Source organism: Cuculus canorus, chromosome 1 (genome assembly GCF_017976375.1).
Source record: "Cuculus canorus isolate bCucCan1 chromosome 1, bCucCan1.pri, whole genome shotgun sequence".
In the NCBI taxonomy this organism is placed as follows: Eukaryota; Metazoa; Chordata; class Aves; order Cuculiformes; family Cuculidae; genus Cuculus; species Cuculus canorus.
Genome location: NC_071401.1, coordinates 385,903 through 454,231, shown reverse-complemented (window position 1 = coordinate 454,231; position 68,329 = coordinate 385,903). Strand labels below are relative to the sequence as shown.

Genomic DNA, 68,329 nt, shown 5'->3' with positions numbered 1-68,329 from the left:
CACTGAGATATGGGGGGTGCAGGGCCTGTGGGGGGAATTTTGGGGGTGATTTGGTGCATTTTGGGGGTGCCAGGGGGGGTTTGAGGTCCTGGTGTGAGGTTTGGGGGTCCCGGGGGGGGGTGTCCTCACTCTGTTCTCCCCCTCACTGCGATGCAGGCGCTGTGGGGGGATTTGGGGGTCCCAAGGGGGATTTTTGGGGTGATTTTGTGCATTCTGGGGGTCCCGGGGGGTGTTTGGGGTCGTGGGGTGAGGTTCGGGGGTCCCCTGGAGGGGGAGGGGGTCATCCTCGCTCCGTTCCCCCCTCATTGGCCGCGGTGCAGGGGGGGTGTCAGTCCTCGGGGGGTTCCCCGAGGAAGGGGGGGGTGACGGCGTGCGCCTGCGCGAGGGCCGCCAACTCCTTCAGGAACTCGCAGAACACGACGGCTCCGTAGACGGCGTTGCGCACGCGCAGAGCGGCGGCGGCGGCGGCGGGGGGGGGCGCGCGGGGGGCCCCGCGCGGCGGAGAGCGCGGCCCCGCGGAGGGGGGGGGGCTCGGCCCGCGCCGCAGCAGCAGCAGCTCCCCCAGAGACGGCTTCCGGCTGCGGCCTGCGGGGCGGCGGCGGCGATAGGGCCCCACAGGGACACCCCGACCCGCGGGGACACCCCCACCCATAGGGACACCCCTGACCCGTGGGGACCCACACCCGGCCCATAGGGACACCCCGACCCGACCCATAGGGACCCACACCCCAACCCATAGGGACACCCCAATCCAGTCCCATAGGGACCCACTCCTCGACCCACAGGGACACCCCAACCCAGAGGGACACCCCGACCCGACCCATAGGGACCCACACCCCGACCCTCAGGGACACCCCTGACCCGTGGGGACCCACACCCAGCCCATAGGGACCCCACACCCCAACCCATAGGGACACCCCAACCCAGTCCCATAGGGACCCACTCCCCGACCCATAGGGACACCCCGACCCGACCCATAGGGACCCCCCAACCTGTAGGGACCCACACCCCCCGACCCACAGAGAAAGCCTGAGCCCCCAGGACCCCCACCCTTATCCATAGGGACCCACACCCCGACCTGCGGGGACACCCCTGACCCGTGGGGACCCACACCCGGCCCAGAGGGACACCCCAACCCATAGGGACCCCCAACCCATGGGGACCCTCTGACCCAGAGGGACACCCCAACCCATGGGGACTCCCTGACCCACGGGGACCGCCACCCATTCCATAGGGACCCCCTGACCTGTGGGGACACCCCAACCCATAGGGACACCCTGACCCATAGGGACCCCCACCCATTCCATAGGGACCCCCCGACCCGTGGGGACACCCCGACCCACAGGGACCCCACCCATTCCGTTCTATAGGGACACTCCAACCCATAGGGAGCCACACCCCGACCCACAGGGACCCCCTGGCCCCACAGGACCCCCCAACCCACGGGGACACCCCAACCCACAGGGACCCCTGCCCCACAGAACCCCCCATCCCCCTCTGCCCCACAGAGACCCCCCCCACCTCCCCACAAAGCCTCCTCTGCCCCTCACCCCACAGAGAGACCCCCCTGATCCCCCAACCGCCCCACGGGGATCCCCCCCCCAAATTTCCCAGCCCCACAGGGACCTCCGCAGCCCCACTCACATCCCCCCAACACGCTCCTCAGCCCCTCAACATCTGAGCACCCCTAGAACCACAGCGAAGCCCCCCAAGACCCTCCTGGAGGCCCTCAGGGACCCTCTGGAACCCCTCCCAGACCCCCCCAGTCCTCACCAGGCGTCTCCGTGCGCCGCAGGGCCGGGACGGTGCCGGACGCCTCCGCCCAGTCGAGCTTCCCGCGGGCGATGAGGAACTTCTTGGCCTTAAAGAGCAGCGCCGGGAAGTCCTCCTGGGTGGCCGCGAAGCTCTCGATCTTGTTCTTAACGGAGCCGAGGACCTGTGGGGCGAGGAGACACCACGGGAGGGGATGGGGCACGGTGGGGCACGAGGTCCCGCCACACCACGAGAGGTTGGAACGCTGGGGTGGGGAGGAACCTCACGGAGTCCAACCAACCAACGTGGAGGGTCTTGAGCCTTGGAAGAACCTCATAGACCAGGATGAGGTCATGGAATCAAAGAGTTGTTGAGGTTGGAAAAGACCTTGGAGATCACCCAGTCCAACCCCAAACCCAACCCCACCGCCGAGCACCACGTCCACGTGGACTTTGAGCCCCTCCAAGGATGGGACAGGCGGGAACGTCGGGTGGGGAGGAACCTTGAGGCGTTCAACCAAGGAGTGTGGAGGGTTCTACACCTTGGAAGAACCCCTTGGACCAGGATGGGGTCATGGAATCATGAAGGTGGCAAAAGAGCTGGGATCCTGGTGGGCACCAAGGTGACCGTGAGCCGGAAATGGGCCCCGGTGGCCAAGAAGACTCTGCAGTGATGGAGAAGGCGAGGGGGGGTTCTCCTCCCCCCTGCTCTGTTTACAGTGGGACTCCACGGTCTTGAAGGTCTCCTCCCACCCCAACCACTCCACGAGTCTCTGATCGTGATGGTGGCAGGGTTGGGTTTATGCTGAGACTCCATAATCCTCAAGGCCTCCAACCTCAACCACTCTACCATTCTCTGATCACAGTGGTGCCGCATTGGGTTGGTGGTGGAACTCCATGATCTGAACCCCCCACGACCTTCTCCAACCTCAACGACTCCATGATCAGGACGCCCCTCAACCCTCTCCAACCTCAACCCTTCCACCATTCTCACATCACGGTGGTGCCGGGTTGGGTTTATGGTGGGACTCCATGGTCTGAACCTCCCCAGATCTTCTCCAACCTCAACCCTTCCACCACTCTCCCATCGTGCTGGTGCCAGGTTGGGTTCCTGGTGGGACTCCATGGTCTTGGAGGCTTCCGACCGCAATGACCCCCTGGCCCACCCCCCCGCCAGTCCTCCGGCCACCGCAGTGGCCCCGGTACCTGGAGGAGGGACTTGACGCTGGGCTGGAAGACCATGTTGGTGTTGAGGAGGAAGGAGCGGAGCAGGGGCTGGGGGTAGGTGGCCAACTGGGCCACCAGCCCCGTCAGGAGGAAGTTGACGTAGAGCGAGTTGTGTGGCAGGTTCTCCAGCTTCCCCAGCAGCGCCGCCAGGAAGGGCCCTGCGCCACAAACACCGCCGTCACCGACCGTGCCGCCATGGCACTGCTGTTGCCCCCGCGCCACGGCCTCACCTGTGCAGGGCTGGCCCGGCGGCGGCCCCACCGCCCGCGGCGGGGTGGGCCGCGGCACCTCGGCCTCGCCGTCATCGTCGTCGTCACGCGCCGGCGGCTCCGGGGGCGGCTCGGCATCACCGTTGGCCAGGCGTGCCTCCAGCTCGCGCAGCTCCGCCGTGAAGGCCTCGATGGTGACGCCGCCGGGCTCGGCGGGCGCGCGGGCCAGCAGCTCGTCCAGCAGCGAGTCCAACGCCGCCGGCGGCGACTCCCAGCTGTTGGCGGCCTCCCCACGCTCGGCACACGGCTCCGTACCACCGCTGCGCCGAACCTTCTTCACGGCCACGTCTGCCTCCGGACGCGCCGCCGCGTGCGCCCCGTTCACCAGGGCCGAGTCCCGCGGCTCAGCCGCCGCCACCGCGGCGCTGCCCGGTGCTTCCCGTTCCCGCTCTGCCGGGAGGCCCCGCTTTTTAGTCCGCAGGGCAGGTGAGGGCGGCGCGGCAAGCGCAGCCTCGCCAGGGTCCTCGCCGTCATAGGGCGCCGACCAAACGCGGCACGCCCAGGCGCAGTGGTCCACGGCGCGGCGCGCATCCCGCAGGTATTCCAGGTAGTTGCGGTCCAGCTCCGCCACCTCCTCCCAGGGTGCGGTGCGGCGGCACGGGCTCCCGCTCGGTGTGCCGGGAGAGCGCGGCGTCGGTGCCTCCGGGGTTGCCTGGCGCAGGAACAGCGAGAGGCGCGACGGCGTCGACGGCTTCGGCGCTGCAACCGCCGCGTCCGGAACGGGGCTGCCGGGGGCTACGGAGACAGTGCCGAGTCGGGATGCGGGAAGGATGCGGGATGCGGCACGAGCCGGGATGCAGGGACTGGGGACACGGTGGAACTGGGGACGTGGGAGGGATTTGGGATGCACTGGGATCAGGGATGGTGTGGGATCCAGGACATGGTGGGATCGGGGACGCAGGAGGGACTGGGAACGTGTCTGGGATTCAGGATGTGGGTCAGATTCAGATGTGGTGGGATTGGAGACATGAGGTGGGTGGGATCGGGGACACAGCCGGATCGAGGTGGGATTGGGGATGCAGGTGGGATCGAGGTGGGACTGGGGACGTGGGTGGGATTTGGGATGCAGTTGGGATCGGGGACACAGAGGGATCGAGGTGGGATTGGGGATGTGGGTGGGAGTGGGGACACAGTGGGGTTGGGGATGCAGGAGGGATTCGGGATGCAGTGGGAGCTGGAATGTTGTTACAATTGGAGACATGGTGGGATCAGGGACACGTGTGGGATCGGGGATGCAGGTGGGGTGCGGGTGGGATTGAGGACATGGTTGGGCCTGGCGTGGGATTGGGGATGTGGTGGGATCGGGGTAGGATTGGGGATGCGTGTGGGATTGGGGTGTGATTAGGGACGCAGTTGGACTGGGGACACGGTGGGATCCGGGACGCAATGGGAGCTGGAATGTGGGTAGAATTGGGGACACAGTGGAACTGGGGACACGGAGAGATCCGTGTGGGATCAGAGACACGGAGGGATCGGGGTGGGATTGGGGATGCGGGTGGGGTCAGGGATGCAGGAGGGATTCGGGATGCAGTAGGAGTTGAGACTTGGATAGAACTGGGGATGCAGAGGGATTGGGGACATGGTTGGGATCAGGGCTCGGGGATGCAGGTGGGATGCGGGTGGGATTGGGGACATGGTTGGGATCGGGGATGGGATGGGGATGGGATGGGGCTGTGGGCGGGACTGCGGCTGTGCCCGCGCGCTCCGTACCGTGTGTCCGGGCGTCGCGGTCCGGATGGTGCTCAGCCGGGCTCTCGGGGCGGCAGCAGCGCGGGATGAGCGACAGGAACTTGGCGGCCGAGCGCCCGTAGATGTCGAGGTCGCGCACGGCGCGGCGCTGGCTCAGCATCAGGTGGCTGCAGGGCAGGAGGTACCTGGGGGGGACGGGCAGACGTGGCGCGCGGCGCTCCCCAAACCAGCGGGGTGCGGCGGGTGCGGCGCTGGGACCCTACCTCAGCACCAGCTGCAGCATCACGTCCTCGCAGTGCAGCCCCAGCAGCGTCCGGAACAGGCTCAGCGACACCATGCACAGCTGCGGGAGCAGCGGAGGCGTGGGGCAGGGCCACAGCACCCCACGGCACCGCCGGATGCGTCCCCAAATCCCTGGGCGCATCCTGAACCCCCCAAAGTGCATCCCAGCGCCCCTGGTTGCATCCTGGCATCCCCAGATGTATCCCAGCACTGCTGGCTGCATCCTGCCCCCCCAAGTGTATCTCAGCACCCCTGGATGCATCCTGGCACCAATGGATGCATCTGGATGCATCCCAGCACCCCCGGGCACATCCCTGAACCCCTGACTGCATCCTGCCGTCCCCAGCAGCCCGGGTGCAGCTGGATACCCCTGGGGGGCACTGGGAGCACTGGTGCGCCCCTCACCCATGAGCCGGCACCAAACTGGGCCGCCAGAGTGTGGAGGAGGCTGCAGCCATCGTGGCGGTGCAGCACCAGGGGGAGCACTGGAGGATACTGGGAGGCATTGGGTGGACACTGGGAGCACTGTGAGGCACTGGAAGCCCTGATGTGCCCCTCACCCATGAGCCGGCGCCAAACTGGGCCACCAGGGTGTGGAGGAGGCTGCGGCCATCGTGGCGGTGCAGCACTGGGGGCACTGGGGGAAGCACCGGAGGATACCGGGAGCCCTGGGAGGCGCTGGGTGGGCACTGGGAGGCACTGGGAGCACCGGTCTGCCCCTCACCCTTGAGCTGGCGCCGAGGCGCGCCACCAGGGTGTCGAGGAGGCTGCGGCCGTCGTGGCGGTGCAGCAGCAGGAAGCGCAGGAAGGTGTGCAGCAGGGCGGGTGCGGTGACGCTGCGCAGGAACAGCTCCAGGTACGCGGTGCTCGCGATCGTCTCCTCCAGCGACGGCTGCGGGGGCACCCGAGCCCGAATCCCAGATCCCACGGGATCCCGAAAACCAAACCCCAGGGGATCCCAAATCCTGGGGACCTCAAATCCCAGGGGATCACGAATCCCAGACCCCAGGACACCCCAAATCCCAGAGGATCCCAAATCCCACAAGCCCCTGAATCCTGGGGGATCCCGAGTCCTAGGGACCTCAAATCCCAGGCGATCCCAAACCCCAGGGCCCCCAAATCCCAGGGGACCCCGAATCCCAGATCCCGGGAGTTCCTGAATCCCAGGACCCCTGAATCCTGGTTGATCCCTAATCCCAGGGTCCTCTAATCCCAGGGTCCCCAGATCCCAAGTGCTCCTGAATCCTGGGGTCCCTGAATCCCAGGGTCCCAAATCCTGGGTGATCCCAAACCCCAAGGTCCCTGAATCCCGTGTGATCCCAAATCCCAGGGTCCCCAGATCCCAGGTGCTCCTGAATCCCGTGTGATCCCTAATCCCAGGGTCCCCAGATCCCAGGTGCTCCTGAATTCCAGTGCCCCTGAATCCCAGCCGATCCCAAACCTTAGGGTCCCCAGGCCCTGGCTGATCCCTAATCCCGGTGCTCTCAGCTCACCTTGTGCAGCGCCGGCCCCAGGACGGGCACGAGGAACCCATCGTGCACGTAATCCACCAGCTGCTTCCGCACCAGCGGATGCGCCACCTGCGCGGCGTCACCGGTCAGTGCTGTGGTGAACCGCCGCGGCCCCCCCCACCCTCGCCGCAGCCATACCTGGATGACGGCATTGCAGAATTCCAAGGAATTCATGAAGAGGACGAGGGAGGAGACGCCGATCCAGTCCTCGCGGCGCAGGCAGTGCCAGTCGTCGCCGCGCACCTCCAGCTTCCGCGGCAGCGAGGAGTACAGCGCGCTCAGCCCCGTCGCCAGAACCTACGGCAGTGCCGGAGACTGCGTTGGGAGAGGCGCCGGCACTGCAGCTCCGGCACACAGCACGGAGCCAGCACCGGGACCAGAGATGGGCTTTGCTGGAGCCGGGAGAGCAGCACCACGAGCAAAGCAGGTAGAGGTGCAGCACTGCGGCTCCGGCACTCGGCAAAGGCCCCGCACCGGGACCAGAGATGGCTTTGCCGGAGCCAGAAGAAAGGTTGGAACGCCTGAATGCCAGCCCTGAGCCACTGGATACCAGGCAGGAGCTGGGAATGCCAGCATCGCTTTAGGAATGGGGGAGCCGGGAATGCCGGCACCGCACTTGGAATGGGCAGCACGTGCCGGGCAGAAGGAGCTGGGAATGCTGACACCGTACTGGGAACGGGCAGCACGTGCCGGGCAGAAGGAGCTGGGAACGCTGACACCGTACTGGGAATGGGCAGCACGTGCCGGGCAGAAGGAGCTGGGAATGCCAGCCCCGTACTGGGAATGGGCAGCATGTGCCGGGCAGAAGGAGCTGGGAATGCCAGCCCCGTACTGGGAATGGGCAGCATGTGCCGGGCAGAAGGAGCTGGGAATGCCAGCCCCGTACTGGGAATGGGCAGTACGTGCCGGGCAGAAGGAGCTGGGAATGCCAGCCCCGTACTGGGAATGGGCAGCATGTGCCGGGCAGAAGGAGCTGGGAATGCCAGCCCCGTACTGGGAATGGGCAGTACGTGCCGGGCAGAAGGAGCTGGGAATGCCAGCCCCGTACTGGGAACGGGCAGCATGTGCCGGGCAGAAGGAGCTGGGAATGCCAGCCCCGTACTGCGAACGGGCAGTACGTGCCGGGCAGAAGGAGCTGGGAATGCCGGCCCCGTACTGGGAACGGGCAGTACGTGCCGGGCAGAAGGAACTGGGAATGCCGGCCCCGTACTGGGAACGGGCAGTACGTGCCGGGCAGAAGGAGCTGGGAATGCCGGCCCCGTACTGGGAACGGGCAGTACGTGCCGGGCAGAAGGAGCTGGGAATGCCGGCCCCGTACTGGGAACGGGCAGCACGTACCGGGCAGAAGTAGGAGTTGTCGGTGATGGACTGGGCGACGGCGCGGTTCCCGGCCGACAGGGCCATGATGAGCAGCAGCGCGTCGCGCGCCTGCTGACCGCGGGCGCCCTCGTGGTGGATGAAGGGGATGAGGAGGGAGAAGATGATGAGGTTGGCCGGGCCCTGCTCGGCCGGGCTGTGGAAGAAGAGCTCCAGGATGGGCGGCTCCTTGGCCACGGAGACGCAGAGCTGGTTGAGCAGCAGCACGAGGCTGTTCTCCAGCGGTGCCGAGGCCGGCCGGGAGCAGAGCGCCAGGAGCCGGAGCAGCGGCGTCAGCACCGGCTTCTCGCGGAGCAGCGGCTGCCGCGCTTGGCTGATGAGCATCTCGTAGAGCTTGAGCTGCTCGGCCTTGCGCTCCTCAGTGAAATCCGCCTGCGCGTGCCAGCTCAGCAGCCGCTCCAGCAGGTTTTCCGATGCCACGAACTCCAGGATGGGGCCCCGCGTCCCGTCGGCGCGCGGGCGATCCTCGGCCAGGAGGTTCAGCATCTGGAAGGTGTTGTTCCGCACCGAGCTAAGGTCATCGGGAGCCGGAGCGGCGCCGCGGCGCTCCAGGATGTGCAGGACCTGGAAAAGGGAAGCGGCATGGGAAGCACTGGGAGGGAAGAGGATCCGGATCAAGGATGCAAAGGACCCGGGAAAGAGGAGCAAAGGGAGAAGTGGCGGGAGGGAAGAGGATCTGGATCAAGGATGCAAAGGACCCGGGAAAGGGGAGCAGAGGGGAAAGTGCTGGGAGGGAAGGGGGATCTGATCCCACTCCAGGACCTGGCAAAGGGAAGCAGAGTGGGAAGGGGATCAGGACCCAGGATGCACAGGACCTGCAAAGGGAAGTGGAGTGGGAATCTCTGGGCGGGAAGGTGTCTCAGGTCCTGCTCCTGGACCTGCCAAAGGGAAGCGGAGGAGGGATCTCCGTGGGGAAGCGGTGTTGGCTCCCGGCTCACCTGGGCCCAGTGGTTCTGGAACGCCATCAGGCAGGTCTCGGGGTCGGCAGTGACCGGGCTCTGGAGGCTGGCACGGCGCGGTGCTCGCTGCCCGCCCGCCGCCCGCGGCGTCAGCCTGCTCAGCCAGCTCATCCGCTCCATCGGCACCGGAACGCCGTCACGGCACCCAGCGGGATCCGGCGGCGTCCTGGCTGCACCGTGGCGGCACTCGGAGTGGTGGCCGGGCTCCTCTGTCCATGCTGCTGCCGGAGAGCGGCGGTCAGAGCCCACGGCCCAACACGGGCAACCGGATTGGAATCGCATCCCAACCCAGAGCAGAGCCCCCGTCCCAACACAGGAAACCGGATCGGAATCGCATCCCAACCCAGAGCAGAGCCCCCATCCCAATACAGGCAACTGGATTGGAATCAAATCCCAACCCAGAGCAGAGCTCCCATCCCAACACAGGCAACCGGATCGGAATCGCATCCCAACCCAGAGCAGAGCCCCCGTCCCAACACAGGAAACCGGATCGGAATCGCATCCCAACCCAGAGCAGAGCCCCCGTCCCAACACAGGCAACCAGATTGGAATCGCATGCCAACCCAGAGCAGAGCCCCCATCCCAATACAGGCAACTGGATTGGAATCAAATCCCAACCCAGAGCAGAGCTCCCATCACAACACAGGCAACCGGATCGGAATCGCATCCCAACCCGGAGTGGAACCCTCATCCCAAAACAGGCAACCGGATCGGAATTGTATCCTAACCCGGAGCACAGCCCCCATCCCAACCCAAAGCAGAGCCCCCATTCCAACCTGGAGCAGAGCTCTCATCCCAACACAGACAACCGGACCAGAATCGCACCCCAATGCAGAGCAGAGCCCCCATCCCAGCACAGGCAACTGGATTAGGAATCGCATGCCAACATGGATCAGAGTCTCCATCCCACCATGGATCAGAGCCCCCATCCCAGCACAGGCAACCGGATCAGGAATCACAACCTAATACGTATCAGAGCCCCTATCCCAACACAGACAATCAGATTGGGAATCACATCCCAACATGGAGCAGAGCTCCCATCCCAACAATGGCAACCAAAACCTGAACCACATCCCAACACAAGCAACCGGATCAGGAATTGCATCCCAGCATGGAGCAGATCCCCTGTCCCAGCATGGGCAACTGGATTGGGAATCGCATCCCACAATAGGCAACCAAAACAGGAATTGTATCCCCACACAAGCAACTGAATCGGGAATCACACCTCACCATGGAGCAGAACCTGCATCCCAACATGGGCAACCAGATCCAGGAATGCCATCCTGGTATGGACCAGAGCCGACATTCCGCCATGGCCAACCAAATCCAGACTCGCATCCCAATACGGAGCAGCCGGACCAAAATCAGATCCTGCCACAGAACAGCCAGACTGGGAATGACATCCCACTATAGAGAAACTGGACCAGGAATTGCATCCCGCTACAGAGCAGCCAGATCCAGAATTGCATCCCAACGTGGAGCAGCCAGACCAGGAATGGCATCCCACCGTGGGAGCAGCCAGATCCCGAATCGCATCCTGCCATGGAGCAGTCAGATCGGGAATCACACTCTGCCATGGAGCAGCCTGATCCAGAATTGCGTCCCAACACGGAGCAGCTGGACTGGGAATTGCATCCAATCACGGACCAGTGGACTGGGAATCACACCCCAATATGGAACAGCTGCACCGGGAATCACATCCTGCCATGGAGCAGCTGGATCCAGAATAGCATCCCTTCACAGAGCAGCCGGACTGGGAATAGCGTCCCATCACAAAGCAACCAGATCTGGAATCGCATCCAGCCACAGGCATTCAGATCCAGAATCGCATCCCAACAAGGAGCAGCTGGATTGGGAATCACATCCTGACATTGGCAGACAGATCCGGAATTGCATCCCACCATGGAGGAGCTAGATTGGGAATCACATCCCAGTACAGAGCAGTGGGATCTGGAACTGCATCCTGCCACGGAACATCTGGACCAGGAAACACATCCCACCATGCGGTCGGGATGCCCGGATCCTTCCTGCTCGCCCTCGACGCCCCCAGCCCAGGGCCGCTCCGGCACCGATCCCGCCGTGGCCCAGCCAGAGCTGCCGGGAAGCCCTCGAGTGCCGATTCACATCCAGATGGGATGCAACCAGCGCTGTGCCAAGGCTGGAGCAGCCACCGCGAGCCAGAGGCACGGAGCACACGGAAGCAAAGCTGGTGCCCACAGCGTTCCGGACACAACGGAGCAGCCACATCACCTACCAGGCACTGGAGCCACGGGAGCCGGCGGCAGCTCCATCCCAGCTCCCAAAGGAGCCAGAGCGCCAGGAGGGACGAGAGCTGGAGTGCCGGGAGCAGGGAAGCGGAAGGGCGAGCGTGCCGGGGCGGAATGGGCTGGGAAGGCGCGGCTCCACACCCTGCTCCGCACTTTGAACCCAGGAGCTGATCCAGACCGGTCAGGAGCGTCTGGAATGGCTGGAATGGCTGGGATAGCAGGGATGGCCGGAGCAGCCGCCCACACCATGCCTGGCATCAGCCGGCTTGGGAACACTGTCCCTTGGAGCAGGGATGCCCCATTCCCACCTGGAGTCACCAGAATCCATGGAGGCCCGGCTTTGTGCACCAGCTCCATCTCCTCTGGCTCTGTCTCACTGGATCCATCCCATCTGGGTCTTTCCCATCCATCCCACCAGGATCCAACCCACCAGGATCCAACCCACCCAGATCCATCCTGCCTGGATCCGTCCCATCCAGCTCCAGCCCATTGGGCTCGAACCGACACAGATCCATCCCATCTGGGTCTTTCCCATCCATCCCACCAGGATACAACCACCCAGATCCATCCTGCCTGGATCTGTCCCATCCAGCTTCATCCCATCTGGCTCGAACCAACACAAATCCATCCCATCTGGGTCCTTCCCATCCATCCCACCAGGATCCAACCCATTCGGCCCCGTTCCACCCAGATCCATCCCATTTGGCTCGAACCAACACAGATCCATCCCATACGGGTCCTTCCCATTCATCCCACCAGAATCCAACCCGCTTGGCCCCATCCCACCCAGATCCATCCTGCCTGGATCCACTCCATCCAGCTCCATCCCATCAGACATCGCACCCAGACCACAGCAGACACTGTGCCCCAATCCCATCAGTCCCTGGATCCCATCGGACACCGTGTCCCAGATCCCTTCAGACACTGCACCCCAGATCTCCTCGGACACCCGATTCCATTGGCTCCAGGAAAGCTGAGCCCGGCTCTGGCAGCTCCGACACGCAGCACGAGGCACTGCCGGGATATTTATAGGGATCCGCGCCCCGACAGCCCCCGTTGCCACAAATAACATCATGGAGGCCGGTGTGCCGGAGCTGCCGGAGCAGCGGGGCCACATGGAGCCATTCCTGGGATGGCAGCCGGCGGCAGGAATGGCGCCGGGAGCAGCCGATGTGGGCGGCTGAGTTCAGGGACATGGCACTGATCCAGATCCCACCCGACACTTATCCTTACCCCATCGGACACCGCACTCTTGAATCCCATCAGACACCACTACCTGGGATCCCATCGGACACCGCACCCCTGGATCCCATCAGACACTGCATCCTGGCATCTCATCAGACACTGGACCCCAGTTCCCATCGGACACTGTATCCCAGCTCCCATCAGACACCAAATTCTATCCGAAACCGCACCCTTGGATCCCAGTGGACGCTGCACCCTGATCCAATTAGATCCCACATCCAGATCCCATCAGACACTGCATCCCAGAACCCCTCGGACACCACATCCATGGATCGCATTGGACACCACACTCCAATCCCACTGGACGCTGATCCCATGGACTCATCCCCTCCGTGCCCAGGGATCGTCTGCCCAGGGCCCGGCATCAGGATCAGGATAGGGAGTGGGAATGGGAACAGGACCGAGATCAGGGTCGGGACCAGTGCTGGGATCAGGACTGGGACCAGGATCAGGACTGGGATCTGAAATGGAATTGGGGACAGGACTGGGTACAAAACTGGGATTGGGATGGGAATTGAGATTTGGATTGGCAATGGAATTGGACCAGGATTGGGACTGAGATGGGGAACAGCACCGGGAGTGGCACCAGGATTGGCATAAGGACTGCGATCAGGATCAGGATGGGGACCAGGATCAGATCAAGATTGGGATCAGGACTGGGAACAGGACCAGGGCCAGGACTGGAATTGGGACCAGGAGTGGGAATGAGACCAGGATCAAGGATCAGGACTGGGACTGGAACCTGGACTGCATTGGGATTGGACTGAGACGAGGACTGGTGTTAGGGTTTGGATTGGGATTTGGATCACGACTGAGATCGGGACTGGGAGTAGGACTGGGATTGGGATCAGCACCAGGACTGGGATTGGAATCGGGGTCAGGAGCGGCAACAGGACCAAGATTAAAGACCAGGATAGGGATCGGGACTGAGATTGGGACTGGAAACAGGACCGGGGCTGGAAACAACTGCAATCAGGATTGCAACGGGATTAGGACCAGGATTGTGACTGGGATCCATGTGGGTACAGGGACCGGGACCAGACTGGGAGTGGGATTGGGACTGGAAACAGGACTGGGATTGGAAACAGAATTGGGACTGGCACTGGGATCAGGATTGGAATCAGGGTCAAGAGCGGCAACAGGACTGGGATCAAAGACCAGGATAGGGATCAGGACTGAGATTGGGACCAGGACCTGGTTTGAGATAAGAAGGGACTGGGATCCATGTGGGCACACGGACTGGAATTAGGAACAAACCGGGACTGGGACTGGAAAGAGAACTAGGATCGGGACTGGGAACGGGATGAGGACCAGGACTGAGATCGGGATCAGAATGGGACCGGGACCCACGTGGGCGCAGGGACCGGGATGGGGACCGGGATCGGGACCGGGCCGGGGTCGGACCGTACCGCGCCGCGGTCTCGGGTGCCGGTACCTGCGCTCAAGGTCGCGGCGGCTCCGGTCCCGTCAGCGCCGGAACCTGCGGGGAGGGCGCGGCGTCGGCCCCGGGTCCCGGACACCCCCGTAACAGCCCCGTGAGCCCCGGACCGGCCGCGAGGCCCCCCGGGACCCCCCGGGACCGCCGCCCCGGCCCCGGGACCACAAACCGGCGCCGCTCACCGCCGCCCCCGCCGCGAGGGCCCCGCGCCCGCCGCCATCTTCGCGCCGCCGCCCAACGCAACGGACGCCGCGAGGCCACGCCCCCTCGGGCCACACCAGCCAATCAGAGGCTGCACTGCCGATAGGCCACGCCCCAGGAGCAGCACCAGCCAATCAGAAGACTCTCTGCCCATAGGCCCCGCCCCCTGCCTAGTCGTCATCGGCGAATCAGAGCCCCCGCGCTGCCAGGAGGCCACGCCCACCCCCGCCCTCAGCCACTCACAGCCCGCGCTGCCAAGAGGCCACGCCCCCTTAGCAAGTCCCTATGGCCAATCAGAGCTCGCAATCCACTGCCAAGGGGCCCCGCCCCCTCCGCAGCCTATCATAGCACGCGGGCAGCCCCGAGGCCACGCCCCTTCTGTGCCCGAAGCCAGAGTCCACGTGATACACCAGGCCACGCCCCCTCCGAACAGAATCAGAGCCCAGGAGTTGCCCGGAGGCCACGCCCATCATCCAGCCCGCAGCCCGTATGGCCACGCCCACTCACTGTCAATCAATCAGGCCACAGGCGCTGGTATAAGCCCCGCCCCCTGCCCAATCAGAGCCCGCGAGGCGAGGGGGCGTGGCCTGAGCAGGACGGGAGGGGAGCGGAGGCACTGATTGGCTGGGTGGGAAAGTGGGCGGGGTCAAAGTGCGGGAGGGGGAGGTGGGCGGGGCCAAAGGGCAGGAGGCGGGGGAGGAAGACGGTGGCCCCAGTTCTCCCAGTTCCCTCAGTTGTCCCGGTGCTCTCTGTGCCCCCAATTTCACCAGTGCCCCCAGTAGTCCCAATACCACCAGTGTCCCTATTCCCCCAGTGCTCCCAGTGCCCCCAGTGTCCGCAGTACCCCCAGTTCCTCCAGTGCTCCCTCTCCCCTCCCAGGCTGGGGTTGGGGTTTTGTGGAATCAGGGAATGGTTTGGAAGGGACCTCAAAGCCCATCCAGTCCCACCCCCTGCCATGGGCAGGGACACCTCCCACTGGATCAGGGGCTCCAAGCCCCATCCAACCCGGCCTGGAACCCCTCCAGGGATGGGGCAGCCACCACTGCTCTGGAAGCCCTGTTCCAGGGCCTCTCCACCTCACAGGAGAACATTTCTGCCCAAGATCTCATCTCAATCTCCCCTCTTGCAGATCAAAAAAGTTCCCCTCGTCCCATCCCTGCACTCCCTGATCCAGAGCCCCTCCCCAGCTTTCCTGGAGCCCCTTTCCATACTGGAAGCTGCTCTAAGGTCTCCTTGGATCCTTCTCTTCCCCAGGCTGGACAACCCCAACTCTCCCAGCCTGTCCTCCACCAGAAGGTTCTCCAGCCCTCGGATCATCTCCGTGGCCTCCTCTGGACTCGCCCCAACAGCTCCGTGTCCTTCTTATGCTGAGGGCTCCAGGTGGGGGTCTCACCAGAGCAGAGGGGCAGAGTCCCCTTCCTGACCCTGCTGGTCCTGCGGCTTTGGATGCAGCTTAGGACACGGGTGGTTTCTGGGCTGCGAGCACACGTTGGTGGCTCCTGTGGAGCTCCTTCTCCCCCAGCACCCCAACTCCTCCTCAGGGCTGCTCCCAACCCACTCTCCTCCTGCCCTGGATTGGTGCTTGGGATTGCCCTGACCCAGGTGGAGAGGAAGAGGGCCTGGGCAGCCTCAGATACAGCCCCAAAAGTACAGGGAGGGTCATGAAGTGGTTTGACACCAAAGTGTGGAGGAGTCAGCAGAAGAAACGGCCATGGGTTGAGAAGTGGAAGCGCTGGAAACCAAACGTCCTCGAGTGAAGGGCTGGGGAGGGTGAGAAATGGCATCGAGCGGCACTCAACAGAGCAGAGGACCAAAGAGCCTCCGCGTACGTCAAGAGCCCGGCTCTCCAGCTGCGGAGCGAGATGGGAGCGGCGATGCCTGGCCTTGGTGGAGAGCAGCACACAGCGAGTCTCCTAGAAACTCAACAAAGGAATGACGGCCACGAGGACAGGGACACCAGGAGGGGAGAGAGAGAGGAGGGAGCCCGCGCTGGCGCTGCAGAGCGGCTCCATGCCCGGAGATCGTCAGATTTGATTGAGTTGGCAAATTAAATTCCTCAGGAAATAATAGGATGCACATGGGCTGGAATTGAAATTTGGAGCTAAAGCCTTCGGAGCTTCCGCTGGACCCAGCGCTGGTGAGGCTGTGCCTTGAATCTTGGGTTCAATTTCAGCCCCTCAGGACAAGAAAGACCTTGAGGGGCTGGAGCGTGTCTGGAAAAGGGAACGGAGCAGGGGAAGGGGCTGGAGAACAGGGGTTGTGGGAGCGGCTGAGGGACCTGGGGCTGTTTAGTCTGGAGAAGAGGAGGCTGAGGGGAGACCTCATCACTCTGTGCAGCTCCCAGAAAGGAGGTTGTGGTGAGGTGAGTGATGGTCTCTTCTCCCGAGTGACAGGCAGTAGGACAAGAGGAAATGGTCTCAAGTTGCCCTAGGGGAGGCTGGACATCAGGAAAAATTCCTTCATGGAAAGGGTTCTCAGGCCGTGGTGGAGGTTGCCCAGGGAGGTGGAGGAGTCTCCATTCCTGAAGGGATTTAAAAACTGGATAGGTGAGGTCCTTGGGGATGGTATGGTTGGACTCGATGATCTTAAGAGTCTTTCTAACCAAGCAATTCCATGATTCTGACTCTAAATTTGCAGCAGCGTCTGCCCGGGCAGGGGGAGCGAGGGGCACCAGGCAGCGGGGAGAAGGCTGTAGATGCACCTCAAGTCTCACAGAGCAGCTCTTCCAAAGCTCAATGGAAACATAACCTGGATTGAGCCACCAGCAGCTGCTGGAGGGAAGGGCCAACCTCGCAGCGGCCGGGAGGGGCTGGAGAAGTGGTGGCTGCCTCATGCCTGGAGGTCTTCAAGGCCAAGCTAGATGGGGCTTGGAGCCCCCTGATCCGGTGGGAGGTGTCCCTGCCCATGGAACTGGATTAGCTTTGAGGCCCCTTCCAGCCCCAACCATTCCATGATTCCATGACTCTATGATCTTTGAGGTCCCTTCCAACCCAGCCCATTCCATGATTCCATGATCCTTTCTCTCCTTCAGCCTCAGAGGACAAGTGCCCAAACCCCTCCTGGAGGCAGGATTGGGGCTGTTGGTCCTTGAATCCCTTTCCAACACCTGGAGAAGGTCACCGCTAGCCGTGGGCTCCAGGCATGGATCATCCCATCTGCTGGCAGCGAGGCAGGAGTGTCCGTTCATCACCTGGCACGTTCTGCACCAGAGCTGTTGTTGTCACCATGGTCCAAGCATAGCGGGATGTCTCCCACGTGGCACCGGCGGCGCCGGCGGCCGCTCCTTGGCCCTGAATGAATGCCAGGCAGCGCCAAGGCTTCGCCATGCAGCGTTAATCATGCTCTGGGCACCTTAGCCATGCATTAGTGCCCATCTCCTTAATTAATTGCTTCATTTTCAGGGTGCACCTTCATCCCCGCATCCAAGCTCTCAAGGCCAGCGCTTCCCAGTTGGAATGAAGCCTCCCGTCAAAAGCTGTTCTTCCACCTTGTCCTTGCTCCATCAGACAAAGACAACTCCACGTTCCCTCCCGGCCACTGGCAGCCCTTGTGCCGGGGGAAGGGAAGGCGCCGGCCTTCGGGACAGCCAGGGCACCTCGGCTTCCAAGGGCCATTCCCAAGTGTCGGAGGATTCATGGATCTGCAAGGCGGATTGGTGGGCAGGTGGGGAGGTGCTGTTGGCTCCGGGAGGGCCGGGTGGGCGCGGAAAGAGGGGTCAAACCCTGTTTTCATCCCCAAGACCAGCGCGGAAATCATTGAATCATGGAATCATGGAATGGTTTGGGTTGGAAGGGCCCTCAAAGCCCATCCAGTCCTGTAGGCCTCTGGGTAAGAGAGCCTTTGTGGCAGCTGAGTCAGGCCTGGTTGCTGCAGCTGGGAGAGCCTCAGGGTGGCCAATCAGCGGCCGAGCTGCTAACGAGGTGGGAAGGGTGTATAGAGCCTCGCATGGCAGAATAAGACCGATGGCCTTAGAGCACCCAAACTGGGGCCGGGCCTTGAATCCCTGCACAGTCCCACTCCCTGCCATGGGCAGGGACACCTCCCACTGGATCAGGGGCTCCAAGCCCCATCCAACCTGGCCTGGAACCCCTCCAGGGATGGGGCAGCCACCACTGCACTGGGAAATGTGTTCCAGGGCCTCCCAACCTTCATTGGGAAGAATTTCTTCCTAATGTCCAATCTAAATCTTCCCCCTTCCAATTCAGAGCCATTCCCGCCTTGTCCGGTCGTTCTTTGGGAGATGAGTGGAGACTCTGTCAGAAACATTTCTCTCATCTGGGGGAGGAGAAGCTCCACGTGAGGCGGCAACGCTTGTCCTGGGCTGCATCCGGAGCCGTGGGACCAGCAGGGAGGGAGGGGATTCTGCCCCTCCGCTCTGTGAGACCCCATCATGGAGATGACGCGAGGGCTGGAGCACCTCCTGTACGAGGACACGCTGGGAGACTTGGGGTTGTTCAGCCTGGAGAAGACATGGCTGTGGGGAGACCTTGGAGCAGCTTCCAGGGCTGAAAGGGGCTCCAGGAATGCTGGGGAGGGGCTCTGGATCAGGAAGTGCAGGGATGGGATGAGGGGAACGGTTTTGAGCTGCGAGAGGGGAGATTGAGATGAGAGCTTAGGGAGAAATGTTTTGCTGTGAGGGTGGGGAGGCCCTGGCCCAGGGTGCCCAGAGCAGTGGGGGCTGCCCCATCCCTGGAGGGGTTCAAGGCCAGGTTGGATGGGGTTTGGAGCCCCTGATCCAGCAGGAGGTGGCTGAGGGCCCTGGGGCTGTTTAACCTGGGGTGGAGGAGGCTGAAGGGAGACCTCATGGCTCTCTGCAGCTCCTGAGAGGAGGTTGTGGTGAGGGGGTCCTCCCCACCCTCACAGCAAAACGTTTCTCCCTGAGATGTCCTCTCAGTCTCTCATCTTTCGGCTCAGAACCCTTCCCCACGCAGCTTGTGGTGATGAAGGCATTGTGGTGGGGTGGGTTTGGAGTGGTGAGGAACCAAAGCTGAGCTGCTGCCGGTCAGGGTCCTGCCCTCCAGCTGCCTTTGTCGGGCGATGCCTGTGGGGCAGGGGGGGCTTCCTCTGAGAGACGCTCATCCAGGAGCAAACCCAATGTCTCTCCAGCACCAGCGCTGCTGTTTCTCCGTATCATTGTTCTCCTGACCTTGGGGCCGCGCAGTGTTTGCCGCTGAGCTATTCTGAGCTCGGCTTCCAGGGAGAAAACACTTCAACACACGCCGGCCACCGCTCGGAGACGTTCTGTGCTGAAAGGACAAACACAGACCGTGCGTCGTGCGCTCGGACAAGACCTGGGGGGGCGTTGGATGTGCCAGGCACAGCCCAGCCTCGGCCGGGGCGCAGGAGGTGTCCTCCCACGCCCGTTCTTGGGTGTGAACTCTCCATCCCGGCAGTCCAGAAACCAACCGCGTCCTGGGCTGCATCCAAAGCCATGGGACCAGCAGGGAGGGACGGGATTCTGCCCCTCTGCTCATCTCTGGTGAGACCCCACCTGGAGTCCTGTGTCCGGTTCTGGAGTCCTCAGCACAGGAAAGATACGGAGCTGTTGGAGTGAGTCCAGAGGAGGCCACGGAGATGATGCCAGGGCTGGAGAACCTCCTGTAGGAGGACAGACTGAGAGAGTTGGGGTTGTTCAGCCTGGAGAAGAGAGTGCCATGGGGAGACCTTAGAGCACTGTCTGTTCTCCAGACCCTTCCCCAGCTCCATTCCCTTCCCCGGATGTGCTGCAGCCCCTCAATGTCCTTCTTGGAGAGAGGGACCAGAACTGAACTCAGGATTCAAAGCCTCTCCAGCACTGAGCACAGGGGGACGATCCCTGCCCTGCTCCTGCTGGCCACCCCATGGCTATCCAAGCCTGGGCACTGTTGGCCTTCTTGGCCACCTGGGCCACTGCTGGCTCATGTTCAGCCGCTGCTGACCAACACCCCCGGGTTCCTCTCCGCCAGGCGGCTTTCCAGCTGCTCTTCCCCAAGCTTGGAGCACTGCTTCCTTTTGGCTCCAACGATTCCACACAACATTCCAGGCTTGAGGAAGCGTTATCTGGAGAGGATGATCGGGTCGGAGGGTCAGGACATCCCTGGGAAGCCCAGGCTCTGTGCCAGGCTGAGAAAATCCCTTGCCCTCTCCTCCCTTGGTCCTCTGCAGCGCAGCATCTCAGCTGGAGCTCTGGGATTGCAAGAGCAACTTATTCCTTGTCTCACGGAGGTCTCTCGAGTTCACTCTCCTGATGGCTCAGCTTTCCCTGGTCTCCTAGGAACGATGCTGGCCAAGTCTTGCATTCAAGTCTGTGCTCCAGCACAGGCTGGAGCGCCACAACCAGCTTCTCCGGGCTCGTTCCTTGTGGAGCCACATGCTCCCCATCCCTGGAGCAGCCCCACAGGATTCTCCTTCATGGGATCTGATTTCCCAGAAGAGCATGGAGCCTCCTCTGCATCTGCTCCTTCTGGTGACATCTGTGTTTTCTGGGGTGTCATCTTCAACCCTGGTCCTCTGTTCAGCCCAGTAGCCCCAGAGATGCTGGGACATCCCTCAGAGATGCCTGGTGCTCCTGCATCTCTCCAGGATGCTGGGACATCCCCCAAGGAACCATGCTGCATCTCCCATGGATGCTGGATGGTGGGACATCCCCCAGTGATGTTGGGACATCCCCCATGGATCCATGCTGCATCCCCCAGAGATGCTGGGACAACCGCCAGGGATCCGTGCTGCAACGTCCTGGATCCATGCTGCATCCCCCAGTGATGCTGGATGGTGGAAAATCCTTAAGGACCCACGATGCAACCCCAAGGATGCTGGATGGTGAGACATCCCCAAGAATGCTGGGACATACCCCTGTGATGTTTGGTGCTGGGACATCGCCCAAGAATCCATGCCGCAAACCCCTGGATCCACGCTGCATCCGTCAGTGATGCTGGATGGTGGGACAACCCCAAGGATCCACGCTGCGACCCCAAGGATGCTGGATAGTGGGACATCCCCCATGGATCCATGCTGCATCCCTCAAGGATGCTGGGACATCTCCCAGGGGTGCTGGGGTGTCTCCTAAAGATTCATGCTGCATCCCCTAAGGATAATGGATGGTGGGATATCCCCAAGGATCCATGCTCCATCTGCCAGTGATGCTGGGACTTCCCCCATGGATCCATGCTGCATCCCAAGGAAAGCTCCAGCCCATCGGAGCCTCCCAGTGTCCGTGCTGGTGAGGGACAGGATGCAGCCTATGGGTGGGGGCTCCCCAGGGTGTCTCCTGGGGGACACCCGCCCCCCTCAGTCTGGGTCCTGGCTGCAGGGGTGCAGTGGCCATCAAGGGGCCACCTTGGGGCAGGGAGGAAAGCCGGAGCCCCTGGTTACACCTGGTGGTCACAGCACGGCTGCCGTGGCAGAACGGGCAGCGAGGAATTGCTGCCAAACCCAGATGAGATCCAGCTCCTGCCTGGAATTGCTCAGCATTCTTCCAATCCCTCCAGAAAGCAAGAAGTGAGGGGAATCCCAACGAGCTGCTTGGAATGCGCGGCATGTAACGAAGAAGACAAGTGAAGTTTTCCCAATCCCTTCCAAGGGTCCCTTCGACAATTCCCATGATCGCTGTGGGTGCTGTGAGTCCCTCTTGTCCTCCCACCATCTCAGATCCTTCTGCAAGACCAGAGCCTCGTCATCAGCCCCTTGGGTTTGGGTTTGATGATCTCAAAGGTCTTTTCCAACCCAGTGATTCTATGATTCTTACCCAAGAGCCATGGGGAGGAATTGCCTGATTCCGGAGGAGGAAAGTTAGAATCATGGAGTGCGTTGGGTTGGAAGGGACCTCAAAGCCCATCCAGTTCCACCCCCTGCCATGGGCAGGGACACCTCCCACTGGATTAGGTTGCTCCAAGCGCCGTCCAGCCTGGTCTTCAACACATCCAGTGATGGGGCAGCCACCACTGCTCAGGGCAATGCCACAATTCTCTGACCCTGTGCACCCTGTGCCGGGCAGGCTCGGTGTGGCGATGCTCAGGGGGAGCCCCATGCACCCCCGCGGCTGTGCCCTGAGGGCACCTCTGAAGGCACGGGAGGACGGAGGCTCCATGGAATAAATCCTGGGCTTTGCTGCTGGGAACGCATTCAGAGCATTGTTGGGCAGGAGGCCAAAGCTCATCCTGAATTAAAGAGCTGTGAACTAAATGGATATTGATCCAGAAAGTAAGACCTGGACAGGCTGGAGAAGTGGGGCTGTGAGAACCTCATGGAGTTCGACAGGGCCACGGGCAAGGTCGTGCACCTGGGTCAGGGCAATCCACAGTACAGGATGGGGGCAGATGGGTTGGGAGCAGCCTGAGGAGAAGGACTTGAGGTGCTGGGGGAGAAGAAGCTTCACAGAGCCGGCAACGTGCGCTCGCAGCCCAGAAACCAACCATGTCCTGGGCTGCATCCAAAGCCGTGAGACCAGCAGAGAGGGAGGGGATTCTGCCCCTCTGCTCTGCTCTGGGGACACCCCACGTGGACCCTGTGTCCAGTTCTGGAGTCCTCAGCACAGGAAGGACATGGAGCTGTTGGAACGAGTCCAGAGGAGGCCATGGAGATGATGCCAGGACTGGAGAACCTCCTGTAGGAATCCAGGCTGGGAGAGTTGAGATTGTTCAGCCTGGAGAAGAGAAGTCTGTGGGGATCTTCGAGCAACTTCCAGTATCTGAAGGTGCTCCAGGAAAGCTGGGGAGGGACTTTTTACAAGGGCATGGAGTGATGGGAGAAGAGAGAATGGCTTTAAATTGGAAGGGGGAATATTTAGACTGGACATTAGGAAGAAATTATTTATGATGAGGGTGGAGAGGCCCCGTCCCAGGTTGCCCAGAGCAGTGGTGGCTGCCCCACCCTGGAGGTGTTGAAGGCCAGGTTGGATGGGGCTTGGAGTCCCCTGATCCAGTGGGAGGTGTCCCTGCCCGTGTCAGAGTGAGGGGCTCCAAACTGAACCCAGTAGGTATTGGAATGGGGATCCATAGAATGAACTCCTTGGGTGCAATGACACGGCCCGTCCCAGCCGGGCTGGCTGAGGAAATGCGCGTGAAGATGTGGTGCCTGCAGGCATCACCCTGAGAGAGGACCCCGAGTGCTGAGGACCTCTCAGTGGCGGAGAATCAGGAATTAATGGAGTCATCAAGGTTGGAAAAGCCCTCCAAGCCCTTCCAGTCCAAACGTCAGCCCAACCCAGTGCCGACTGAACCCTCGCCCAAGTGCCACCATCACAATGTGTTTGAGCCCCTCCAGGGATGGGGACTCCACCACTGCCCAGGGCATCCCCTGCCAGGGCTTCACCACTCTTTCCATGAAGGAATGTTCCCAATATCCAATCTAAAGATCCTCTGGTGCAATGTGAAGCCGTTTCCTCTTACCCCATCATGTACTTTGAAGACAGTTTTGCAAGAAAATGATGAATTATGCAGTTGTGGTGTTTTGGCTTTTCCAGTCCACGCCAGTTCAGACCAGCAGTTCAGCCCGGGTGGAAATCCCTGCAGCCTTCTGTTTCCAACGACGTCGACGCAGCTTTGTGCTCGCAGCCACTCGCACGCTCCGTCGTTTGTAGATCATTGACTAAGGGCTGGAGTTGAGCCGTCAGGGGAACCTCTCCCGTAGAGGCACTCGGCAGCAGGAGCAGAACTCAGAAGCTGCTTCACAGAACCATCGACTGGTTTGGGTTGGAAGGGACCTCAAAGCCCACCCAGTTCCATGGGCAGGGACACCTCCCACAGGATGAGGGGCTCCAAGCCCCATCCAACCTGGCTTTGAACCCCTCCAGGAATGGGGCAGCCACCACTGCTCTGGGCAGCCTGGGTCAGGTTCTCCCCACCTGAACAGGAGAACATTTCCTCCTAAGATCTCACCTCAATCTCCCCTCTTGCAGATCAAAACGGTTCCTCTCATCCTATCCCTGCACTCTCTGATCAAGAGCACCTCCCCAGCTTTCCTGGAGCCCCTTTCCATACTGGAAGCTGCTCTAAGGTCTCCTTGGATCCTTCTCTTCCCCAGGCTGGACAACCTCACCTCTCCCAGCCTGGCCTCCTACGGGAGGTTCTCCAGCCCTGGCATCATCTCCATGGCCTCCTCTGGACTCGCTCCAACAGCTCCATGTCCTTCCTGTGCTGAGGACTGCAGAGCTGGACACAGGGCTCCAGGTGAGGTGTCCTCAGAGGGGAGCAGAGGGGCAGAATCCCCTCCCTGGCCCTGCTGGTCCCACGGCTCTGGATTCAGCCCAGGACACGGGTGGTTTCTGGGCTGCGAGCGCACGTTGGTGGCTCATGCTGAGATTTTGATCCCCCAGCACCCCAAGTCCTTCTCCTCAGGGCTTCTCCCAATCCTTTCTCCACCCAGCCTGGGTTTGTCCTTGGGATTGTCCCAACACCCATGTAGGATGTTGCCGTTGGCCTTGTTGAACCCTGTGAAGTTCTCACAGCCCCACCTCTCTTTCGGGTGGTTTCACTGCTTTGACAGAACCATTTTGTCCCTGTGGGGGATAAAACACTCCTGTACACCAGAGATGCTCTCCTGTCTCCTTCTCAAGCCCTCGCCGTGGTCAGGAGGCGCAGCTGGAGCCCAGCAGCAACGGAGCAAACCCACTTGCAATGCAAATGATGGGAGAGCAGGAAATGTCCTGACTCACCAGGGACCAGAAACCACGGTTAATCTTTAATGCAGCAGCAGTTTAAATGCCACCAGTGAACGGGCTGGTGATCCTTCTGAGACTCAGGAGGAAGGATGAACATCACCAGCCCTCAGCGGCACCGATAGCGATTTGCTCTCCCGCTGCAGCTCCACAGGGAGCAGGGCTGGGGTTCCCCGTCTCTCTTCAGGGTTGGATCTCGGTGAGTCATTTGACAGCGAACGTGAAGGTTTGTAATGAAAGGAGAGGGTCCGGAGGAGGCCACGGAGATGATGCCAGGGCTGGAGAACATCCCATCCAAGGCCAGGTTGAGAGAGTTGGGGTTGTTCAGCCGGGAGGAGAGAAGGCTGTGGGGACAACTTAGAGCAGCTTCCAGTATGGAAAGGGGCTCCAGGAAAGCTGGGGAGGGGCTCTGGATCAAGGAGTGCAGGAATGGGACGAGGGGAATGGTTTTGAGCTGCAAGAGGGGAGATTGAGATGAGATCTTAGGGAGAAATATTTTGCTATGAGGGTGAGGAGGCCCTGGCCCAGGTTGCCCAGAGCAGTGGTGGCTGCGCCATCCCTGGAGGTGTTGAAGGCCAGGTTGGATGGGGCTTGGAGCTCCCTGATCCCATGGGAGGTGTTCCAGCCCAAGGCAGGGATTTGGGACTAGATGGGTTTTTAGGTCCCTTCCAACTCAAACCATTCCGTGATTCTAAGTCCGGTTGGCAGGGGGAGAAATGGATTTCCACATCTGTGAGAAGTGGAGGTGTTGTGGTCTTGCTGAGCTGCTTCGGGAGCCGCGGGCTGTCACGCTCCGGCTGCCGCTGGTGCCTGGGGATGTCCCTGGGCTAATTTAATTTGCAGCCATAGCCCTGTCCTGTCCTTAGTCACCTCTGTTGAATTATGTGCCTTTAAGACAATTGGATTAATGTGATGAGCTGAGATCTTCTCTCTGTTGGCTGAGGTTCTGAGTGGACTTTCAGTTCTCAGAATACGGAATCCTTAATGGAGACACTTAGAAATTCAAAGAGATTTTGCACTCAGACACTGACATTTTAATACGAATAAACCAGGTGGGTTCTGAGAGCCAAGGTTCGGCTTTGGTAGAACCCAAATTCGTTTTCCCACATCCCAGCTCTTGCCTGGAGGAGGATACAGGGGAGTGGGGCTACAACCAGGAGCCCCAGGTGGCCAAGAAGGTCAAGGGTGTCTTGGGCTGTATTGGAAACAGCGTGGCCAGCAGGAGCAGGGCAGGGATCATCCCCCTGGACTTGGAGTTGGGAAGGCAGCACCTCAAATCCTGGTTCAGTTCTGGGTCCCTCACTCCAAGAAAGACCTGGGGGGGCACCTGGGGGTGCTGGAGCCTATCTCGAAAAGGAAATGGAGCTGTGGAAGGGTCTGGAGCACAGGGGTTGTGGGAGCCGCTGAGGGCCCTGGGGGCTGTTTTGCCTGGAGAAGAGGAGTCTGAGCGGAGACCTCATCACCGTCTAAAACTGCCTGAAAGGAGGTTGGAGCAAGGCGGGTGCTGGTCTCTTCTCCCAAGTGTCAGGGGATAACATGAGAGGAAATGGCCTCAAGCTGCACCAGGGGAGGTCCAGATTGGACATCTGGAAGACTCTGTTCACTGAAAGGGTTCTCAGGTCCTGGCAGAGGCTGTCCAGGGCAGTGGTAGAACCCCCATCCCTGGAGGGGTTTAAAAGCTGAGTAGATGAGGTGTTAAGGGATGGTTTAATGGTGTTGAGGTATGGTTGGACTCAATGATCGCAAAGGTCTTTTCCAACCAAACGTTTCTATGAAAAAGAGGGGAAGTGCGTGAAACTCATTGGTCCTGCATTGGTCCTCCTCCTCCTCCAAGCGCTTGCCGCGGCCAAGGGTCCAGAGGACCTGAATTATTCACATCTACACGGATACCCCCAGGCTGCTCAGCCCTTCATGGGACCCAGCTCCATGTTCCCACTACTCTGTCACTTTGGGAACCGGAAAAAGTGCAGGAGGTTGAGCTCAGAGTCTGGGAAGGTCCTGTATTTGCTGAGCATCAGTGCCCAAGTCTTCACATGGGGAATCTCTCCATGAGTTGCCTTGACTTGGCTGCCCTCTAGTCCTTGCTGCCTTGCATTTTGGGTCAGCATTCCCAAGATCATTCCCCAGCTGCAGATCCCTCTGTGTCTTCGCCCCTCTTTACAAAGGAGAGGTCAAGGCATGAGGTGGCATCTCCTCAGGCAGGCAGGGAATCTGTCAGGTAGGAGAGACCCTCAGGGAATCCATAAAGTCCATGGGCTGGAAGTCCAGCCTAGATCTCCACATTCCTCCTTGGTGTTTGGGTCTCTGTGGGATGGGGATGAGGCACAAAGAGGACTTTGTGGTGTCTGCAAATGGGTGAGGATGTTTATAGAGGTGGAAAGACAGGGAGAGACACTTCCAGCAGGAGTTTCAGTGGCGGCCAAATCCTTCAGAGGTGATAGGTGAACATCAGCCTCATCTCAGACCCTTCCAGTGTTGGGACTGGAATGGTTGTCACTCCCATACTAATAGTTTGTACCAGGAGCTCTCAGAAGTGAGGTGGTCACTCAGAGACCACCTGAGTGCAGAGTGGGTGAAACTCATTGGGCAGAGCAAGACGTTGTATGAGTTCATCTAATGAGCTCACAAATTCATCGTTAGTTCACTCTGCATCAGGGAGTGCACGGGTAGGACAAGGAAATGTTTTGAGCTGAAAGAGGGGAGATTGAGGTGAGATCTTTTAGGGAGAAATGTTTTTCTGGGAGTGTGGGGAGGCCCTGGTCCAGGATTCCCAGAGCAGTGGTGGCTGCTCCATCCCTGGAGGTGTTGAAGGCCAGGTTGGATGGGGCTTGGAGCAACCTGATCCAGTGGGAGGTGCCCACCCAGAGGTTGGAACTGTCTGGGCTTTGAGGTCCCTTCCACCCTAAACCTTCCATGATCCAACGATTCTCTCACAGAGTGGAGTCAGGCCAAAGGTGAACACCGAAGAACCATGTATGAGCTCAACGAAAGCAGCTTTGATCCTATCACCTTTGTCCTGACGGGCATCCCAGGAATGGAGGAGTCCCACATTTGGATCTCCGTCCCCTTCTGCCTGATGTACATCACTGCGGTGTTTAGCAACTCCATTGTCCTCTTCGTCATCATCACAGAGAGGAGCCTCCATGAGCCCATGTACCTCTTCCTCGCCATGCTGGCCGTTTCTGACCTCATGCTTTCCACCACAACAGTGCCTAAAATGCTGGCAATCTTCTGGTTCAGTGCCAGGGAGATTTCCTTCGACGCCTGCATCACACAGATGTTCTTCACCCATTTCACCTTCATCGTGGAGTCATCCGTTCTACTGGCAATGGCGTTCGACCGCTACGTGGCCGTCTGCGACCCGTTGAGGTACTCTTCCACCTTGACCCCCTCGGTGATCGGGAAGATCGCCATGGCTGCTGTCATCCGGGGGTTCTGCATTATGTTCCCACCCATCTTCCTCCTGAAGCGGTTGCCCTACTGCGGCCACAACGTCATGCCCCACACCTACTGTGAGCACATGGGCATCGCCCGCCTGGCCTGCGCCGACATCAAAGCCAACGTCTGGTACGGGCTGACAACGTCTCTTCTCTCCTCTGGGCTGGACGTCGTGCTCATCGCTCTCTCCTACGCTCTGATCCTCAGAGTGGTCTTTCGGCTCCCGTCCACAGAGGCTCGACTCAAAACCCTGAGCACCTGCGGCTCCCACCTCTGCGTGATCCTCATGTTCTACGTGCCTGCCTTCTTCTCCTTCCTCACGCATCGCTTTGGCCGTCACATCCCAAGTCACGTTCACATCCTATTGGCCAACCTCTACGTCGTGGTCCCACCGATGCTCAACCCCATTGTGTATGGGGTGAGGACGAGGCAGATCCGGGAGCGTGTTGTCCGCCTCTTCTGCTCGGCGGTGGAGTGTCCCTGTTCCTGCTGGGGGAGCGGGTGCTGAGCGATGCCGGAGGGAAGGTGGACATGGGACGTGATCTGGAAGGAGCCACAGTCTTCAGTACAATGATGGAGTAGCCCTTCCTGAAGGCTCGGGCTCTGCAGTCCAACCCTCTCAGCAACGTCAGGAGCCAGGATGCCCTGACCTTGGGTCAGCAGTGAGACCTGATGGAAGGGCCGGTGTGTTCATTGCAATAGCCACAAGACGGAGCAGATCATCCAGATGTTTCTGCAGAACACCTTGTTTTCCTGTCCAAGAGGGCAGAGGACACTCGCCAAGCCCACAGACTGCGCTGCAAAGCCTTTTCAGACTTGCTTGTGGTGAGGAAGCCGCCTATGGACACATAGCTGGACCTTGGAGATGCCTCCTATGGAGGGGCTGGTGACCCTGGAGATGCCAGGGAATGTTTTTTCCTACCTCCAGGCTCCATAAAATGCTATGTTCTTCGTCAGGGCTGAGCACCAGCAGGGTGCTGAGGGCTCCGGTTGGGACTGATTGAGCCCAACATCTCTGACGGAGAGCAGGAGCAGTGACCAAGCTCTAGGACCAGGCTTCTTCACAGCTGAATGATGCAGGAGATCACACAAGAGAAGAGAAGGCTCCAGGGAGACCTCATAGCAGTCTTGCAGGTTGGAAAGGGGCTCCAGAAAAGCTGGGGAGGGGTTCTTGATCAGGGAGTGCAGGGATGGGATGAGAGGAAATGGTTTTGAGCTGCAAGAGGGGAGATTGAGATGAGATCTTAGGGAGAAATGTTTTGCTGTTCAGGTGGGGAGGTCCTGGCCCAGGCTGCCCAGAGCAGTGGTGGCTGCACCATCCCTGGAGGGGTTCCAGGCCAGGTTGGATGGGGCTTGGAGCCCCTGATCCAGTGGGGGGTGTTCCTGCCCATGGCAGGAGGTGGGACTGGATGGGCTTTGAGATCCCTTCCAACCCAAACCATTCCCTAGTTCCTAGGGCTGGCCCACACACCCGGAGATTGGAACTGGATGGGCTTTGAGTTCCCTTCCAAACCAAACTCTTCCGTGATTCCATGATTATACGATCATTAAGGTCCCTTCCAACCCAAACCATTCCATGATCCTGTGATTCCATGACACCAATCCAGCAATCCAAACCCTGCTCTGCTCCAACTACACCAAAATGCTGCTCCAACTTCAAAAGAAAAGGGAAAGAAGGAGATTCATGATTTCTGATCAAAAAAACCCCACCCCAAGCTCTGGACTCTTTCACCACATTTCTTTTCTTCTTTGTTTTGTTTCTGATTTCATCAGAGGAGGGAACCCTGCGACCAGCACAGGGGAAATGAAAGTCTGCTCATTAAAAGCTGTTTGCTCACCAGAGATGATAAGAGAGCTCGTTACAAAAGCTGCTCGTATTGTTAGGGGTCTTTTTGTCCTCAAAACTCCGGTGTTTGTGTTGGCGTTCTTGGCAAAAGGAAGGGTGTTGACACAGAGTCCGCATGAGTTCCTGATAGGAGACGGAGGTGCGGGGAGGAGAACGCGTCAGGAGAGAGAGTTGTTATGTGCAGCACATGAAATGGGTCAGCCTGGAATAGAACTTTAAGGTCTTCAAGGGCATAGAGGAGCTCGAGGAGCCACATGGTGGCTGCTCATGGGTCACAGCAGGTCTGGAGGTGGGCTGAGAGGCGAGGCAGCTCGTGGCTCCAAGACCTGGCTTGTGATTCACGTCTCCTCCAGCCCTGCCTGAAAGCAAGAGCTTGTGGACCAAGTAACCCTCTGCCAAGGGGCTTTCTCCTGGAAGCCTTTTGGTCAGCTCTTAAAACAACTGAGATGCCACTTAAATTGGTCAATATTAGGCAAAAATGTGTTTGTCAAGACCTTGAGAGTGGGGCTGTGAAACTCATGAGGTTCAACAATGCCAAGGGCAAAGTCCTGCCCCTGGGTCGGGGCGATCCACGCATCAACACAGAAGGGGTTGGGAGCAGTCCTGAGGAGAAGGACCTGGAGTGTGCGGGAGGAGAAGCTCAACATGAGCCACCAACGTGCGCTCGCAGCCCAGAAACCAACCGCGTCCTGGGCTGCATCCAAAGCCGTGGGACCAGTAGGGAGAGAGGGATTTTGCTCTTCTCTGGGGAAACCCCACCTGGAGCCTCTGCCCAGTTCTGGAGTCCTCAGCACAGGAAGGACATGGAGCTGTTGGAGTGAGTCCACGGAGGAGGCCACGGAGGTGATGTGAGAACCTCCCGTAGGACACGCTGGGAGAGTTGGGGTTGTTCAGCCTGGAGAAGAGAAGGCTGCGGGGAGACCTTAGAGCAGCTTCCAGTATGGAAAGGGGCTCCAGGGAAGCTGGGGAGGTGTTCTTGATCAGGGAGTGCAGGGATGGGATGACGGGAACGGTTTTCAACTGAAAGAGAGGAGATTGAGAGGAGATTTTAGGAAGAACTGTTCTCCTGTGAGGGTGGGGAGGCCCTGGCCTGAGTTGCCCAGTGCGGCCGTGGCTGCCCCATCCCTGGAGGCGTTCAAGGCCAGGTTGGATGGAGCTTGGAGCCCTCAATCCAGTGGGAGGTGTCCCTGCCCATGGGAAGAGTGGAACTAGATGGGCTTTGAGGTCCCTTCCAACCCAAATCATGCTGTGATTCTGTGGCTCATTGTGATTCTCAGCCATTGGGATTTAAGATCTCCATGGGCAGATGTTGCAAATATGCAAACCAAAAGCCTCCAAATATCTTCCAATCCAACTATAAATAATGAGAAATGGGTGGGGAGTGGCAATAAGAAGACAGTGCTGGGCTGCATGTGATGTTACTGCTCTCACACACTGGCACTTTTCTTGGGTTGATGTTACTTATGGTTGAGGTCAACAGGATGGGGTTGAACCAGGCCAAGCGCCGGGTCCTGCCCTTGGGACACAACAACCCTTTACAGCTCCAGGCTTGCGGAAGAGCAGCTGGAAAGCTGCCTGGAGGAGAAAGACCTGGGGATGCTGGTCAACAGCAGCTGAACATGAGCCAGCAGTGGCCCAGGTGGCCATGAAGATCAACAGCATCCAGGCTTGGATCAGCTGTGGGGTGGCCAGCAGGGCAGGGCAGGGCAGGGATTGTCCCCCTGCACTTGGTGCTGGGGAGGCTGCACCTTGAATCCTGGGTTCAGTTCTGGGACCCTCACTCCAAGAAAGACCTTGAGGGGCTGGAGCACGTCCGGAGAAGGGAGCGGAGGTGGGGAAGGGGTTGGAGAACCAGGAAAGGGGCTGAGAGCACTGCGGGTGTTTAGTCTGGACAGGAGGAGGCTGAGGGGAGACCTCATCAGTCTCCATAGCACCTGGAAAGGAGTTGGAGTCAGGTGAGTGCTGGTCTCTGCTCTCAATTAACAAACGATAAGATGAGAGGAAATGGCTTCAAGTTACACCAGGGGAGGTTTAGGTTGGTTATTGGGAGAAATTCCTTCCTGGAAAGAGTGGTGAAGCCCTGGAAGAGGCTGTCAAGGGCGGTGGTGGAGCCCACATCCCTCAAAGGGTTCAAAAACCGTGTGGAAAACCGTGTGGCCGTGGCACCTGGGCACGGGGATCAGTTGGCCCAGTGGGACTGGGCTGACAGCTAGGCTGGCTGATCTTGGAGGTCTTTTCCAACCTCCATGATTCTACTCCACTGAGAGGTCCTCAACATGCAGGATCTTCTCTGGGGGGGGCGATGCGTTCCTGCAGGCACCTTCACGTCCACTTTATCAGCAAGCCTTGATGGGATGGGATGGGATGGGATGGGATGGGATGGGGTGGGATGGACTGTGTCGTTCTACCAGATGAGTTCATTCCATGGACCCTCCTGCTTCTCCAGGCCTCCAAGAAGAGTGTTACCAACTGAGGCAGCAGCCCTCGGGCTGCTCCGCTCCTTGGATGAATGTGGTGGCCTGGTCAAGAGCAAACCGCACAGGCAAACGTCCCCGAGTCAATGAATCACCAGCGTAGCGGTTCATGTCCACAGGGGACATTCCTAATGGGACATTAGCCAACGGATCAGGAAGATTTATGGTCCTAATCTGGTTAAACTGTGAGCTTAATAACTCTCACAAGAGGGTAAACCAGCACTTCTGCTCTTTGTGGTTGATTTCCCACACTTGAGCTATTTTTTTTTGCTCGGTTGATGCAGGAGGATCTTCGCAGGGATGTTTGGGATGTGAGGAGCCTTTTCTGGTGAGGAGAGAGGGATTTTACTGGAGTTTCTTCACAGCATCTATGCAGTGCCTGCAGGAAGAAAATGAAATCTCAGACACTTTGGGAGATAAGTGGAGACTCTGTCAGAAACATGGGGAGAACTTAGAGCAGCTTCCAGTATGGAAAGGGGCTCCAGCAAAGCTTGGGAAGGGGCTCTTGATCAGGGAATGCAGGGAGAGGATGAGGGGTTTTGAGCTGTAAGAGGGGAGATTTAGGTGAGATAAAGGGAAGAAATTCTATGCTGAGGGTGGGGAGGCCCTGGCCCAGGTTGCCCAGAGAAGTGGTGGCTGCCCCTTCCCTGGACATGTTGAAGGCCAGGATGGATGGGGCTTGGAGCCCCTGATCCAGTGGGAGGTGTCCCTGCCCATGGCAGGGGTGGGACTGGATGGGCTTTGAGGTCCCTTCTAACCCAACCCATTCCATGACTCTTCACCAAGCACCTGGGTAGGCTTTTCAGGCTGATGTGCACAAAGAAGGAGACCAACCTCTGCCTGAAGTGGAGACCAGGCTTGAGGCTGGTGCTGAGTCAAGCTCTAAGCGAGTGCTTTGAAGGCTCTTTAGGGGTGAGTTTGGGTGCTTGGCTGCACGGACAAAGACAAGCAGGACTTTCCTCACCCTAAAAACCTTGAGAGTCCCCAGTTAAAGATGTTCCCATTGATTTCCATAGCTGTTTACACACAATGGTGCTTCATTAATTGTTCTTCGTCTGCAAAGCTCCATGAGCTATGAATTAGAGGAGCAAAGCTTAATGATTTTCCTTCGTCTGGTGTCCGTCATCGTAATGTCTTAGCGAGTCTTAGTTAATTAATAACAACCCCCGCTGTGGTGAGGCAGATGATGAATGGTAGAGCCCTGTGAGCTGTGCTGCCTGCAGCGAGGTGGTGACTCCACACCCAGGATGGAGTTGGTGGTGGATTGGTTTGCTCTCAGATGTTGATCTCTCCTCTCAGAGGCTGTTTAGATTTGGTATTAGGGAAAATGTCTCCACTGGAAGAGTGATGAAGCCCTGGCAGAGGCTGCCCAGAGCAGTAGTGGAGTTCCCATCCCTTGAGGGGTTAAAAAACCATGTGGCTGTGGCACCTTGGTGCATGGTATGCACAGCAGGGTTGGTCTGGATGAGCCTGGAGAGCTTTTCCAACCTTAATGATTCCATGATCCTATGATTAGAGGTTCCTGCTGGTCCCCAAAGGGCCCCGATGGCTCCCCTGAAGAGTCGTGGTAGTGGAAAGGTGCTGATCGCCGTTCTCCGGGGCTGCTCAGGTCTCTGCAGGCTTCCAGAAGAGGAGCAGTAGCACAGTAAAGTCAGAATTGTGGAACGGTTTGTGTTGGAAGGGACCTCAAAGTCCACCCAGTTCCACGCCCTGCCATGGGCAGGGACACCTCCCACTGGATCAGGGGCTCCAAGCCCCATCCAACCTGGCCTTCAACACCTCCAGGCATGGGGCAGCCACCACTGCTCTGGGAAACCTGGGCCAGGGCCTCCCCACCCTCACAGCAAAACATTTCTCATCTCAATCTCCCGTCTTGCAGCTCAAAACCATTCACAGAATCACAGAATCACAAGGTTGGAAAGGACCCATTGGATCATCAAGTCCAACCATTCCTAACACTCCCTAAACCATGTCCCTCAGCACTTCATCCACCCGTTCCTTAGACACCTCCAGGGAAGGTGACTCAACCACCTCCCTGGGCAGCTGTTCCAGTGCTGATGACTCTTACTGTGAAGAATTTTTTTCTGATATCCAACCTGAACCTCCCCTGACGGAGCTTCAGGCCATTCCCTCTTGTCCTGTCCTCTGTCACTTGGGAGAAGAGCCCAGCTCCCTCCTCTCCACAACCTCCTTTCAGGTAGTTGTAGAGAGTAATAAGGTCTCCCCTCAGCCTCCTCTTCTCCAGGCTGAACACCCCCAGCTCTCTCAGCCGCTCCTCGTCAGACGTTCTCCAGCCCCTCACCAGCTTCGTTGCTCTTCTCTGGACACGCTCCAGAGCCTCAACATCCTTCTTGTGGTGAGGGGTCCAGAACTGAACACAGTACTCGAGGTGCAGTCTCACCAGTGCTGAGTACAGAGGGAGAATAACCTCCCTGGACCTGCTGGTGACCCCATTTCTGATACAAGCCAAGATGCCATTGGCCTTCTTGGCCACCTGGGCACACTGCTGGCTGTGTCATCCCATCCCTGCACTCCCTGATCCAGAGCCCCTCCCCAGCTTTCCTGGAGCCCCTTCCCATGTGAGAAGCTGCTCTAAGGTCTCCCCGGAGCCTTCTCTTCTCCAGGCTGAACAATGCCAACTTTCCCAGCCTGTCCTCGTACAGGAGCTTCTGGCATCATCTCTGTGATCTCCTCTGGACTCGCTCCAACAGCTCCATGTCCTTCCTGTGCTGAGGACTCCAGAGCTGGACACAGGGTCCATGTGGGGTGTCCCCAGAGCGGAGCAGAGGGGCAGAATCCCCTCCCTCTCTGCTGGTCCCACTCTTTGGATGCAGCCCAGGACGCGGTTGGTTTCTGGGCTGTGAGCGCGTGTTGACGGCTCAGGTTGAAAAGGAGACATGGGATTATTGGAGGAATCTGAACCGGCTTAGTTTGACATTTGTGCCAAATAAAATAACAGAAAAGTGAATTTGAGACTTGATCGATAGAGTCTAAAAAGGGCAAGAATGTAAGTAATGGCCATGGGGACTTATTTTTGGTATTTATCTTCCGTAGGTTCAGGTCATTTCATTTCATGATGACCTCCGCATTCCGGCGGTAAAGTTACCTGAAAGCCGAACAGGACTTGTTTTGTTCTCCCAGAACTGGGGTTTAAATTTCATTATCACAAATAAATAATAATTAAAGCAGACGTTGATGGAGCTTGGCCGACGGCAAATCCATATCTCGGTGAGGACTTCCCACAAAGAGATTGTGTTCCGTGTATTTCTGGGGCCGTTCGGCAGGGATTGATCGGATACTGGGGCTGATGCTGTAGATGGTGATGGGTTGTGTAGCAGAAAGGGTGGGATCATTGCTAACGAGGTTTTTAGATGATGCAAATGTGGTTGATTCAATAGAGGTGAATGCGGAGTCATCCTCCGAAGGGCTGTGATAGAGAAGGGAGGCTGCATGCCCAGTGGAGGTGGATCCAGAGGAGCTTGGGCATCCAGGAGAAGGAGTGTTTTGCGAGACCTTTGGGTGGTTCTTGTCCAACAGGTGGGTTCCAGCGTGTTCCCGTAGCTGTGCCAGGGTGATGGTGGCCAGCACAGGTCCACAATTCCCTTGGCTTGATCTTAAATGTTTCACCCAGCTCTGAGGTCCACATTCTGGATAACGTATGGCAAGCGGGGAGAGTTGCTCCATGCCTACTGCACTGCTCCTGGCAGGATGAGGAGGGAGCAGGGGATGCTGGAGTCATGCTGGCTTCCATGAGAAGACCTACTCCTTCCCCTGTTGCTGCCCAGTCCCTGTGAAACACCTCCCACTGCAGCAATAATTTTGGGATAAGGTGAGCGGGAGAACATAGGGAGAAACCAGCACCGGAATCCAACGTTGCTTGGCCACAGTAGTGGCTGAGAGTGGGCTCACAGTCCCCTTGTAATGAAAGGTTGATGACACCAAGCTGTTTGGTCCGTTTGGAACACTGGAGGGACCCTGGGGGGCTTCATCCATGAGCAGCATCAGCCCCTGCGTTTGCTCCTTGGGACCCAGTGCTTCATGCTCAACACCTGGAACGCTCCAGCTCACCACCAGGAAGGGTGGCAGGCAGGAGGATTTTAGGCAGATCTCCAGGTAAGGCAGGCTTCCTGCACCAACACCAGGAACGGTCATTGTCTGGAAGGGCAAACGGAATGTTGAAACTGCGCTGCCCCAGCTAAAGGCAGAAATGGAGAGCAGCAAATCCTCCCGGCGCAGCAGGTAGGCACAGAGGGATGGACCCAGAGGTCTCCGGTGGTTTCTGGCTCTTCAGAGCTCTTCAGTGCAGTCCCTCAAGGACTGGGGTGTAGCCAAGGGGATGTTCTGTCTTCTAGAATCATGGAATCATGGATGGTTTGAGTTGGAGGAGTCCTCAAAACCCATCCTATTCCACCCCCTGCCATGGGCAGGGATACTTCCCACTGGATCAGGTTGCTCCAAGCCCCATCCAACCTGGCCTTGAACACCTCCAGGGATGGGGCAGCCACTGCTGCTCTGGGCAACCTGGGCCAGGGCCTCCCCACCCTCACAGGAGAACATTTCTGCCTAAAATCTCATCTCAATCTCCCTTCTTTCAACTCAAAACCATTCCCGTCATCCCACCCCTGCACTCCCTGATCAAGAACCCCTCTCCAGCTTCCCTGGAGCTCCTTTCTGTACTGGAAGCTGCTCTAAGGTCTCTTTGGATCCTTCTCTTCTCCAGGCTGAACAACCCCAACTCTCTCAGCCTGTCCTCCAACAGGAGGTGCTCCAGCTCTCGCATCATCTCCGTGGTCTCCTTTAGACTCTCTTTCTTGCACAACACAGGCTCAGGGGCCAAAGCACACCTCACCAGACACCTTCTAGAGCAAAGATCTCTAATAGCTCCTCCTTGCTGGCTGGTGGAGGGTGAGAAGGTGGCTTTCAGCCTGGTTGACCTACGTGAAGGTTGTACTGGTCTGATTTGGAGGAGCAGATCAATGCCAGTGAGATCTGGGCAGCTCATGGTGAGCTGTGATGGGGTCCTGCCTTTAGTCTTGGGGTCCTTATTTTCAAGGAGAGCAAAGAAGTCTGGAGAGGAGTGAGATGGAGCAGATGTTTAATCAAGTGCTGGAGAAAAAACTTGATCCATAAAGGGTGCAAAGCACATTAATTTTTAAACTTCTCTGGAGGCATCTTCATGGCAGGGTGGAAGCCTCTGGAGGAAACATCTGATGCGAGGGAGCGTTGCAAATGCCCTTGAGAAGGATGAATGAGAATGAAGGGAAAATGAAGCCCGGCTGATTAGAAAGAAAAGCCTTGTTTTGAGTCATGAGAATAATTAACAGCTGTGAGCAGCTCATGAGAGCACCAGCAGACTCTCCAGCAGTGATTGTTCCCATACAGATACGGAGGATGGAAGTTGTTGGGTACAAAGTTGTTTACTCACCAAGGTGTTTGGTTTCCAGAGTGGTGCAGGACCTCTATGCAAGCCTGGTTTAGCCCCTGGTTCTACATCCACGCTTGCAGCCGTAGAATCGTTTGGTTGGAAAAGAGCTTTGAGATCATTGAGTCTAACCCTACCAGCCCTGAGCACCTCATCTGCCCAGCTTTTAAACCCCTCCAGTGATGGAGACTCTATCACTTCCTCTGCCAAGGCCTGAGAACCCTTCCTGTGAAAGGATTTTTCTTGATGTCCATCCCGAACCTCCTCTGGTGCAACTTGAGGCCATTTCCTCTCATCCCATCGCATGTCACCTGGGAGAGGAGAACAGCACCCACCTCACCACAACCTCCTTTCCGGGAGCCGAGCAGAGCAATGAGGTCTCCCCTCAGCCTCCTCTTCTCCAGGTTAACCGTCGCAGGGCCCTCAGCCGCTCCCACAACCCCTGTGCTCCAGACCCTTCCCAGCTCTGTTCCCTTCTCCTGAATCGTTCCAGCCCCTCCAGCTCTTTCTTGGAGTGAGGGCCCAGAAATGAACCCAGGATTCGAGGTGTGGCCTCTTTTGTGATGTCTGCAGGGAGATGATCCATCCTGCTCCTGCTGACCACTCCGTGGCTGATCCAAGCCTGGATGCTGTTGGCCTTCTTGGCCACCTGGGCCACTGCTGGCTCATGTTCAGCTGCTGCTGACCAAGAGCCCCAGGTCTTTCTCTACTGAGCAGCTTTCCAGCCGCTCTTCCACAAGCCTGGAACATGGATGGGGTGGTTGTGACTCAAGTGCAGGACTTGACACTTGGCCTGGTTGGACCTCATCCCATTGGTCACAGCCCATGGATCCAGCCTGGCCAGGCCCCTCTGCAGAGCCTTCCTGCCTTTCAGCAGATCCACACTTCCACCCAGCTCGGTGTCATCTCGAAATCACGCTCCATCTCCTCATCCGTGGATAAAGATTTTGAACAGAACTGGACCCAACACTGAGCCGTGCAGACACCACTTGTCACTGCCCTCCAGCAGGATTGAACTCCATTCTCCACACGTCTTTTGGCCCGGCCACCCAGACAGTTCTTCACCCAACAGAGTCCTCCTGGCCAGGCCATTTGCAGCACGTTTCTCAAGCAGAATGTGGTGAGAAGCGGTGTCAAATGTGGTGATTTGTGCTGTTTCTGAGGTGTCCCTGGCCCTTCTCCTTGGAAGGGCTCTTCCAAGCAAGGATAGATGCTGCCTGCACTTTGAGGCTGGGTGCATCATCTTCTCTAGTGGATGGTGATGAGACTGGTTGGAAGCCACGGTGCCTGTGCTGCCTCTTCCCTATCACCCTGCCCCACCTGAGCTCCCCTTCCCACCACTTGTAGTGACGCCACTGGAGGAGCGATGAAGGGTGTCTGAGTATAGAGATGCTCGAGGTCCCTGGGACAGTCTCCAAGGTCCAGAAATGGAGTGCTGACAGCATCCGGGCTTGGATCAACCATGGGGTGGCCAACAGGAGCAGAGCAGGGATCGTCAGGGCAGGGATGAGAGAAAACGGCCACATGTTTTACCAGGGGAGGTTTAGATTGGATATTGGGAGAAGTTCCTTCACAGAAAGAGTGGTGAAGACCTGGCAGAGGCTGCCCAGGATGGTGGTGGAGTCCCCGTTCCTGGAGGGGTTCAGAAACCACGTGGATGTGGTGCTGCAGGACAGGGCTCAGTGGTGAGGTGGCTGTGTTGCGTTGAGTGTTGGACTCGATGATCGTAAAGGTCTTTTCCGAACCTCAATGATTCTGTGATTCTGTGAAATCAAATTCCAGGAAGAACTGGAGCTGCTCAGGTTCAGGACCCTCCTTAATGGTGCAGGAATCATTAGAGTGGCTGGAAAATTTAATCCTTCTCATTTTCATCCCAGATTTCTCCATCCCCAGACTCGTTAGCGGAAAGTTACTATGTTAATCTGGTCAACAGGAACAAATCAGGACTGCAAATCAGAGGGAATGTCCCAACCGTTAAGTAATGGGGATGCTCAATGCCCTGTGGCAGGGAGCAGCTGGGAAACCCTCTGCAGCCTGGAGCTCTGCTGCAAACAGGAGATGCTGTGGGTGAGGCAGGATGGGATCACATTCCTTGGAGAAGACTGCCACCCTGTGCTCCTGGTGGGAGCTGAACCACCAAACCACAGAGCGATGTGGTTTGGGTTGGAAGGGACCTCAAAGCCCATCCAGTTCCACTCCCACTGGATCAGGGGGCTCCAAGCCCCATCCAACCCGGCCTGGAACATCTCCAGGGATGGGGCAGCCACCACTGCTCTGAGCAACCTGTTCCAGGGCCTCCCCACCCTCACAGCAAAATATTTCTCCCTAAGATCTCAACTCAGTCTCCCCTCTTTCACCTCAAAACTGTTCCTCTCATCCCATCCCTGCAACCTCTGATCAAGAGCCCCTCCCCAGCTTTTCTGGAGCCCCTTTCCATACTGGAAACTGCTCTAAGTTCTCCCCACAGCCTTCTCTTCTCCAGGCTGAACAACCCCAGGTCTCTCAGCCTGTCATCAGATGGGAGGTTCTCCAGCCCTGGCATCACCTCTGTGGCCTCCTCTGGACCCGCTCCAACAGCTCCATGTCCTTCCTGTGCTGAAGACTCCAGAACTGGACGCAGGGCTCCAGATGGGGTCTCACAGAGCAGAGCAGAGGGGCAGAATCCCCTCCCTCCCTGCTGCTCCCACGGCTTTTGATGCAGCCCAGGACATGGTCAGTTTCTGGGCTGCGAGCGCAGGTTAACAGCTCATGTCAAGCTTCTCATGCCCCAGCACCCCAAGTCCTTCTCCTCAGGGCTGCTACTAGTTCTCCCCTCCTCTTGGGTTGATGTTTGGGATTGCTCTGACCTTGGGGTTTTTCCATCATCACTCCATGAACTGCAGCCAGTGATGCTGCGGGAGCCGTGGGGTCACCACACTGAGGGCTGAGTGCCCCGTGCGACCGCTGCTGCACCCAGCGAGGAGTGGGCTCATTGGTGGTGGTGATGGAAGGAGGAACCTCGGGTTGAGAGCACAGCCTGGCACCCGTGACCGCCACGGGGGTGTGTGCCAGGGCATTTTATCCAAATGAAGAACTGCAGAGGAACTTTCTGTTCCTGCAGACCAGAGCGCCGGGGCTTGGGAGGCGATCTCCTCCTGACACGCCGTGTGGATGCAGGCACCGCACGACATCCTCCCATGGGACGTGGGTAGCGGGCATGGAACGAGCGCTCTGTGAATGGAGCAGAAGTTTTAATTAAAAGAGGGCGTTTGTAATTTAGATGATTAGCATCAACATCAAATAACATGAACACAATGAAGAAACGGTTGAACAAATGGAGCTGTTGCTCTGGCGTGTGTCTGGAATTGCCTCCGGCTCCGTGAAAGCCTTTGAATCGGTTGGATGGGGCTTAGAACCCCTAGGTTGAAAAAGACCTTTGAGGTCATGGAGTCCAGAGGAACCCTGATCCAGTGAGAGGTGTCCCTGGCCATGGCAGGGATTGGGACTGTATGGGCTTTGAAGTCTCTTCCAACCCAAACCATTCCGTGAATCTCTGGTTCCACGGTCTCTGGGTGACCTGCACCGGCCAGGAGCTCTGACACTGCAGGCATTGTGTCTTGTTTTGCACAGCACTGCCGAATTCCCGCTGTCCCTGCAATCCTAGACAAGGCTGAGCCTGGTGGGACTCCTGCCCTGGAGGTTTTATGGGAGCTGAAAGCTCTGCTCCACAATTGCTCTTGTGGAATCAGTTGTTTTAATGGTCCGGATCTCCCTGAGTTCTGCAGGCGTGGGCGAGCTGCTGAGCCTGTGGCATCCACAGCCGCCTCTGCTCGGTGGCTGCTCCTTGCTGGAATGATTCAGCCTGCAGGGAAGGGTTCCTACAGGCTGATTTATTTTCACTCTGTTGAGATTCCCGCTGCGCGGCAGGGAGCTGTGGTCATCGGCTGGAAGCTGCGGGCAGCGCCCAGACCTTCACCCAGGGAGGATTCCCACACCCCACACTCTTCCTCCCACCCCAGAGGAGCTCAGCCCACGGTTTGCCTCTCTCATCACTCTGGGAGACTCTTCCAAACTCCTTTTAGCGCATCAGTCACTGAGAGCCTTAGGTATCACGCTCAAAATTCTGTTCAAAACACGGGTTGCTATTTATATCTGTGTGCAAAACTAATTGCCTCAAGTTGGCACGTCTGGCTGCTCGGCACGTATGATGGCAGAATGGGGTTTTTTAGGGCTCCTCACATCTCTTTTTCCACATCTGGACTCTGCTTGGCCACAGCCTGGGGCTGCATCGCAGCCCGGCCAGAGCCCTGAGGGCAGGGGATGCAGAGTGACGCGGGTTTAATTGTGCCCTGGGTGGGCAGGGAGCGCACGATAGGGACCTGCGAGTGCCTGCGGAGAGCAGGACACGAGTGTGTCTGCAGAAAGCAGGATGCTTTTCCTCCATCCTCTCCTCTGGGACCCTGCGGAGAGGTACAAAAGCCCCACCGCCCTGCTCCGGCAGCTGCTGCTGTTGCGGCTGGGGACGTGGGAAGCTGTTTGCCTTGCGGATTCGGGGCTGTCAGGATCTCAGGGATACTGAGAGTCTGGCGCAGTGATGCTGAATTCCTGATAAGCGAGAATCACGTGCAGAGCTGCCCCTGTGAGATCAGCAGCTCTCGATTCTGTGGGTTTGGGGCTGGGGGTGCTGAGTTAAGGATGGCGGTGTATCAGGAGCAGGCAGGATTAAACCACCCGAGGGTGATGGACAGGAGAGCAAAGCCGGCGTGGATGCCTCCAGCCTGGGTCAGCTGCAGCATCCCACACCTTGCTCCCGCGGGAACGCTGCCGATGCGCTCCGGCTGTGCAAGAGAAACCCTTCTCTTGCCCTTCCCTCTCTAGGAGGCAAGGAATGAGCAACAAAACCTTTCTCTCCCACCTGTTTTGGAGTCTCTGGGTCACTTCCGTGATGGTTTTCGGGAGGAGGCAGTGAGGGGGGCTCCATCCTTCCACCCTCCGCAGCAGCCGCTTCGTGCAGAGCCTTTGCACTGGGGTCGTGAACCAGAGATGCTCAGAGCTAAAGCCTTGGGCAGGGATGCCCGCAGGCTTCGGCAGAGCTTTTTGGGGGAATGTGGGCTTTTCTAGTTACAGTTTGTGGTTTAAAGGATGATTAAGGGGTTTTAGGGACTGTTCAGAGGTGTCTGTGGGAGATGTCTCCTCAGAACCGTCCTTGCATCACTGCAGGTGATGAGACTGGAGAACGGGTTCGCATGCTGAGAGGTTCCTTGGGCACCGATCTCCCGGCTGTGCTGAGGTTCCCCCCTGCAGGCACAGGGAATCCTCCTCCATTGGCTGTTTCACCCGGGATTCTGCAGCTCTCGGTAGGACAGTGTGGAACATACGCGTTACCAGCATGAAAGAGATTTTTTGTGTTGGTGTATTGTGTGTGGAAAGTGTCTCTGCCCACGGCTGGGGGGCTGCGACCGGGTGGGCTTTGAGTTCCCTTCCAACACAAGCCATTCCTTGATTTCATGATCCTATGACATCTTACTGCATGCAATATTTGTACTGAATTGTTTTAAAATAATTTCCAGAATGAGATGCTGATTCATTTAATGGTTGCAGACAGTCGTGCCTGGTTCTGGTGGAGGAAGCTCTCTGGGCTTTCCTGGTTCAGGATACTTCATAGAATGATGGAACTATGGAATGGTTAGGTTGGAAGACACCTCAAAGCCCATCCAGTCCCACCCCCTGCCATGGGCAGGGACACCTCCTGCTGGATCAGGGGCTCCAAGCCCCATCCAACCTGGCCTGGAACCCCTCCAGGGATGGGGCAGCCACCACTGCGCTGGGAAACCTGTTCCAGGGCCTCCCCACCCTCACAGCAAAACATTTCTCCCTAAGATCTCATCTCAATCTCCCCTCTTGCAGATCATAAGCATTCCCCTCGTCCCATCCCTGCACTCCCTGATCCAGAGCCCCTCCCCAGCTTTCCTGAAGCCCCTTTCTGTACTGGAAGCTGCTCTAAGGTCTCTCCACAGCCATGTCTTCTCCAGGCTGGACAACCCCAAATCTCCCAGCCTGTCGTCGGATGGGAGGTTCTCCAGCCCTGGCATCATCTCCATGGCTTCCTCTGGACCTGCTCCGACAGCCCCATGTCCTTCCTGTGCTGAGGACTCCAGAGCTGGATGCAGGGCTCCAGGTGGGTTCTCACCAAAGCGGAGCAGAGGAGCAAAATCCCGCCCCCCCTCGCCCTCTGCTCTCACGGCTTTGGATGCAGCCCAGGACACGGGTGGTTTCTGGGCTGTGAGCACACGTTGCCGGCTCTTGTTGTGCTTTTCCTCCACCAACATGTTGACTCATTTCATTTCTGTGGGCAGCCCAGTCATGCTTTGTTTCTATGATGCTGAGTGCTTGGGCTTTCTTGGTTCAGGATATTTGCGTCTGTCTCTGAGTGTGAACAGGGAATCAGCTCTGCTGTTCAAAACAATCGCTTCCTCATGCATGTAATCAGTATTTCTGCGTGCAGCAGCCTCACAGCTTTGTTTTTCAGCCCTGGCATCACTTTCTCATCTCACCTGCCTCATGGGTAATCCCTGGGTTGAGTTTGGATATTTAAGAGCCGACTGTCATTGCAGAAGTGCTGAAAAGTAGCAGCGTTCCGTTTTGACTCGGGTGAGTCAGCCCGGGATCCAGGCTCCAGGGCCCCGCAGACCGTGCTGGCGCAGCTCTGCGACCCTTTCCTTGGCTGGTGGAGGAGCCCAAAGGTTCTTGACCCAAAGGTTCTTGACCCAAAGGTCTTTCCAAGTGCCAGGTTAGTTTTGGTTTGTGCTAGAATTGTGCTGGCAAAAAGGTGCAAAGCCAATGGAACTGGGTCCCAGGAATGAAAGGAAAGGGAGAAGCACCTCCGGAGATAAGGAAGGAACATGGGATTCCAGCCTTGAGGTACTTTCTTTCTCTAACCTGGTGTGAGTTCAAGTACCTTAAAAGCCCTGGCTGTCCCCTCTGCAGTCCCTGATGCCTGAGAAGATCTTGTACATCCCTGCAAACACAGCCTTTCTTCTCTTGATCTTGACTCCTTTCTTCTACTGTGGACTTACAGAATGGAGAAGGGTCCAGGGAGAACTTAGAGCAGGTTCCAGTATGGAAAGGGGCTCCAGGAAAGCTGGGGAGGGGCTCTGGATCAGGGAGTGCAGGGGTGGGAAGATGGGAATGGTTTTGAGCTGCAAGAGGGGAGATTGAGATGAGATCATAGGGAGACATATTTTGCTGTGAGGGTGGGGAGGCCCTGGCCCAGGTTTCCCAGAGATACGGTGGCTGTCCCATCCCTGGAGGTGTCCAAGACCAGGTTGTATGGGGCTTGGAGCCCCTGATTCAGTGGGAGGTATCCCTGCCCATGGCAGGGAGTCGAACTGTATGGGCTTTGAGGTCCATTCCAACCCAAATCAAGCCATGAGTCTATGAAATAAAGGTCTGCAGTGTCTTCTGCCTTCGCTTTCAGGTGAACCATGACACTGTTCAACCTTACCAGCTTGACCCCAGCAATGTTCATCCTGGCTGGCATTCCAGGCATGGAGAAGCTGCACATCTGGATCTCGATCCCGTTCTGCTCAATGTACCTGGCTTCCCTGCTAGGAAATGGCATCATCTTGTTTGTCATCAGGACAGAACACAGCCTCCACCAGCCCATGTACCTCTTCCTCTCCATGCTGGCCATCGCTGACGTGGTGCTGTCGACCACAACCGTCCCCAAGATGCTGGCTCTGTTCTGGTTCAGTGCAGGGGAGATCTCCTTCGGCGCCTGCCTGACCCAGATGTTCTTCTTGCACTTCACTTTCTCGGCTGAGTCAGTGCTCCTGCTGGCCATGGCGTTTGACCGCTTTGTGGCCATCTGTAACCCCTTGCGATACGCGGCGGTGCTGACTCCATCAGCCGTTGTCAAAACTGGGCTGGTGGCCTTGCTGAGAAGCTTCTGCATCATTTTCCCGTGCGTCTTCCTCCTGAAGAGGCTGCCGTTCTGCGGGCACAACGTCATCCCACACACCTACTGCGAACACATGGGCATCGCCCGCCTGGCCTGCGCTGACATCTCCATCAACGTCTTGTATGGCCTCATCGTGCCGTTTGCGGCCATAGTGGTGGACGTTGTCCTCATTGCAGTCTCCTACATCTTAATTCTGCCGGTGCTGGTCAGGCTGCCATCCAAGACCGCCCGCCACAAGGCTTTCAACACCTGTGGCTCCCACCTCTGTGTTATTTTACTCTTCTATATTCCAGCTTTTTTCACAGTTCTAACTCACCGCTTTGGCCAGGAAATCCCCCACCATATCCACATTCTCCTGGCCAACCTGTACGTGCTCTTCCCACCGCTGCTGAACCCTGTGGTGTACGGCGTGCGGACACAACAGATCAAAACGAAGGTTGTGAAGATCTTTGTCTGCCCCAAGAGATGTTGGCTGCGAGAACAAGAGTGAGATCATGGAATCATGGAATGGTTTCGGTTGGAAGGGACCTCAAAGCCCACCCAGTCCCACCCCTGCCATGAGCAGGGACACCTCTCAATGGATCAGGGGGCTCCAAGCCCCATCCAAGCTGGCCTTCAACACCTCCAGGGATGGGGCAGCCACCACTGCTCTGGGCAACCTGGGCCAGGACCTCCCCACCCTCATGGGAAAACATTTATCCCTAAAATCTCACCTCAATCTCCTCCCTTGCAGCTCAAAACCTTTCCTCTTATTCCATCCCTGCACTCCCTGATCAAGAGCCCCTCCCCAGCTTCCCTGGAGCCCCTTTCCCTACTGGAAGATGCTTTAAGGTCTCCCTGTAGACTTCTCTTCTCCCAGCTGAACAACCCCAACTCTCTCAGCCTGTCCTCATAGCAGAGCTGCTCCAGTCCTCACATCATCTCCATGGCCTCTGGAGTCCTCTGGACTCGCCCCAACAGCTCCACGTCCTTCCTGTGCAGAGGACTCCAGAACCAAACACAGGTCTCCAAGTCGGGTCTCACCAGAGAGGCAAAATCCCCTGCCTGTCCCTGCCAGTCCCACAGCTTTGGATCTCTTCTGTACTCGGAAAGGCTTTCTCTCCCAGAACATTTTCTGCAACACAACAGCCGGTGTTAAACAAGGGGTGGAGGAACCGTCCAAATCCAGCAGCTACTGGGACTGAAACGTGACCTGTGTAATGAAAACTGCCCCCAAACTCTCCTTTTAGTGCTTCACATCTTTCTTCTCTGCTGCTGCAGACCCTGACATCCCTTTTCTTGCTGCACAGCCCAGATTTCAACCAATAATTAAAAAGAGAAGCTGCCTCAGTTCCAATCCCAGTCACGTCTCCCTCAGGTCCTAACCTTGCAAAATAGCAGGGAGGATGATCCGGCGCGGGCGCAAAAGCTGCCAGGGCGGCAGGAACTCGCGCTACCACACCCAGCAAATGCCGCATTGACGGCAGTGTCACCGCTTCCCTTCTGAAACAGAGATGAAGCTTTTCATTTTGCCAGGAGTCACTGATTCTGTACGGTTTTGAGGTAAGAAACAAGTCTGAGTTTGGCTTTGGCTTTGGCTTCCAGTGTCTGAGTTCCATCGGGTTAAATGACTGTTTTGGGTTTAATTTACACAGCACGGCATCATCTTCATGTGAAACACAGCGGTCGCTTTGCCTGTTTGTGTCAAAGAATCATGGAATGGTTTGTGTTGGAAGGGATATCAAAGCCCATCCAGTTCCACTCCTTGCCATGGGACAGGGACACCTCTCGCTGGATCCGGGGCTCCAAACCCCATCCAACCTGGCCTTGGACACCCCCGGGGATGGGGCAGCCACCACTGCTCGGGGCAGCCTGGGCCAGGGCTTCCCCACCCTCACAGCAGAATATTTCTCCCTAAAATCTCACCTTAATCTCCCCTCTTTCAGCTCAAAACCATTCCCCTTGTCCCAGCTCTGCACTCCCTGATCAAGAATCCCTCCTCAGCTCTCCTGGACCCCCTTTCTGTACTGGAAGCTGCTCCAAGGTCTCTCTGCAGCCTTCTCTTCTCCAGGCTGAACAACCCCAACTGTCTCATTGTGTCAAATCTGGGCTGATGCTTTGCACTGGGTTTGGTTGAGGAACGTGTGTCCCATCCTGAACATCACTCCATTAGAGAACAATAAAGGACCGTTTTTCCCAGGTGGTTGGAGAATTGGATAAACAAGACTCTACCGATCAATAAACCCTTTTAAATTCAGCCCGCAAGGCTGTGGCCTCCTGATTTCACAGATACAGCAGAGTCACTGACCAAACTCCTCTGCATGAACGTTCCAGAGCGCTTATTCCCAGCGTTTTCCGAGGGAGTGAAGCATGTGGATGGTCCGGCAGGGTCCAGCAGGATCCTCCTGAGCCTGGACCTACAAAGCAGTGCTCTAGGAAATGTCCCTGGGGTCCCTCATCACCAGCAATGCTTCAGAAAATTATTGCCATCCCACCTCCATCTCCTCTCTACCGATGGAGTGAATCAATAAAGGTCAAACTTGGGTGAAATCAATCCCTGGGTTGTAATTTGTGATGTCATTAATACCAAGAAATGTCACTCCCGGCTCCCTCGGTGAGGAGGACCTTTGTGCCAGGGAAAGCAATCTCACACACTGGGACAATGGGTAAATTGGGATTGGTCCTGACCTGAAGCTGGGATGGAGGATGCTCTATTTCTACCAAGTCCATAATTAATTCCCAGGGCAGTTACCAAGCTGTAGATGTGTTTCAGTTTACACAGGGCCATGGATGGGTTGGGTTGGAAGGGACCTCAAAGCCCCCCCAGTTCCAACCTCCTGCCATGAGCAGGGACACCTCACACTGGATCAGGGGCTCCAAGCCCCATCCAACCTGGCCTTGAACCCCTCCAGGGATGGGGCAGCCACCACTGCTCTGGGAAACCTGGGCCAGGGCCTCCCCACCCTCATCATGAAGAATTTCTTCCTAATGTCTAATCTAAATCTTCCACTTTAAAGCCATTCCCCCCATCCTATCACTCCATGCCCTGTAAAAAGCTCCTCCCCAGCTTCCCCGAAGCACCTTCAGGGACTGGAAGGCCACTATAAGTGCTCTTCAGAGCCTTCTCCTCTCCAGGATGAACAACCCCAACTCTCCCAGCCTGTTCTCATAGCAGAGGTTCTTCAGCCCTCGCATCACCTCTGTGACCTCCTCTGGACCCGCTCCAACAGCTCCATGTCCTTCCTGTGCTGAGGACTCCAGAGCTGGATGCAGGACTCCAGGTGGGGTCTCACAGACTGGAGCAGAGGGGCAGAATCCCGTCCTTGGCCCTGCTGGTCCCACTCTTTGGGTACAGCCCAGGACATGGTTGGTTTCTGGGCTGTGAGCACACATTGCAGCTCACGTGGATCTTCTTATCAATGAACACCACAAGTCCTTCTACTCAGGGCTGCTTCCAATCTCATCGATCCCCATCTTGTACTGAAACCTTAGATTGCTGCGGCCGAGGTGTAGGACCTTGCGCTTGGCCTTGTTAAACCTTACGATGGTCACACACATCACGTGTCCTGTAGGATGCTTCTTCTGCTCACGCCTCCCAGCAGGGCCTGACCAAAGGCAGGTTTACACCAGCAGCATGGACTGATCCTTAGGGAAGGAGATGTGAGTGTTGAAACACTGATGATTGTGTTAATGCCGGCACTCAAAGGACTGGGAAGGAGCACCGTGCTTCCATGCAGACAGCATCCCACATCCAATGGGAGCCCAGAGACAACGTGGGTCTGTTGAAGAACGTTTAGAGGAGGCCATGGAGATGATGTGAGGGCTGGAGGACTTCCCGTATGGGGACAGGCTGAGACAGTTGGGGTTGTCCAGCCTGGAGAAGAGAAGGCTGTGCAGAGACCTTAGAGCAGCTTCCAGTGCAGAAAGGGGCTCCAGGAAAGCTGGGGAGGGGCTCTTGGTCAGGGAATGCAGGGATGGGATGAGGGGAAAGGTTTTGAACTGCAAGAGGGGAGATTGGGATGAGATCTTAGAGAGAAATGTTTTATTGTGAGGGTGGGGAGGCCCTGGCCTGGGTTTCCCAGAGCAGTGGTGGCTGCCCCATCCCTGGAGGGGTTCAAGGCCAGGTTGGATGGGGCTTGGAGCCCCTGATCCAGTGGGAGGTGTTCCTGGCCATGGCAGGGGGTCAAACTGGATGGGCTTTGAGGTCCCTTCCAGCCCAAACCATTCCTTGGTTCTGTGATTCTAAACCACACGGACGGCTGTTCCAAGCAGCTCCTCTGCCTCCCAGGTGATGGGCATTTGACCCAACCATGAGCCAGGAATGGGACCCGGTGGCCGAGGTCACCAAGGGGATCCCGAGGTGATGGAGAAGAGTGTGGGAAGGAGGCAAGTGGGGTTCTCCTCCCTCTCTGCTCTGCCCTAAATAGGCCCCATCCCAAGTCCTGTGTCCACTTCCAAGCTCCCCAACTTCAGAAAGACAGAGCGACTGGAGAGAGCCCAGCGAAGGTATGGAGTTGAGAAGAGGCTTGGACCATTGCCTGAGTGTTCTCAAGTGGAAACCCAATTCATGGATGTGTTCAGGGTCAGACTGGATGGGGCTCGGAGCAAACTGCTCCAGTGGGAGGTGTCCCTGGCCATGGCAGGGGGTGGAAGTGGATGGGATTGAGGATCCTTCCAACGCAAACCATTCCATGATTCCGTGAATGTCCATTCCTGCAGTCTTAACCTGTCTCAAGAGGGCTCGGTTTGCCATCGTTGGACCCGTCTGGTTCTCAGCGAGCTGCTTTGTATGCAAGCCAGGAAGCGGTTTGATTCTCATCTCTGCTGCTGGGTCTGCATCTTCACCTCCCTGCTCGCAGCCTCAGCTGCACAATAACAACCACAGCCTTGAGGTGGTCCACCTCCTCCAGCCTCCTGGAGGGCTCAGAAAAGGTCAGGCTGGCTTTTGTTGTGCCGCGGGCAAGAGGCTTCTCCTGCATGAAGTTTACTGGAAAAAAACATTGCTGTTTTCAGGGCTTCACAGCAGGCACCAGGACGTTTTGTCCTGAGGCTTCCAAGCTCCAGACACAAAGAAAATTGGAGAAATTAATTGCAAACAGGACAGTTATGGACTGCTTAATTACCAGGAGTTGGCAGGGAAAGTGTAACGTACGTGGTGATCTGCGTTTGGCTGCAGATGGAATCAGAGAATAACGGAACAGTTTGGGATGGAAAGAACCTCAAAGCCCATCCAGTCCCAATCCCCTGCCATGGGCAGGAACACCTCCCACTGGATCAGGGGCTCCAAGCCCCATCCAACCTGGCCTTGAACACCTCCCGGGATGGGGCAGCCACCACTGCTCTCGGAAACCTGGGCCAGGGCCTCCCCACCCTCACAAGAAGATATTTCTCCCCAAGATCTCATCTCAATCTCCCCTCTTGCAGCTCCAAAACGTTCCCCTCATCCCATCCCCGCACTCCCTAATCCAGAGCCCCTCCCCAGCTTCCCTGGAGCCCCTTTCCCTACTGGAAGATGCTCCAAGGTCTCCACGGAGCCTTCTCTTCTCCAGGATGAACAATCCCAACTCTCTCAGCCTGTTGTCATACAGGAGGTTCTCCAGCCATCGCATCATCTCCGTGGCCTCCTCTGGACCCGCTCCAACAGCTCCATGTCCTTCCTATGCTGAGGACTCCAGAGTTGGATGCAGAATGGTGACAGAGAACACTACAAACTTTGGCACTTCATTGTTGGCCACGAGGCTCTGTGCGACAGCAGTGGGGCTCTGGAAAATCACTGTGTGTCTCCCGTGTGAATCTGTCGCCGTCAGACCTGCCGCCTCATAGGTTCTGTAATAGTATTTTTCTTTTTTTCCTCTTCCTTTTTTGTTTAATAAGAAACATTTTCCGTGTTATAACACACTTTGCACACTGTGTAAAGGAACGGCGCAAAAGCTGACGTCACCGAGTCAACATCTTGGGCAACAAAATGTGGATTTTTTTCCAATGAGAAGCAGAAAACGGTGCACAACAGAGACGGATTTCCTGGGTCAGGTCCCACTCTGGGTTTCTAAAGGCAGTCTCTCTGGTAATGTAATAAAATTAAACAAACCAACAGGTCCTGGCTCTAGAAATGATCCAGGAAATATTGTTTAATAACTTTCTCCGCCCATCCATCTCCTCTTGCCGTATTCTCACCGTGTTTGCATCGATCCGGTGTGTGAGGCAGCCGTGAGGTTTCACATCCCCCAGCGCTTGGGAGTTTAAAGCAGAGATAAAAAGTGCATTAAACCCAAACAGTTGCTGCAATGTGGAAAGAAAGAGACGATGCTGTCACCTAATGGCCAAGAGGTGTTGGTGGAAACATCGGACGTGTGGGTTTACTGAAATGTGACAGCAAACTACAATGCAGTGAAGTCACCCAAGTTCTGAAGGTGCTGCCTATAGGGACACAAATGTTTCTTGGAAGAATTCCTTGATGGAAAGAGCACTGAAGCCCTGGCAGAGGCTGCCCAGGGCACTGGTGGAATCCCCATCCCTGGAGGGGTTAAAAACCCATGTGGCCATGGCACTCGGGGACAGGGTTCAGTCAACATGGGGGGTTGGGCCAAGGGTTTGGGTCCCTCATTACAAGAAAGACCTTGAGGTCCTGGAGGGTGTCCAGAGAAGAACAACAAAGCTGGTGAAGGGGCTGGAGAACAAGTCTTAGGAGAAGCAGCTGAATGCCTGGGGTGGTTTAGCCTGGACAAGAGTTAGCTGAGGAGAGACCTCATCACTATCTTCAACCGCCTAAAAGGAGGTTGTGGTGAAGTGGGTGTTGGTGTCTTTGCCCAAGTGACAGGCGATGGGACGAGAGAAAACGGCATCAAGTTGCACCAGGGCAGATTCAGATTTGATATTGGGGAATACGTCTTCACCGAAAGGGTTCCCAGGCCCTGGCAGAGGCTGCCCAGGGAGGTGGTGGAGCCACCATCCCTGGAGGTGTCTAAGATGGGCAAATGAAGTGCTTAGGGACATCATTTACTAGTGGACGGGTACAGTTGGGCTTGATGATCTCAAAGGTCTTTACCAACCTAGTGATTCTATGATTTTAGAGATCTTTTCCAATCTTAATGATTCCATGGTCTTATGATCTTCTCCTTGCAGGATGGGGAGAGGGATGAGGGTGCAGCCCCTGCAGCCACTGCTGTCCCCCAGCAAGACACCTTCCCGTGTCCCCTGGCCCGTGCACACCCTGTGTGCAAGCAGCAGAAGCTGGTGAACATGTGTGAGGATGGACAACCCATCCAGAGGGCTGTACAGGACCAGGACTGCCAGGACACAGGACGGGCCGTTGTTCAAAGCTGGAGATGTTGTCTCTGGGGTGAGATCAGAGAATCATAGCTTAAAACTGTTTCCCCTCGTCCCGTCCTTGCACTCCCTGGTCATGAGCCCCTCCCCAGCTTTCCTGGAGCCCCTTTCAGTCCTGGAAGGCATCAAAGCCTTCCTCCTGCATTGAGGTCTCTTTGCTGAAGCTCTGGTTATGGGAACCGATTTTTTATAATAGCTTGAATGACCAAAATGGGATAAACCTTTCTTGTCTGAGGTCTGCATGGAGTGCTGCATCCACTGCACAACTCATGGTTCTCAGCATCTGAAAGCCTCTAAGATCATAAAATCACAGAATTATGGGATGGTTTGGGTGAGAAGAGACCTCAAAGCGCATCCAGTTCCACCCCCTGCCAGGGACAGGGACACCTCCCACTGGATCAGAGGCTCCGAGCCCCATCCAACCTGGCCTGGAACCCCTCCAGGGATGGGGCAGCCACCACTGCTCTGGGCAACCTGGGCCAGGGCCTCCCCACCCTCACAGGAGAACATTTCTCCCCAAGATGTCATCTCAATCGCCCTCCTTCAGCTCAAAACTTTCCCGTCTTTCTCCAGGGTGAACAACCCCAGCTCTCACAGCCTGTCCTTGAACAGGAGGTGTTCCAGCCCTTGGATCATCTCCGTGACCTCCTTTGTAGCCGTTCCAACAGTTCCATCTCCTTGTTATGCTGGGGATTCCGAAACTGGACACAGGACTCCAGGCAGGGTCTCATGAGACTGAGTAGAGGGAGATATCTATACTGTCCTCTCTTTCTTTATCCAGCGGGAGGTGACCCTGCCCACAGCAGGAGGAGGAACTGGATGGCCTTTGAGGTCCCTTCCACCCCAGATCATTCTATGATTTCAGGACTATGATTTATGATAGCACTAATAAATAGCATTTTAAATGACACTTTGTAGGGTCTGAGTGCCCTTCTGGCACTGAGTTCATCACGGGCCTGGTGTGAAGCTTCTCCCTACAAGTGCTGCAGCAGCAAGGAGGTGGTTTCACACCGGCTGTCCAGATGACAGCAGAGGATTCCTACCCTTCAAAGTCTGTGAACTCTCCTAGCCCGAAGTCCTTTCTTCTTGCTACACACTCAGAGACGCTCCATGGGGCTGGACTCCTCTCCAGGCTCTGGGGGGCTTCTCCCCCGCTGCTCCCAGTGTGGGACAGGGGCTGATGTGGCTGCAGGATGGTCTCCTGCTCCTCGAAGAAGGGGAACGTCCCCCGTGGAAGGTCTCATAGAGAGCTCGAAGCTTCAGCCGACCAATGCGGTGACCTGGGCGGCGTTCAGGAAAGGGACAGGCACACAGCAAGCGCAGAGGGTATAATTTCTCTGCTCACCTCTATCGATCCAAGGCACCGGCACTTTCTGAATCAAAAGCCCTGTTTTGTGTTGAATATTCCCCCACGGACTTCTTTTTTTCCTGTGGATTTGTTGAGCCCCTGCAGAGTTTTGGCGTTTGCAGCTCACGCTGACAAAATGTTCCAAAGCTTTAATCCCATTGAGTGACAAACACCCCGTAATTGGTTTTAACTTTGCCACCTGCTGCTTTATTTAATGCGCCTTCGCTCTCATATTAAGAGAGAGAGTGAGGAATTACACTTGAATGTCCTCTTCAAGACACCCAAGACTCTATAGAGTACTTCTCTACCCGGTCAGTCATTCCTCTTCCAGACGGGAGAGTCCCAGCTCACTCAGATCTTCCTTGTGTGGAATTATTTCAGGTTTTTGGTTGGTTCTTGTTGCCTCTGCCCAAAACCATAGAACCACAGAACAGTCTGAGTTGGAAGGGACTTCAAAAACCACACAGGTCCAATCCCCTGCCATAAGCAGAGACACCTCCCGCTGGATCAGGGGCTCCGAGACCCATCCCACCTGGCCTTCAACACCTCCAGGGATGGGGCAGCCACCACTGCTCTGGGCAACCTGGGCCAGGGCCTCCCCACCCTCACAGCAAAACATCTCCCTAAGATCTCATCTCAATCTCCCCTCTTGCACCTCAAACCCTTTCCTCTCATCCCATCCCTGCATTCCGAGATCAAGAGCCCCTCTCCAGCTTTCCTGGAGCCCCTGGAAGCTGCTGCAAGGTCTCCCCATAGCCTTCTTCAGGATGAACAACCCCAACTCTCCCAGCCTGGCCTCACATGGGAGGTTCTCCAGTCCTCACATCATCTCTGTGGCCTCCTCTGGACTGGCTCCAACAGCTCCACATCTTCCCTGTGCTGAGGACTCCAGAACTGGACACAGGGCTCCAGGTGAGGTCTCACCAGAGTGGAACAGAGGGACAGAATCCCTTCCCTGACCCTGCTCATCCCACATCTTTCCTAGAGCCCCTTTCCACACTGGAAGTTGCTCTAAGGTTTCCTCAGAGCCTTCTCTTCTCCAAGGTGGACAACCCCAACTCTCCCAACCTGTCCTTGTACAGGAGGTTCTCTATCCCTCACATCACCTCCATGTCCCCCTTTGAATTTGCTGCAACAGATCCATGTTCTTCTAATCCCTGTGGAAGGTGAGACCACCAGCTTCATTAAGGTTGTTGGATCAAGATCTTTGCAGCTCCAAGGCAACAGGGAGAACCATAAAACACCGAGGAACAAACTTGATATGTAATGAGGCCAATAGCACAGAGGAAAACTCATCAGCTGCTAATTGATGGGTCACCAAGAAATCCCAAGCTCAGCTTTGGAGAGGCTCAGCCTGGCCTTTATATTTGATAAGAAATGGGAATTGGTGGATGTTGGATGAGACTTTGAGCACTCTGATCCAGTGGGAGGTGTCCCTGTGCGTGGCAGGGGGTGGAACTGGATGGGTTTTGAGGCCCCTTCCCACCCAAACCAATCCTTGATTCTATGATTACTTCCCCAAAGATGTGGCTCTCCGCAGCCTTTTGCAGACCAACCACCTTCTCCTGCTCAACCCATTTATTTGGGCTCAGTGTTCCTCAGCCTGTTCACAATTTCCTGGCCAACCTCTGTGGGCAGCTCCCGCCTGCACCAAACCCATCATTTCTGGGATGAGAACCAGTCAGATCTGGCAGAAATTGCTGAGATCACTTAACACATCATTCTGTATCTTACTGCTAACAGACCCTTAAAATGCTGTCCAAGAAATATTTCCTTGCCCATTCCCTTTGTTGTTAAAAGCTGCACATAAGCCCTGGGTCCCCATCCAAAGACGCGTCCAATATTGTTTTTCCGTGGACCTTGGCTTCCAAGGAAGCAGGCAGAAGCTGCGTGTAGACTATGTCAGACACATTTCTCCACCACTCTTTACCCCAGATGCCCTCTCTAACCATTAACATATAGAATCCCCAGGACAGAAAAAACCTTTGAGATCATCAAGTCCAACCATACCTGCCTCCTACTAAATCATATCCCAAACACCTCATCTGCCCAGCTTTTAAGCCCCTCCAGGAATGGTGACTCGACCACCTTCCTGGGCAGTTCCGGTGCCCAATAACACTTTCAGTGAAGAAGTTTTTCCCAATGTCCAATCTGAATGCCCCCTGGCGTGGCTTGAGGCCATTCCCTCCCAGCTTATGTCCAATGACTTGGGAGAAGAGACCAGCACACCGCTCTACAACCTTCTTTCAGGTAGCTGTAGACACGCGGTGTTGAACCCGGGAGCTTGTTTCTCTCCAAAGCATCTTCCAAAACAGGTATTCTGTCAAGTTGTAAAAAAGCTCAAATTGGGAGAATTCAGCGTGATCCAGGTGCTTCCACTGGTGAAATATCACCCCCTGCTTGGGTGGGCTCTGAAGAAACCTGCTTTCTCTCCTCCATCCTGGGCCCTTTCATTATGGAATCATAGAATGGTTTGGGTTGGAAGGGACCTCAAAGCCCACCCAGTCCCACCCCTGCCATGGGCAGGGACACCTCCCACTGCCTCAGGTTGTTCTAAGCCCCATCCAACCTGGCTTTCAACACGTCCACGAATGGGGCAGCCACCACTGCTCTGGGAAACCTGGGCCAGGGCCTCCCCACCATCACAGGAGAACATTTCTCTCTAAGATCTCATCTCAATCTCCCCTCTTGCAGCTCCAAAACGTTCCCCTCATCCCATCCCTGCACTCCCTAATCCAGAGCCCCTCCCCAGCTTCCCTGGAGCCCCTTTCCATACTGGAAGATGCTCCAAGGTCTCCACGGAGCCTTCTCTTCTCCAGGATGAACAATCCCAACTCTCTCAACGCGTCCTCCTACGGAAGGTGCTCCAGGGATGGATCAGCCACCACTTCTCTGGGCCACCTGGGCCAGAGTCTCCTCACAGTAAACATAAAATCAACTGAAGGGTGATCCGTGTCCAAATGGTCAGGAAGGTATGGAATTTTATTATTCAACCTATCACATAATTATTCAAAATTCTAGGAAATAAACCCTTTTTGGGCACCAACAATGTTTATTGTTAACTTCTGCAGTGCCCCTGACACTGGACCAAGGTGACTCACCCAATAGAATCATGGAATCATTAAGCTTTGAAAAAACCTCTAAGATGATCAAGTCCAACCATCAAACCTCTCCATTAGGAAAGGAGAGCATCCACGTCACTAATTACTCCATCTTCATTCATTAGGACACAGTTTTGCTGCTGGGAGCGACAGATTTAGTGGTCACGCGCACTTTTGTGAACAGCTAATTGCTTTATGCTAATTGCCGCCAGCAAACAACAGCCATGAGTGATGCATGTGGTTTGATCGGACGTGAGCTGGCTGACCCTGCCAGCTGGGTTTGGGAGGGATAATTCCTTTTATTAGCCCAAAGGATGCAGTTGGAAGAGGATGCTGATGTGTCAGCCACCATCACCCTTAGCTCCTGCCCCGCTCTGCTTCCATTTGGGCTTCTGAGGTCCTCATGGCTTCACATTGAGACGGGTGGAAACGGGAAACTGCGCGTGTGTGGCTTCTGATGGTAAACTCTGTGCGTCCAGTAACAGAAGTATGGAAAGAGGCTCCAGAGAAGCTAGGGAGGGGCTCTTGATCAGAGAGTGCGGGGATGGGACAAGGGGAACGGTTTCAGTCATAGAATCATAGAATCATATAATAGTTAGGGTTGGAAGAGACCTTAAAGATCATCTGGTTCCAACCCCCATGCCATGGACAGGGACATCTCACTAAATCAGGCTGCCCAAGGCCCCATCCAACCTGGCCTTGAACACCTCCAGGGATGGGGCATCCACAGCCTCCCTGGGCAACCTGTTCCAGTGTCTCAACACTGTCATGGTGAAGAAATTCTTCCTAATGTCCAGTCTAAATCTGCCCCTCTCCAGTTTGTATCCGTTCTCCCTTGTCCTATCCCCACAAGTCTTTGTGAGCAGCCCCTCTCCAGCTTTCCCGTAGACCCCCTTCAGGTACTGGAAGGTCACTTTAAGGTCTCCTCGAGCCTTCTCTTCTCCAGGCTGAACAATCCCAATTCTCTCAGCCTGTCCTCATAGGGAAGGTGCTCCAGACCTCCAATCATCTTTGTAGCCTCCTCTGGACCTGTGCCAACATTTCCATCTCCTTCTTATGTTGAGGGTTCCAAACTGGACACAGTATTCCAGATGAGGTCTCACAAGAGAGGAATAGAGGGGCAGAATCACTTTCCTTGACCTGCTGGCCACGCTTCTTTCGATGCAGCCCAGGGTACGGTTGGCCTTCTGGGCTGCGAGCACACATTGCCGGCTCATGCCGAGCTTCTCATTGACCAGCACCCCCACGTCCTTCTCTGCAGGGCTGATCTCAAGCACATCATCCTCATCATGTACTGAAAACGAGGATTGCCCCAACCCAGGTGTCGGATCTTACACTTGGCCTTGTTGAACCTCATGAGGTTCTCAGAGTCCTTCAGAAGCTGCTTTGGGATGGGATACAGGTGATGCTGCAGCTGGCACCTCCTCTTTACAAGAGACTTCTAGCTGTTGACTCTTGCTCCTTGGACATTTCACCACTCCGGTTGGTTTCCATGCTTGGCAGTGGTGGGAGAAGACAGGCAGGGAGAGTTCTGTCTGGCCTGGGGAAGAGAAGACTGTGGGGAGACCTTAGAGCAAATTCCAGCATGGAAAGGGGCTCCAAGAAAGCTGAGGAGGGGCTCCTGATCAGGGAGTGCAGGGATGGGATGAGGGGAATGATTTTGATCTGCAAGAGGGGAGATGGAGAGGACACCTTAGGGACAAAATATTCTCCAGAGAGGGTGGGGAGACCCTGGCCCACGTTGCCCTGAGGAGTGGTAGCTGCTCCATCCCTGGAGGTGTCCAAGGCCAAGTTGGATGGGGCTTGGAACAGCCTCATGCAATGAAAGATGTCCCTGCCCATGGTAGGGGTTGGAACTGGATGGGCTTTGAGGTCCCTTCCAACCCAAACTATTCCATAATTCTATGAAAATACACGATGTTACAGCAATAATGATGCTTATCACAGTCTGCTGGGTCCTCAGGCGGAGGGTTGGACTTGACAATCCTTCTAGTACTGGAAGCTGCTCTAAGGTCTCCCTGGAGCCTCCTTTTCTCCAGGCTGAACAACCGCAGAAACAGTCAGAATAATAAAGACGACATCATTCTGGAGCATTCATATGGAATGCGGTGATCAAAGCCCACGTCTTTTAAGCGACATCAGATCCATGGACCCAAACTGGCAGGGCCACGGCTCCGGTCAGTCCCGCAGAAACCGCTCGTTCCTTAAAAGCTCATTAATGAAAACAGTGAATAACTGCAGAAATGAGCTCTGTCCCTTCAGCTCCGTTTGCTTCATCTCTGACGATGAATAATTGATAATGTTTCTTTGAGAACATCTTTTTTTCTGAGGAGTTCTGCCTTCGCTGTGTGTTTCATTTCCATCACCCTCCCCTTTCTTCGTTCTGAATACACGATGTGAAAAGGGCCAAAAATGTAATTACAGTCAAGGCAGATTTAATTACCTGTCTCTTCCCTGTCAGCAAGAAATGTTGTCCTGTCTAAAGGAAAATCAGATTGCTTTGTCACATTTTCATCCTAAGAAATTCACCGTCACTGCTGCTTCCCTGGCCGAACCCCACGTGCTCCATAAATGACCCTGTGCTGGTGTTTTTCAGGAAATAAATGCTAATTCATGGAGAAATGGAAAGCTGCCCAGCAGAAAAGGGCCTGGAGGTGCTGGTCAACAGCAGCTGATCATGAACCAGCGGTGGCCAAGAAGGCCAACAGCATCCAGGCTTGGATCAGCCAGGGGGTGGCCAGCAGGGCAGGGCAGGGATCACCCCCTGCACTTGGCACTGGGGAGGCTGCACCTCAAATCCTGGGCTCAGTTCTGGGCCCCTCACTCCAAGAAACACCTGGAGGGGCTGGAGTGCATCCGGAGAAGGGAACAGAGCCAGGGAAGGGTCTGGAGTGCAGGGGTTGTGGGAGCAGCTGAGGGAACTGGAGGGGTTTGGTGTGGAGAAGAGGAGGATGAGGGGAGACCTCATCACTCTGTGCAGCTCCTGGAAAGGAGGGTGTAGTGAGGTGGGTGCTGGTCTCTTCTCCCAAGTGACAGGCAATGGGATGGCAGAAAACGGCCTAACATTTCACCAGGGAAGGCTGTGGTAAGGTAGGTGCTGGTCTCATCTCCCAAGGAACAAAGAATGGGATGAAAGAAAACAGCATTGAATCGCACCATGGGATATTTAGGCTGAGTCTTGTGATAAATTCTTTCACGGAAAGGGTGGTGAAGCCCTGGCAGAGGCTGCCCAGGGCAGTGGTGGAGTCCTCATCCCTGGAGGGGTTCAAAAACCATGTGGCCATGGAAGTCTGGGACAGGGTTCAGTGGGCACAGTAGGATTGGGCTGATGGTTGGACTGGAGGAGCTTGGAGGTCTTTTCCAACCTCAATGATTCCATGAAGCATGGAAGAATGGCTGTGGGTAGGGAGGAGAGAGCACAGGTGCTCCTCATGGCTGCGGGAGTCATAGTGTGGGCACAGGGGCAGCTCTGCACCTTCTGGAGCAGGAGGAGGCAGAGCACAACACCCGAGGAGCCCTTAGGACCCAGATCTACACCTTCTCTCCGAGCAGGCTTCTGCACGTACATCCCAACACGACCAAGGCCAGACCAGCAGCCTTCTTCCACACCCAGAGCACTTCAACCTCCTCAACACCACTTAACCTCAACACAGCATGGATGATTCAGGAGCGTTTTATTGTCATCCCCACCCCTCAGGAGGTCAGCGCAGCCCCAAAGACCAGACACTGGATTTTGTTGGGCCTCGAACGAGCACTGCCAACCCAGCACACAGCTATGAGGTGGGAACAGATGCAAAGGAGCTCCTCCATCAGAGCAAAGACACTCAGCATCGTCCCACCTCAGACGGCAAGGAAATAACTGCAGCTACGAAGGTTCATCAACACAACCCATATAAAACACTTACAGGGATGTGTGACCGCTTTGAGTGGAATCAAGTTACCTAAGCCAGCTCCTCCCGGAGGGCAGGTGGAGTAGACCAAGCCATGTCCTTTCAGGGAGCAGTCATAGGGACCTCAACCCTGGGATCCACAGCCCGCAGCTCCTTCAAGGACCACCCCAAGGGCCAGAGACAGCAGGACCAGGAGAAGCCATGGCAGAGCACAGATGGCTTTGTCAGTCTCTGGAGTTGTGCTCTCCACCCGGGCACTGGAAGATCTCTTTTTCCAAGCGTAGTACTTTGCCACAACCACATTGGGGTTTCCCTGGGCAGGGTCAAACCACATCTGGATGCAGCGCCCACTGCCTCGGTGCTCCGTGGTATATTTGTAGGAGTTGGACCAGATCTTCTCACACAGGTCTTTTGGACGGGGGAAAACCTGGCTGAAGGGTCTGCACATGGCGCCCCAAGGACAGAGGTTCGTTCCTGAAGGCGGAGCACCAGAAAACAACATGAGCTGCCACACTTGCATCCTTTCATCTGTGAGGATCAACCCACCTGCCCACAGCCCATCCCTGCGTCTTCACCCCTGGAGGGTGGCTTGGCCACCTTCAACTTGGCACCTACAGAGTCAAGAGGGAGATTTTGGCTCCAGCCACCAGGCGGGCAGCAGTGAGGACTGCACTTGATGATGTTGGAGGTCTTTTCCAACCTTAATGATTCTATGACACTATCGGGAGCTCTCCTGCAGGGGTGAGGAGAGGTTTGCTCCACAAAGCCCACCAACCTGTTGCCCAGTTCCAGCCCTTGTGCCAGTTCTCTTTGCATGTGACATAGTCCTTGCAGTCCTCCCACCACTCCTCACAGTCCTCTTTGCAGAGTGGCACATGAAGGATCCTCTCCCGACGCCAGCTGCTGTCAACCTGCACGGGAACAGGACCAAGCCCATTGGTAGGGGCCCTTGAAAGCTGCTAGGGGGCAGGACCACATCCCAGAGTCCCTCCCAGCACCTTCCGTTGGGTGGAAGAAAGCAGATTGAGATGAGATCTTGGGAAGAAATGTTCTCCTGTGAGGGTGGGGAGGCCCTGGCCCAGGTTTCCCAGAGGAGTGGTGGCTGCCCCATCCCTGGAGGTGTCGAAGGCCAGATTGGATGGGGCTTGGAGCCCCTGATCCAGTGGGAGGTGTCCCTGCCCATGGCAGAGGATGGAACTGTATGGGCATTAAGGTTCCTTGCAACCCAAACCATCCCATGATTCTGCGAGTCCTTCCACCCAGCAGGAAAGTCTGTAGCATCCCTGAAGAGCACACCTCTCTACGTGCCAGAGTACACCAGAGGACCAGCACGTGGCTGGCACAAGACCTGCGGTCTCAGGCACGGCAGATTTGGTCCTACCTGGTCAATCCAGGGCCCCAGGTTGGGCGAGCACTCGTACAGGCACGTGTCCTGAATGAAGTGGCGCTTGCACTTGAGTGGCATCCGCCCACAGTGGTTCCAGTTGAATTTGTACAGGTAGGACTGGTCCTTGTGGGCTTCTGAACTGGTGTTGGCCGTGCAGCAGGCATTGTCCTTCCAGGGAGCACACTGCAACAGCGCGAGGGACAGGCTGGTCAGGAGGGGCAGCCGTCTGAAGACTCCGAAGGTGTCAGCTCAGCTCCCTGCACAGCCTACAGCAAGAAGCCTTCAGCTGCAGGAGCATCTCCTCTCCTGTAATCCCTCAGGATGTGATGGAGTTGGGAGAGCAGGAGGAAGGCTTTGAAGGTCATATCCTCACCAGGAATTACTGTCAGCCTGAGGAATAGGAATCAACTCCCTTCTCTTGCACCCTGGCTTGCTTCGAGCCCCATCCCCACCAAGGACTTGGGAGTAGAGGTCTTCAATGAAGAAGAGGCTCCAGCATAAAGACAGAGCAGAAAAAAGAGTCTTTCGTTGTCATCCTTAAGCTTGTTCTGATCTGGGGTACCTTTACTTTGCGAAGGGGAGGTCTTCTGGTTAGAAAGAGGTGACACCGAGCTGACAGAGGCCCTCACACTCCTGCATCTGCCCTAACCCCGTGAGAGAAGAAAACAGCAAGCAGAGACCTCACACCCAGGTTTCCATGCTCAAGGCAAGTGGTCACTGAACTCAAAGCCCCAAACCAGCCTGTTACATCCAGGGAAGGAGGTGACAATCCCACCCAAGATATCAGCAGTGTCGTACCTGGTCGTGCAGATTCCCCTCCGGGCCAGGCTTCGTTTTGTGGTGCTTGGCATCCATGCAGATGTTCAGCAATGGGTCCTTGGCAGGCACCACCACGCAGGCAGCCAGCAGCATGAGCAGCACCTGCCCCAGGGCCATCCCCACAGCCCAGGCGGGTCGGGAAGCTGAGAGGTGATGGAGCTGTAGAGAAAGGAGATACAGCAGGAAGGGGTTTAATCACAGGACGCAGTAAATGAGGTGCTGTGGGGACCACACGCTCCAGAGGATGCAGCAGCAGAGCATCAGCAGCTCACAGCACCAAGGACATAAGGGCAGAGCATCTCCAATAGAAGCTGCAAGCTCAGTTCCGTGTTATCCTTTGGATCATATTGCATCAGGAACAAAGAGTCCTTTCAGTGCTGGGGTTGCTGAACAGTTCATGGAATCATGGGATGGTTTGGGTTGGAAAGAACCTGAAATCCCACCCAGTTCCACCTCCCTGCCATGGGCAGGAACACCTCCCACTGGATCAGGTTGTTCCAAGCCCCATCCAACCTGGCCTTGGACACCTCCTGGGATGGGGCAGCTACGACTTTGGCTCATCCCATCCCTGCACTCCCCAATCAAGAGCCCCACCCCAGCTTTGTAACAGGTGAAATTGGCTTCAAACTTCCTTGATGGGAAGGGGATGGTGTGCAAGTCCCGTTTTAGTTGAGGTCACTTTGCCTTAAACCACCCCACTGTACCCATGCAGAGATTTCAGCCCCCAACGCAGCATCCAAGAATCCAAGAAATTTCTTTATCCAGAGGTTCGGAGGAGGCAGTGCACTGACACCTCGTGTGGACCGCGAGCTGCAGGAGGCCCACCTTGTGCTCAGGAGTATGTTAAAAGAGAAAAGCATTTTCTTTGCTTTATCTGCACCCGGGACTTCGCAGAGCCACACCTGAGGTCTCTTAAGGAGAGCTGACTTGAGTAAAAAAAGACACATCAGGGTCATAAAATCATGGAATCACTGAGGTTGGAAAAGACCTCCAAGCTCATCCAGTCTAACTATCAGCCCAACCCCACCGTGCCAACTGAACCCTGTCTCCAAGTGCCACAGCCACACAGTTTTTGGACCCCCACCAGGGATGGGGACTCCACCGCTGCCCTGGGCAGCCTCTGCCAGAGCTTCATCACTCCTTCCATGAAGGAATTTCTCCCAATATCCAACTTGACCCTTCCCTGGTGCAACTTGAGACTGGTTCCTCTCATCCCATCCCTTGTTTCTTGGAAGCAGAGCCTGACCCCAGCCTAGATCCAACCTCTTTTCTGGGAGCTGCAGAGAGCACTGAGGTCTCTCCACACGTCCCTCTGTCCACCTCGAGGATGAGGGGGCTTTTTTAAGTAACTTACTAAGAAAAATAACTCAAACCAATGAAAAAATCCCAAACCAGACACTGCAGTTCCTCACCAACATAGCAGAAAAGTCTAAACCAACCACCTTTCAAGCACCTTGCCAAACAAAAGAGCAAAACATAGAATTATTAAGATTGGAAAAGACCCCCAAGATCCTCCAGCCCAACTGTCAAACAAATCATTGGGGGCATTAAAACAGCATCAAACCACACAGAAGGCAGCAATTACAGAGCTGAGGAAGGAGGAACATCCTACTGAGGACTAGGGAGCAGCTAATTTACATCGTAATTAAATATACAAGCAGTAAACCTCCCCTCCAAACAGTATCCAATCCAAATTCAACACAAACCCCCCCCCCATATTTACCACCCCAGGCAACCCCTAAACCCTCTATAACACCTTAAAACCCCTCAGCACAATGACTTCCTGCGGTCAGCTTTAATAGGAAATTCTCCTAACACAGGTGCTGACACTCAGAATTGCCTTCTTAATTCCTTTAACGAGGTTTAATCCCACTGGGTTCCTTACCTTAAAGCTGTTTCGGGGCGAGCTGTCTCACCCGGCCTCTGCTGCACCAACACCCTTGTGCCTGGGAAACAATCCAGTGGTGTTTTTAATAAGGGAGGTTTCTTATCAGCCTTGGCCTCTCATAACAACCTCGTTTTTCTTCCCCTCGCCTTGCACCAGCCAGTTTTGATTTGCTGTAAAGCAGGAGAGGAAAAGGGCCGAAGAAAAGGGCCGAGGAGGGGCAGATCCAGGGCTCTGCTGAGCACCAGGATAAACGCAAAGGGCGGTGATGCTCATCGCAAAGAACTGAGGCGCAGGAACGAGTGCTGTGTCTGAGGAAGGGAGAATAAGAGCTCCCAATGTGAAAAATACATCCTGGCTGGTGGGGGAGGCTGGTGACAGAACCCTGAGGGCAGGGACGGAAGCTAAAACCTGGGCTTGCTCCCAAGACCCCTGGGCAGATGCTTCCTCCTGGAACAGCACAGATTTGGGTCTGTTTTCCTGCTTTCTTTGATGAAATCAGTGATGTTTTGGAGATGAATGTGCTTGCCTAAGGAGCTCATCCTCCCAAATGAGATGCACAGCTCCAGGAGACCCTGGTTTCGAGATCTCTAATGATGGGCTGCGTGGATAACGACCTCTGCATGTTTGTTCTGAGCAGACGCATTGCTGGGTTCATTTTTCCGGCCTCTGGCTCTCGTATTGGCAGTGACAACAAGCAGATCTTCCCGCACTCATCCCTGAACCTGTGCTGCCTCTGTTATCTCCCCTCTCCGCTGCCTCTTTCCAACCGAATCCATGGCCCTGCTCACCCTTTTTCCATGGCAAGGGTTTTGCTCCCTGAGGCATCAGGAATGCAGCAGCATTTTTGAATCGCAGAATGGCTTGAGTTGAAAGGGACTTCAAAGCCCATCCTGTTCCAATCCTCTGCCATGGGCAGGAACACCTCCTGCTGGATCAGTGGCTCCAAGCCCCATCCAACCCGGCCTTCCACACCCCTAGGGATGGGGCAGCCACCACTGCTCTGGGAAACTCGGGCCAGGGCCTCCCCACCCTCACAGGAGAACATTTCTCCCTAAGATCTCATCTCAGTCTCCTCTCTTGCAGCTCAAAACCATTCCCCTCATCCCATCCCTGCACTCCCTGATCCAGAGCCCCTCCCCAGCTTTCCTGGAGCTCCTTTCCCTACTGGAAGCTGCTCTAAGGTCTCCCTGCAGCCTTCTATTCTCCAGGCTGAACAACTCCAACTCTCTCAGCCTCATACAGGAGGCTCTCCAGCCCTCGGATCACCCTTGCAGCCTCCTCTGGACTCGCTCCAACAGTTCCATCTCCTTTTTATGTTGGGGACTCAGGATGCAGGGCTCCAGGTGGGGTGTCACCAGAGCAGAGCAGAGGGGCAGAATCTCCTCTCTCTCCCTGCTGGTCCCACTCTTTGGATGCAGCCCAGGACACGGTTGGACTTTCTGGGGAGGTTTCTGATGCACAACGCTGGCCCAGCCTTGGCTCCTGGTTCTTGCCTCAGCATTTCTAATATCCCTCTGGTTTTTGGAGCTGGTGATCACTGAACTGTGTTGTCACAGCACAGTCACAGCGATGACAGCCTGTTCCTGGGAGATAATTGTTCACCACCACCGCCTGTCATTTTTTATCTGAAGCATCCGGGTTTTCCCCCCAAGTGTGTTTAACTCAACTGTTATTTTTTTAATCTGTTGTTTTATTGTTTGGTGACTCAGTCTTATCAAGGTCTTCTGCAGCTGTTTGCAGCTGGCCTTCCTGTTCCTGGAGGAGTTGAATATCAGCAGAAGCTTGGTCGCCTTAATGTTTTCCCCTCCCTTTCTCAGACAAACTTCACTGTAAAGCAGAAATTCAGTGCGGATTCCGGTAGGCATCACCGGAAAGGAACAGCCTGGAGGTGTTCAAGGACAATCTGGATGGGGCTTGGAGCAACCTGATCCAGTAGGAGATGTCCCTGCCCATGGAACAGGATGATCTTTGAGGTCTTTTCCAACCCAAATCATTCCATGATTCTATAAAATCCTCTTTTGTGAGAGTGATGAAGCACAGGATCCAGTTGCCCAGAGAAATGGTGGCTGCCCCATCCCTGGAAACATCCAAGACCAGGTTGGATGGGGCTTGGAGCCCCCTGATCCAGCGGAAGGTATCCCTGCTGATGGCAGGGAGTGGAACTGGATGGGCTTTGAGGTCCCTTCCAACCCGATCTATTCTATGATTTTATGACGCACCTTTATTTTATGATCTAATTACTCCATGGCGTGCGGAACTTCACTCCCATTTCTTTTTGATGACCTTTGGTGAGGACCTTTCTCAGAGCCCTTGGCAATTCTGATAGACCTCCTGGATCCCATCCAGAATCCTTTCCAGCCCTTGGAGGACTTGCAGTATGTCGATGATTCTTGTGTGCACGTTAGAAGGACTCTACAGACCCTTTCCCCTTTGGGTGTACTTACAGAAGCACAGAATGTCCTGATCTGTAAGGGATCAACAAGAATTATCAAGTCCAACTCCTGTTCCTACACAGGACAACCCCCAAAATTCGCCAATTATCCACATGCCTAAGGATTCAGCACTTTACCACATTTTCTGCCACCTTTTCCCACCAGATACCACGTTCATGGCTGTGAAGAAC

The 68,329-nt window shown here is 56.5% G+C and overlaps 4 protein-coding genes across 10 annotated transcripts; 2 read left to right on the top strand and 2 right to left on the bottom strand.

The window, feature by feature from the left end:
- Positions 1–292: 292 nt before the first annotated feature.
- On the bottom strand, positions 293–14,291 carry FHIP1B (FHF complex subunit HOOK interacting protein 1B). Of its 5 annotated transcripts, none has more exons than XM_054073195.1 (13): positions 14,198–14,291; positions 14,013–14,057; positions 9,045–9,283; positions 8,068–8,670; positions 6,868–7,026; positions 6,712–6,798; positions 5,943–6,110; positions 5,200–5,279; positions 4,958–5,121; positions 3,209–3,982; positions 2,958–3,136; positions 1,774–1,936; positions 293–585 (listed from the first exon to the last, which is right to left on the bottom strand). In XM_054073195.1, exons 3-13 carry the CDS (start codon positions 9,183–9,185, stop codon positions 329–331), a joined length of 2,775 nt encoding a protein of 924 aa, XP_053929170.1. In that variant the 5' UTR covers positions 9,186–9,283; positions 14,013–14,057; positions 14,198–14,291; the 3' UTR covers positions 293–328. The 5 variants fall into 5 exon arrangements, with proteins under 5 accessions (XP_053929170.1, XP_053929155.1, XP_053929162.1 ...); XM_054073180.1 differs by having other exon boundaries at positions 9,045–9,290; positions 14,014–14,057; positions 14,198–14,289; XM_054073187.1 differs by having other exon boundaries at positions 9,045–9,286; positions 14,198–14,288.
- A 10,174-nt stretch (positions 14,292–24,465) lies between these two features.
- LOC104056124 (olfactory receptor 52B2) lies at positions 24,466–29,520 on the top strand. Its single transcript, XM_054052644.1, has 2 exons — positions 24,466–25,048; positions 27,786–29,520. The coding sequence occupies exon 2, from the start codon at positions 27,821–27,823 to the stop codon at positions 28,793–28,795; it is 975 nt and encodes a 324-aa protein (XP_053908619.1). The 5' UTR covers positions 24,466–25,048; positions 27,786–27,820; the 3' UTR covers positions 28,796–29,520.
- Positions 29,396–47,013, top strand: LOC104056115 (olfactory receptor 52E4). Of its 2 annotated transcripts, none has more exons than XM_054052653.1 (2): positions 29,396–29,421; positions 45,486–47,013. In XM_054052653.1, exon 2 carries the CDS (start codon positions 45,493–45,495, stop codon positions 46,456–46,458), a length of 966 nt encoding a protein of 321 aa, XP_053908628.1. In that variant the 5' UTR covers positions 29,396–29,421; positions 45,486–45,492; the 3' UTR covers positions 46,459–47,013. The 2 variants fall into 2 exon arrangements, with proteins under 2 accessions (XP_053908628.1, XP_053908637.1); XM_054052662.1 differs by lacking the exon at positions 29,396–29,421 and adding an exon at positions 44,025–44,798.
- Positions 47,014–61,422: 14,409 nt separating this feature from the next.
- LOC104056107 (folate receptor alpha) lies at positions 61,423–65,991 on the bottom strand. Of its 2 annotated transcripts, none has more exons than XM_054085502.1 (5): positions 65,704–65,991; positions 63,798–63,977; positions 62,994–63,182; positions 62,388–62,523; positions 61,423–62,086 (listed from the first exon to the last, which is right to left on the bottom strand). In XM_054085502.1, the coding sequence occupies exons 2-5, from the start codon at positions 63,933–63,935 to the stop codon at positions 61,737–61,739; spliced, it is 813 nt and encodes a 270-aa protein (XP_053941477.1). In that variant the 5' UTR covers positions 63,936–63,977; positions 65,704–65,991; the 3' UTR covers positions 61,423–61,736. The 2 variants fall into 2 exon arrangements, with proteins under 2 accessions (XP_053941477.1, XP_009555617.2); XM_009557322.2 differs by having other exon boundaries at positions 63,798–63,961.
- Between the last annotated feature and the right edge of the window lie 2,338 nt (positions 65,992–68,329).

Coding starts and splice junctions, on each gene's coding strand:
- LOC104056115 (XM_054052653.1), top strand. CDS start 45,493: ATGACACTGTTCAACCTTACCAGCTTGACCCCAGCAATGTTCATCCTG.
- LOC104056124 (XM_054052644.1), top strand. CDS start 27,821: ATGTATGAGCTCAACGAAAGCAGCTTTGATCCTATCACCTTTGTCCTG.
- LOC104056107 (XM_054085502.1), bottom strand. CDS start 63,935: ATGGCCCTGGGGCAGGTGCTGCTCATGCTGCTGGCTGCCTGCGTGGTG. Junction 62,524..62,993: donor TGGGGCCCTGGATTGACCAG/GTAGGACCAAAT, acceptor GTTCCCGTGCAG/GTTGACAGCAGCTGGCGTCG. Junction 62,087..62,387: donor GGGCTGGAACTGGGCAACAG/GTTGGTGGGCTT, acceptor CTCCGCCTTCAG/GAACGAACCTCTGTCCTTGG.
- FHIP1B (XM_054073195.1), bottom strand. CDS start 9,185: ATGGAGCGGATGAGCTGGCTGAGCAGGCTGACGCCGCGGGCGGCGGGC. Junction 5,122..5,199: donor ATGCTGCAGCTGGTGCTGAG/GTAGGGTCCCAG, acceptor CGTCCCCCCCAG/GTACCTCCTGCCCTGCAGCC. Junction 3,137..3,208: donor GCCGGGCCAGCCCTGCACAG/GTGAGGCCGTGG, acceptor TTTGTGGCGCAG/GGCCCTTCCTGGCGGCGCTG.